Source organism: Colias eurytheme, chromosome 19 (assembly GCF_061535395.1).
Source record: "Colias eurytheme isolate Ceu_HAF_F1 chromosome 19, ilColEury1 Martin Lab GWU primary, whole genome shotgun sequence".
In the NCBI taxonomy this organism is placed as follows: Eukaryota; Metazoa; Arthropoda; class Insecta; order Lepidoptera; family Pieridae; genus Colias; species Colias eurytheme.
Genome location: NC_142998.1, coordinates 817399 through 885546, shown reverse-complemented (window position 1 = coordinate 885546; position 68148 = coordinate 817399). Strand labels below are relative to the sequence as shown.

The window sequence follows — 68148 nt, the reverse complement described above, 5'->3', positions numbered from 1 at the left end:
AAGCTTGAATTACTTTGATACAATCAATAGTACTAATTACATAATGGCAAACAAGTGTAATGCGTGTGGAAAGTTCTTCGCTTTGGCAGATGGCGTAAAATGCAATAAGTGTAATATGTCTTATCATAAACAATGTAGCAATTATAGCCCAGACGCCCGCGGCAATACAAAATGGATGTGTAAGACATGTAAAGCGAAAAATACTTCTAAAGCTGTCGAAATTACTCCCGCGCAGTGTCAAGATGCTGATGTATTTCTCGATGTTGTATCCCCCCATCAAAAAAGTTCCCCTTTTCTGATAGAGGAGATAAAGCTCCTTCGGACTGAGATATCGAACTTTAGATCAGATATGACGAAATTAACTGCTTTAGTTACTAACTTTGATAGTCGATTGGACAGCATAGAGGAGCGTGTGTCACAACTGGAGAGTGGGGCCTGCGTGGCGGCTGATAATGAGCAGTTACAACAGAGTCTAGACTCGATCGACCTCTTAAAGAAACAGCTTAATGAATCTGAGCAGGAAAAGCTGTTGAATGATGTAGAAATCTCGGGTGTTCATGAAAATACTGGCGAAAATTTACTACACATTGCAATCACGTTAGCGCAAAAAATTGGCATATCTATAGACGAGCGTGATATTGTTAACGTCCATAGGCGTGGTGTGCGTAAACGCGTAGATACGAATGGGAGCGCGGCAAGCGATGCGATACAATCGCGCCCCATAGTCTTGCGCCTCACGCGGCGACACCTTCGCGACGAGCTGCTGCGCGCGGCGCGCGTGCGGCGCGGCGCGGACACCAGCGGCACGGGGGTGGGAGGGGAGCCCCGCCGCTTTTACGTGAACGAACATCTAACGTATGCTAACCGCAAACTGTTCTTTGCAGCGCGTGAGAAGCTAGTGCGGTCAAATAACTGGCGTTTTGTATGGACTCGCGCGGGTCATGTATATGCTAGACGGGATAGTAAATCGAAAATTGTCAATGTTAGATCGGAACACGATATAGATAAGGTTTTTTGTCAATAACTCTTTCGATATTGTACGTATTCCTGGCAGTTGAGAAAAAAACTATTTTTTATTGTATTGTATTAGTAATATACGAATTTAGCTATATAAGTTATGTAACAGGTTTAAATGCACTTACTTTATTTTGGGTTAATTATTATGATGTCAAGCTTACAGTAATTTGCAATTTTATAGTGCGTTGCCTAAAAGTTCGTACTGTGAAATATTATACACCATCTCATTTGAAACTAATTGTACCGTTTTATTGTTGTATACTAAAGAAACATATTATTACAACCTGTTATCGTTCTATACAAATTGATATAATATTTAGTAAGATTGAATTTGCCATACTGTATGTTACAATTTTAAACATCATTATATTTTTAAAGGTTTTGTTACTTGCCTTGGATATTTTGCTTAATCACAAGTTAATTTCGACTTATTTTTTTACTAATGTTTTTGCTCTAGTGTCGAAAATTTATTTTGTTGTTACTTTTAGTTATTGTCTAAGCGTTACACTCGTAATCATAGTGATAGAAGTAAGATTTTTGTTTATCGTTGTTTATTTTGTTTTATTTTGTCATTATATAATAATTAATAGTAATTATTTCCATTATTGTCGTAGAGAAATTGATGTTGTTTTGGTCTGCCTTGTTGCCGGTGGTATGTTTGGTTTGTTTTTCGTACTTTCTTCTATATTTTACTATTTTATTGTATTTTTTCTATTTATAAACTATATTAATTGGGTAAATGATTTAGCACTAAAACTCCATGCAATGATGATATTGCATATCTTATTTAAATACATTCATATTTATCTACTCTTTTGTCCAATATGTATTTTATTTAATATTAATATACTATAATGATGGTTATAAAAAATCTCGTAATTGGCCTTATAAACATATGTTCGCTTGGTACTGGTCACGAAGAGCTTCTTGCTGCGATGGAGCAACACAATGTGGATGTGTTGGGTATTAATGAGACATGGCTAAAAGAAGGAGAAGAGGGTCGTGCGCCTAAGTTCACTGGTTATCGCCTTGTTCATATACCTCGACCGTCACATGTGCGAGGTCGCGGCGGTGGCGTTGGCTTTTATGTTAGAAATAGTTTGAATGTGAAAGTTTTAAAACATCCATGTTGTTTAAATGTTGAGCAAATGTGGATAACTTTAAACATTCGGTGTAAAAAACTAGTAATCGGCACAGCTTACCGCCCGCCATGGTTGAATGTCGATACTTTTGTTAACGCAATTCATGAGTCGGTCGCTAGTTTTTCATGGGCTGATAATACTATAGTCATGGGAGATTTTAATATTAATTTTGCAGACAAGAGTACCATCGGTTATCGCAAATTGCTAGAATTCTTAACAATGACGAGCTTAACGCAAATTATAAATCAACCCACACATTTCACAGATCATAGTGAAACTATTATTGACCTTATATGTACGGACATAAATGTGCAACGGATATCAGTGAACCATATAAATGATTTAAGTCACCATGCGTTTGTTTCGTGCGAACTTTACATAGCTAAAGATAAGTGTATCCCTCTAAAAATACAATACAGACCAATTAAAGATATTAACATGGAACTATTCGAAACCGCTATGTCAAGCATTAACTGGGATGCTATAATAGACCACCAGGATATTAATAATTTTGTTTCGAATTTTAATTCAATCATTTTATCAATTTATGACTGTCTAGCTCCCATTAAGCACTTTCTGGTAAAAAATCAGAACTACCCTTGGATCACGTACAATATCAGGTTACTGATGAGACGTAGGAATGATGCATATACTAGAGCAAAATATTCTAAAAAGGATAGTCATAAATTATATTATTTGGAGTTAAAGAAAGAGGTTGCGAATGCGATTGAGCGTGAAAAAATATGTTATTTTGAAACGTTTGTAAACACGAATTTTAATAACCCGCGTATACTCTGGAATAATATAAAAAAAAATGTTAATATCAGTAGAAGTACTGACAATGCGTTGCCGGAGCATCTTAGAAAGCCGGATGATATAAATCGTCATTTTTTAGATATTCCTGGTAGATCGTGCGCGTCTAAAGAGGACATAGATTTCTTTTTAAACAATAAAAAAGGGACTTCACTGTTTTCTTTTGCGGCTGTCTCTAAAGACGAGGTGTTTAAGCATTTTAGATCATTGCATTCTAATGCTATTGGTTACGACGGAATCTCTCTAGATATGTTAAAATTATCGTTGCCCTTTACTCTGGAAACAATTACGAATATCATAAACACTTCACTTAAGACTTGCACCTTCCCTTCCACCTGGCGTAAAGCGCTCATTAAACCATTGCCCAAAACTAACAATCCAAATTGTCTTAAAGATCTTAGACCAATTAGTATTTTGCCATGTCTATCAAAGATTCTTGAGAAAGTTGTATGTGAGCAAGTCAGGCGGTATTTAGATTTAAATGATATGTTACCAACTAGGCAATCGGGTTTTAGGAAACAAAACAGTACCATAACAGCTCTGTTGGATGTGGTTGATAATATGCTGGAGGCACAGGATCGAGGGGAGGGGAGTCTGTTAATCCTCTTAGACTACTCCAGAGCTTTCGATTGTATCAATATAGACCTGCTTCTCTGCAAGCTTTCATACTACGGTTTTGATGATGACTCTTTACAGTGGTTTAAAAGTTATCTTTCCTACCGCTCACAAATGGTAGAGTTAAAAGCGGAAAGTAGTCAACATGCATGTTCGTCTGCATGGGCGGAAGTTTCCAGAGGAGTACCGCAAGGTTCTATTCTTGGTCCTCTTTTGTTTATTTTGTATACAGCCGATGTTACGCAATGCATAAGGCATTGCAAATACCATATGTATGCGGACGACATTCAATTATACCTCTCGTTCAAGGCGAGTGAGATGGACATCGCTCTGGAAAGGCTACATGATGATTTGAGTCGTATATCGGTTTGGTCAGAATCTAATTGTCTTTCTCTCAATTCTAGCAAAACCAAATATATGATCATAGGCTCAACTCATCAAATCAATTCAATATTGGCCCAACAACCTACCATATTTTTAAACGGAGATCCAATAGAAAGAGTGACTGAAGTGCGTAATCTTGGTGTAGTGTTTGACGAAGGCTTGCGATTTCACAAGCACATCTTAAATATTTCAAAAAACTGTTTTTACCGACTGAAACTGCTTTATCGGATTAGACAGTCCTTGAGTGTTAATGTCAGGAAATTACTTTGTGAGTCGCTTATCTTGTCGAAGTTTAATTACGCGGATGTGGTTGTAGGTCCTAGGTTGCTGGCATCAACGAAAAAAATAGTGCAACGGGTGCAAAATGCGTGTGCCCGCTATTGTTACAATATTCCCTATCGTGATCATGTCACACCGTACTTGATCAAACACAACTCACTTAAAATGGAATATCGTACCCACTTACACCTGGCTACGCTTCTATTTAATGTTATAAAATATAGAGTACCTGTATATTTGTACAATAAATTGAAATGGTTGGCGGAAAATAATACAACCTACCAGACTAGACACGCATGTTCTTTGTTGGAAATTCCCCTACATAGAACTTCTACATTTAGAGGCAGTTTTAGGTATCGAGCCTCAAAATGTTGGAACGACTTACCGCCGCCTATTCGTTCACAACAAAGCTTATCTTCTTTTAAAAAAAAATTAAAGTCATATCTTCTCGATTTTCAAAAACGTCAACAAGAAAAAATTTAGCATTCCCAATAATGTTACTATGAGTTTATTTATTATTTAAGTATTTATCCAATAATCTCGTTACTAATGTTTAAATATTATTTATTTCCTAAGTATAAGTATATATTATAATTTATAATATTAAAATTAATAATTATAGTATTTTAAAGTATATGTATATTATCATAATATTAAAATATATATATATATATATTTATTTTTTTATTTTTTAATAACATGACGCAGTTTTGAGCAAAACATACATCCGCTGTCAGCAGGGCATTCTAAGGCAACCACTGAAAATCAGTGTATCGCACTGAGTGGCAGGCCTTTTGTGGCAAACATAGATTTAAGTTAGATTTAAGTTTCTTGTTTTATTTTATTTGTATCTTCTATGTCCACAATAAACATATTTCATTTCATTTCATTTCATTTCATTTCATTTCATTTCATTTCATTTCATTTCAAAAAACCGTCTTGTCCGATGAATTTGATATTTTTTGATTTTATGGCATTGAAATGCTAGATCCCGCCTCGTGATCGAGTTTTTTCTATTCTTTATATAAATATACGACTTGTCCGTTTTTTATGCAGATTTTTTTATATAAGGTACCCCGTACCTACCTCCTTACTCCTTATAGGGCGAATATTCTACCCCTAAGTCATAATAGTGCTCTGGCAAAATTACACTCATCGGGTCAGCTTAGTTTTAAACATCAAATTTATTAATAACTCTCGATAGAGTGGTCTATTTAAACTCGAAACCGCATCATTTTAATTACATCTACGGTATAGTTAATTAACTTTATGCGTGCGGTTTGTAACAATTAGTACAGCATTTTGTAGAAATATAATTTGATAAATTTATTTTCATTATTGAATAAAATTATGGAATAGCTTTAGCTTTACTCTCGGTTTCGACTTTAAAAATCACAGACAGTAACTTTCAACATCTTTCATTGTTAACTTTTACTAACTTGAAAGCTTTTGTTCGTAAAAATTTTATGAAAAAAATATCATTAAAATTTCATCCAAACGAGTGGTATTTTTCGTTAAAAATTGACAGATTAAGAGAAAAATATTCAATTTATTGAAGTGAAACTTCTTTATCGGGGTTGGAAAAAAATTTAGTGTAACATTTTATCGTTATGGGTGACATTTTTCCGTTACCCACCATCTTGATTCGACATATTTCTGTAAAATTGCATATAGTGAATTATTTTTTGAAAAATAAGGTCATAAAGAAGTTTCACTTCTTACGTGTGTACACTAGTACACGCACATTTCTTTTTATTCACTATTTTAATTCTATCCAATACCGTTAGAATAAATACATTATAATAAGAGAATTGAAATAATAACGACCCCTTTTGGGTACATCATCATCGTACTAGGTTTACAATCTTAGTATTTGCGATCCAATTAGGTATCCCAAAAGACATTAAATATGGAAGTAATCCACTGAATAGTGTTGATTTATATGAAGGAGCAGTGATATTTGCTCTGAAATATCTAGTTCTAAGCCTAGTCTATCAAATTAACCCTTGAAATTGACTAGAGATGTTGATTGAGGCTCTTATGTGATTAGGCACACAGGGCGAGTAATTGCTATGACTTATATGCTTTAGTATTTGTACTCCAGTCAGTCTAGACATTCAATTCACAATAATTCCAAAAGTTTTCAAACTTCGGTCAAGTGAATGGTACATTGGGACGACAATAGATCCCATTTTGTAACCTTGTCCGCAGTCCGGAACTGCAATTAAATTATTTTTTGCTGTATGGTCCTGAAAAAAATTCCAAAAGTTCTGCAAACTTGGGGTAGTTTTCGATATAATATTTCATATCACGTATTAAATTTGCAACCAATCTCAGTGTGCGGAACATCTTTTAATATTGAATATTAATGTTTTTTTTTTTATTAAACTGAATGAGGTTGCAAATTTGTAAATGCACCAGAATAGATGTTTTCGAAGTTTGCAACCAAGTTCCAAAACTTTTGTAATTATTCCGAGACCACCTTACTCGAAAAAATGACCACGAATTAAAAATAATTATAAATAAACATGTTCCGGTCAACGAAAAAGGTTGCAAATTTATACAACCGTTCGGTATATATTTCCGATAACTGTGTTAAGTTTGCAGAACTTTTGGAATTTTTTTGCACGACCATACAGCAAAAAATAATTTAATTGCAATTTTAACAATGTTCCGTATACTTAGATTGATTGCAAATTTAATACGTGATATGAAATATTATATCGAAAACTTCCCCAAGTTTGCAGAACTTTTGGAATTTTTTTCACGACCATACAGCAAAAAAATAATTTAATTGCAATTTTAACAATGTTCCGGACTGCGGACAAGGTTGCAAAATGAGATTTATTGTCGTCCCAATGTACCATTCACTTGACCGAAGTTTGAAAACTTTTGAAATTATTGTTAAATTCTCGATTTTCAATGTCGATTCTGACTGATCTATTGTATGAAATTGCTAAGTAATAAGACGTTACTAAAGCCTTAAAAATTTGCTTTGAACATCATGTTATCGTAATATCTTGAACCACTGTGAATCTTAAAATTATTAGAATAAATGAATAGTAAATGCGTGAACTTTTTAATGATATTTTTTCATTTTTTGCCTACATAAATTATGATAAAAATGTTAGATGTTAAAGAGAAAGATGTGCTACTATTAATGATAAATCATTTGTCATTACCTGATGGCAATGCCACAATGACACAGGTAGTAGCATCAGGGTAGTGATATTGGCGATGGTAAGTAATGAAATTAGCAATACAAGTTGCTCCAGCTAATTAGAATGGTGACGATGGTGACATTGTTCATAGTAATAACAATACTGATAATAGTATCATTAATGATACTGAAATCTAAAACCTGCTACTCATCTACCTGCAGTAGGGGCAATATTGGAACAATCTCGGTTGGTCAACGGTCGGAGCAATTTCAGTTCTCTAAATTGCCCCAGTCTATACATTACAATTAAGGGTCCAATTCCAATATTGCCCCTGCTGCAGGTACGTGAGTAGCCGGTTTAAACTACCATATTTTTTATATACTAATGCAAGTAAAGTCACAGTCTGAATATAATTTAAAACACTGCTAATAAATAACCATTATTTGCAGTTTTATCAATTTGTAGCTGCAATGTGTGGAAATAGGAAATATTTTCCAAACTTTGTATGTCACAGCAGCTTCACAATGACGGTACTCGGAAGTTATCTATTTGCTTTGTGGATAATATTACTTTACTCTGCGATGAGCTGTATTGAAGAAAACTCTGTAAGGCAAGATTTATTGGCTCAAATCACGTTTTAGTTAGAAGCGTACTTGTGAGACTTGTGACTTTGTTTTGTGTGAACTTTTCAACATCTCTTTATGTTATTTCTGATTTATCTGTATTCGTTTCTTCTAAGTGATTCAGAAAATAATCAGGTGCTTATAAACACAGTTAGAACCTTCTAACGATTAGACCACTTGTATTACGTTCTTCTCATGTCAAGCTATCAAACTCAAACATTTATTTATTCAATTAGACTTCTTATAGAAGCACTTTTGAAACGTCATTACATAAGTATTTTAAAATTTACCACCGATTCGGAAAGCAGCTGTATCTACGGAGAAGAACCGGCAAGAAACTCCATAGTTGCTCTTTTAAATATCCATCCGTCGTTCTATCAAGAAAATAATTATTTATATCTGTGTTCTTACTTTAATTTTAATTGCTACTTATTACTCTGATTTAGCTATCAATAAAAGTTTTAAACCTATGTTTAAACCATAATAATCAATGCTACTTGTTGATTCCAAGAACTACTATATCATTCGTCGAGTAAAATTTTTATCAAGTGATCGTCGTTTCTTCGTAGATTGAAACAAATTATTTTAATTTGTACTATAATTGACTTGTTGATCTCCTAGAGTCCCTGTGAACAGTGTGATACAGGTTTTGTCTTTACCATTTGCGTAAACTAATTGTTTCTCGCAATTGTAAACAATATACCTATGCTATAATCATATGGCTATACCTACGAGCATGCGCAGATAGGCCATTCAATAACAGCGAATTGAATAGAATAGGTACATCCATCCAAATAGTTATTTCACGCATTTTCATCTCGGATTATTATCCGGGGAATTGTGTGCTAAGAAATTGTTATTGCTGGTATTTTTGTTTCCTTTGATAGATTGAATGAAAGATATATTTTACGTGGATGCTTTAAGAAATAGTGACGTAGGTTGTTTCGTAGCAAGTGTATGATAAGCTTATCTCGTATCAAATTTAGTTTTTTTTCTCATTTTGACGTTTGTATTTACGTAATTAATAAATATTTCTAGTAAATGTATTTATACTTTCGTTTTTATATTTTTTCTATTCTAATCGTATCCCGTTATAAAATTTATAGTTTTCAACTATTTGGTTAATATTTTATTGAATGAAGCCACATAGAGAAAAAACTCGCAAATACCTTTTTCAATTCGTAGCATTTTTTCACCGTACGAATCAGGAGGAGATATAAAAGGTTAGCTGGTAATGCGCATAACGATAGACCCTTGACAGTACATATAGGGGAAATGAAAGATGATGGCTGCTTCAAACCATCTACATAGGTGGTCCAATCTATACAGGTGGCTTGCAATACGAGTACCCTTATTCTCTAAGATGGTCTTGGTCATATCCATGTCATACAGTGCCTTAGTTTAATAAAGAGGCTAGGAAATTAATTAGACGGCTGATTAAACTGGGGCCTTAGACAAAGTAACAATTACAAAACGATAACGAAGTTAGAAATCGCAAAAATGTATGGGATTGACATTAGATAGACCACGTGATCTAACGCGGCGTATGTCAATCCCATACATTTTTGCGATTTCTAACTTCGTTATCGTTTTGTAATTGTTACTTTGTCTACTGGGCCTGGTTAGTTGCGACAGGTGGCACAGATTAAACGTCCTTTCATTGTCAACGATACAGATGTTACCTAATCGTGATAAGATTATTAATTAAAATAAAAAAACGCGTATTAAAAATTAAAAATAGCACACCACGTATCATTCGCGTCATAAGGAAGATTATTATGTTTTGATATAAAATATACTCGTGTTACAAGAGGTTTGTATTCACTGCGTGTTTTTTATATTATCCCTCAATCCGATACAGAGCTTATAATGCGGGCTTTTTCTTTTAATATGCAGATTACAAAACCAACATTGGAAATCCGGGGGATATAGAAAAAAATACTTGACATTTTTGCGACGTTTGTTGCAGCCCTGTGAGACATAATAATTTGCTGTAGATTACCGAGTTATTTGGTATGCTTTGCAACAAGTAGGTATGTATTTTAGTTAAATGTATTTGAATATACATGGTGTCCCATTATCGGTATACTAAGCACGAAGGGACTTGTAGTTTTGCATACATTGATCACGTAAAAAATAATTAACCTAATGACGCCAAAATTTTTTTAAAATTAAAATTCATGTTTTCTTGTCTAGCTTCGCGCAGCCGGCATATTATAACGCTTCGCTAATGTGAGCATTTTGTCTATGAAAACATAATCAACGATAGCTCACGTGCGGGTGGCAAACATGGGCAGATTGCTTGTTAGGGGTGTACACAAAGAGTTTTAAGAATTCATGTAGATAGGGAAGCGCTTGACCACAATCTCGCCTGATGGATAGCTAAGATGCGGATGGTACGCGCTTCCCTAGAAGGTACCTACCGGTTCACTCTTCGCTTATTTTATCTATACTAATATTATAAAGAGGAAAGGTTTGTATGTATGTAAGTATGTATATGTATGTATGGTTTTCACACATGTGAATTTTTCTAATTTAATTTTTAATCTGTATTATGTTTATGTAAAATCTGAATTTTAAATATTTATCATAACATAATCGCCGCTCTGTTTATAAAATTCTAATGTTAAGCATTTCACGGTCCCGCAGGACAGGCATTGCCTAGTGCGGGAACCAATGATTTTATTTCCTGTATTTTAACGTTTTTCTTTAAGAAACTGTATTAAGCACTATGTAACAATGTATGTATTATGACTGATGTACGTGTCTTAAAGAATAAATATTTTTTTTACTTTTTTACTTTTACTTTTTACATAAACTACTGGAGCGATTTTGATAAAATTTGGCACAGATAATCTTTAGACCCAACACCCAATAATATTTGTGGACAAAGATACAATTGATACTTCAATTTAATTAGGTATGTATTAAAAACAATTATTAAATATTACCGACGATTTTGAATGTTTTTTTTGCGTTTTAACGCCAGTTTTCTATCATTTACACGTTTTAATAAAATTTATCTAATACATTCGACTTTCAACTTTTCTATAAAAACTTTGTTTATGATTTTTAAAGAAAACAATGAACCATTTAGTTATAAAATGCTATTGTTAACTATTTAATGAATTATCTAAATGCAAGTTTGAATTCCATTAAAATAAATTAATCCTAACTAGGTAATATTGTAAATGCGAAACTAAATCTGTCTGTGTGTCTTCTTCACGCCTCAACCACCGATTTAGATGAAATTTGGTACAGATACATACTGTGAAACTCGAAAAAGGATTTTTATCCCGGAATTTCCACAGGAAGGGGAGCTATTTCTTCACTACGCGGACGAAGCCGCGGGCGGAAAGCTAGTAGGTATAATAGTATAATAAAAGAAAAAGAAAAACGTCTTAATATAGTTGATGAAGTAATTGATAACTTAATGGCCGAATAATATCTTCTTTAATTAAGTCAATGTTAATTATGTTTTTTTATTATATAGAAAAAGCGGAGTTATGACTCTGTAAGAACTCATAATATTTAAGGAAGTTTATACAGTTAGTAGTCATTTGAAGGGGCAACACAGTGGTTTATTTAAAATAATAATATTAGAAACTGTGTGTGTTTAACAATGTCTTCGTCTGTGAAACCACATCTAGAAGAGGTATTTATGTTAATACAAAATATTTTAGCGCCTGGATTTATATTCTAAGCAAGTGATAATGAAAATATAATACACTAGCTGTGCTCTGCGGTTTTACCCACATTGCTCCGCTCCTATTGGTTTTAGCGTTATGATAGCCTATATAGCCTCGATAAATGGGCTAAATAACACCGAAATAATTTTTCAAATCTGATAAGTTGTTCCTGAGATTAGCGCGTTCTAACAAACAAACTCTTCAGCTTTATAATATTAGTATAGATTCTATCTAATAAAATTAAGATATAGGAAGTAATTTGTTTCCAAGCCTTATTTATTTTTAATCTTGAAGTTTACCTTTCTAAATTCCTAGACGTCTAATGGCACTTAACTGATATGTTCTACAAACTTAGTTCTCATCTCCATCAAAGCTTAAATTATTATTAATATTAAATACATAATATTTTTTCTATTTCTAGGAGCTCCTTCTCCCATACTCTCATGTTATCCAGAATTCAAGCAAGGGGTTCCGTAGTAGGATCGCGGAGGCGTTTAATCATTGGCTAAAAGTGCCCGATGACAAAATGCGGGAAGCTGTTGAAATTATTAAGATGTACAGCGATTGTAGTCTTATGTGAGTTTATTTTTTTGTTGTCAGTTTTTAAATGATTTAGGATTTTTGAGGATTATGTTGAATAGATAAAGAAGTTTTTTGCAACTTCCCAGTACATTAAATGATGTTATAATAGTAATAAGCAAAACATTTGATGTGTAGAATACTTAATTGTAAACAGATAGATCTCTCTTGATTTCTGTCTAACTGTCGTTCAATTTATATAAAATACCTGTAGACGAACCCGCGGGCAAGCACTTCTATAGCTCATTTGTTATTCTGATCTATAACCTATATTAGTATAAAGTTTTGTCCAAATACATCCAATACTTTTTTCGGGAAAGAGTAAAAAATATAAGTAAGTAGCTTTGCGCCCGCGGCTTCGCCCGCTTTGTCTAAAACCAAAATTATATACTCAAACCTTCCTCTTGAATCACTCTATCTATTAAAAAAAAACGCATCAAAATCCGTTGCGTAGTTTAAAAGATTTAAGCATACATAGGGACAGAGAAAGCGACTTTGTCTTATAGGTACTACTAGCGACCCGCCCCGGCTTCGCACGGGTGCAATGCTGATACTAAATAAACTACAGGAAAACTGTGAACGTTGTATATAAAAAAATAGCGGCCCGCTCCGTCTTCGCACACGGGTATAAAATAGGTATATATAGCCGGGCGGCCGGCTGGTACCGCCGCAAATGCTACGTCCCGCAATTTTTAAATCTGTAATATCTTCGAAAATATTCACTTAAATCATACTGTGTAAAGGCCCATATAGATCTATATTAAATGAACAATGTATTGAAGGTATATAATTGGTTAAGGATTAATGCTGTATTGGTTAAAATCGCATCGAAAATTAGCCATTATTTGTCGTAAAAAGTAAATGACAAAAAAAAGTTATTGTGGGTTATCCATAAGAGATAGACATATACCATCGCGGACTTTTCTATAGACCTTTTCAATGTGTATAATACTTAGTACATTATTTTGATCAAACTCGTAGGGTTCAGCCTGCGTTTGCAATGTAAGCGGAAAAAATGTAATTTTTTACGACATCACATTAGAAACCTCAAAAATAACAGTACTTCTCCACTATTTAATGGATGTTATTATACATATAAACCTTCCTCTTGAAACACTCTATCTATTAAAAAAAACCGCATCAAAATCCGTTGCGTAGTTTCAAAGATTTAAGCGTACAAAGGGACATAGGGACATAGGGACATAGGGACAGGGAATGCGACTTTGTTTTATACTATGTAGTGATGTAGTGATGAAGTAGGATGTAAGATATAATTTCTCACTAGACACTCGGGAGTTTTGAATTATTGCCTAATTATGATAATATATTCGTCCCAATTAGGTACGTGAGTCTAAAGTGTAACTGAAATACAGCTGGATATTATAATCTTTATCTTTGCTATTACATAAGATAAACTAGAAGGTATAACTTCAAATAATTTATTAAAGTGAAACTTATGGCGCGTTGATAATGATATTTCAAGGTCGTGTCATATCAATACCGTCACGTCATGGAGTAAGACGACGATTTTGGTATCTTTGAATCTTGCCAAAGAGGTTTCTCTTCTGACACGTGTGCTCAGAGTTTAGGTAACGCCGCATGAGTCATGATTTTTCGTGGGTACAGCAGGCTCCATCGAATTATAAGACGTAGTCACGTCAAAAAGTAGAGATACTTTCTGAAGTATCTCTACTTTAGTTTAGAGAAAGACGAATATAATTTAATGTTTGTAACTCTTTCACTCAAAAACAAATGAGCGGATCTTGATATTTTGCAGTGCTAACTTACAAAGTAGTTACATATTAACTATGGAAGCAATTGCTATTCCATGATAACATTAGTTTTCTTAGGGCTGATTTTTCAATCCTTGGTTAATACTTATCTGTCGAATAACGTACTAAACTACAATTTCAAAAATGTATTCTTTGGCCGTATTTGACAGTTTAGGGGTGACATTTTAATATTATCGTGTAATACTTTATTGGGCGGATAAGTTTTAACTGTGGATTGAAAAATCGGCCCTCAATTTGGCTGTAATGTACCTTCTATACTTACCAGAATAAAGCTGTACAAAAAAACGATTTTCCGTGGCAAAGCTAATATAATATGCAGAAGCAATTATTTATTCACTATATCAGTTTAGACGATGTACAAGACAACACAACGATACGCAGAGGCATCCCCGCAGCGCACTGCGTGTATGGCATCCCTTGGGCCATCAATACTTCTATCCATGTATTCACTTTGTTGATGGTCAAGTGCTGCAAGTTGGGTGAAAAGGTGAGGTTATTTTTATCTTTTACTAGCGGCCCAGATTAGATGAGAACCATAGCAACCATCCGTTTACTTCAAGGAATAAAAAAAAATAATTAACGAAATCGATTAAACTGTTTTCGAGATTTGAGAAAGGAAATAGCCATTCATTTTTATTTATTTTTCATTTTGATTGTCGGAATAGAAAAGTTCGATCTTGAGACGGTATTGGGAGCCGTCTTTTTGCTCTACCATTTATAACTGACCGCTCGGATGTCATTGAACTTACCTTATCGAATCTAGAGGTTTTATATGTGTCTGTATCGTTTAGTATATATCGAATTTATTATTTATATTATGACTTACTTTTAAAAGAGCAACTATGGAGTTTCTTGCCGGTTCTTCTCCGTAGATAGGTACTGCTTTCCGAATCGGTGGTAAATGTTGAAAATATGTAATGACGTTTCAAAAGTGCTTCTATAAGAAGTCTAATTGAATAAATAAATGTTTGAGTTTGAGTTTGAGTTTATTATGTACATACATTTTTGAAAAAGTTATAAATATTTATTTGTTAAAGTATTTTGTACTATAAGAATTATTTTATTATACAGAATTATTTAAATTATAAAAGATAAATCGAATTCCATAGTAATTAAACAAGGTAGAACGAAGCGTAAGAATTCCCGACAGAGCGGGATCTAATTATCATGAAGACTTTTTCTAAGAACAAATTTTGTTGTATTGTTAGCTCTTATTTTTATTTAATTTATTATTATTAAATTATTGCTTAGATAATTAACTAATTATTTATATTTCGCCAAAGCAAAGAAATCTTAAAAATCCTGAAAACCATCTTAAGTATGCTGTTTTACGATTTGTAAAAATAAAAATTATAACTCCAATATATTTAGTTTTTTTAAGACATTTTTGATTCCATGTTAATGTTTTCTCAATAATTTGTAAATATAGTCCAATTATTTTAAATAAATGAAAAATAAAATTGTTCAACAACAAATCAAGTCTTTCACGACATGCAAACACTATCATTTCAGGCACAGCGGATATTTTCAGAGCATTCGTTAGAACTATTACGGGGTCAGGGCAAGGAGATATATTGGAGGGACAGTTTCATTTGTCCCTCTGAAGAGGAGTACAAGACTATGTTGGAACAAAGTGGGTATAACTATCGTGTTTTATGAAATATTTTTTATTTGATATACTGTTAACTACCTATATTCTAATTATTGTAAATAGTCGCGGGAATATTGTTAGTTATATTGCACGCCTCATAAGCGAAGCGTTGAGGTGGGTACTACTGTCACTTCGCGCAAAACATCTGATTTTTCAAACTTAAAATGTCTTTATGTATCATACATTGCACTTGTAAGATAATACATACACACACATATTAAGAAAAAACACTATTTTTAACGTTCATGATATTTTTGATGTCATTTTTGTTATTTAAACTAGTTAAAAAACAGTTTAAAAAAGTTCTGTCTTGGACGTCCGTGTGTCTGTATGTGCGGATCCTTTTTCTTGTTAACACGATAGCGACCGAAATACTTTACTAATCGAGTCTTTTTTTTTCTCTTACGCTTGAGTATGCTCAGGAATAGAACCCTTTCATTTTTCAGGGTCTGGTTCGATGTGGTTTAATTGTTATTAAATAAACAAAAATAATAATTAATAAATATTTATTAAAAAAAAATTATGAGGCGTGCACTTTTGGATTTTCCAAATTATTTTTTAAATTACTTTCGATTCATAAATAAAACAATTTATCGATATGGCGAAAGATATATTTCAAACGTGTTCTTGATTTGTGCAAAATTTAAGTTGAAAAATAAAAAAGATTGGTATTTCAACACCACACGTTTTTCATTGGATTGGCGTTTAACAAGCGTTTAACAGATAAATGAAGATATTAATAGGTCTATTCATGAAATTTTTTTTTTCATAGAAACGGGATGCATGTTCAGTTTAGCAGTTCAACTGATGCATATTTTTAGCGAAAACAAAACCGATTATTCCGGTTTTGCCAAAACACTCGGAATGTATTTTCAATTGAGAGATGACTATTGCAATTTAGCACAGCCTGAGGTATGTGGTGTTATCCTACTAATCTTATAAAATAATGCGAGTTCGTGAGGTTGGATGTGTATGTGTGTGTTTGTTACTCTTTCACGCAAATATTACTTAACTGATTACAATGAAATTTAGTACATACATAGAGGGTAACCTGGATAAACTCATAGGATAGGTTTTATCTCAGAAATCCCACGGGAACGGGAACTATGTGGGGTTTTTTTGAAAATGAGGGCAAAGCGCAAAGCCGCGCGCAAAGCCGCGGGCGGAAATCTAGTATAATAATATTATAATCCTAAATTATCTGAATATTCATTTTTAACTTATTATAACAATTTTAAATACACAGAGATGGAAACAGGCAGAAGTATTAAAATTAAAAATATACAGCTTTTTGTTCAGTATATAAATTAATTTAGGTCCAAATCAGTTCTAGTATAATACATAAGGTCATAAGCTATATAATATAACCATCTAGTAGTTTAAATTCACTTAGATAAAATTTGTATGGGTTTATCAAAGTATTGTACCCATTGTACCTATATTTTTGCAGGCGCAAGAAGAAAGGCCGTCTGATCAGGTATTATTATTATTTAATTTAGTTTTAAACAATTTTTTTTTGAAAAAATCCATTAATAGAAATGATTTTTTTCCAGAAATTAAACGACTATTGCATGGATTTAACGGAAGGAAAATTCACTTTGCCCATAATCCATGCATCTAAAGGCCCACATGGTACAACTGTTTTGAGTATCCTTTTCGAAAAACAAAAATACATTTAGGTATTTTCTCTAGGAACTATAAAACTATTTTTAGCATACTTACGGTACTTAAAATACAAGACAAACTTCAAACTAAGTTTAAAATACTTATCCAACGATACATGACAACACACAAACTGTATTTTAGGGCAAGATATATTTTTTCCTTTATGGTAACATATTATATTTTTTCGTTCTTCTTTAATTCTAAACCAAAGTAAAACGTGTAATTTAACATAAATATATATATTTTTAATTTTCTTAATAATCACAATAAAGATATACTAAAACAACGTACAACAGATATCAATACGAAGAGATATTGTGTTTCTTTATTGGAAAAAGCGGGTAGTTTGCAATATACCAAAGAGACGTTACAGGACTTAGACAAATACTTAAGGAGTGAGGTAAGAAATGATATGAATATAATAATACTATTCAAGTGTGTAGTTAGAATAAATAAGATGTAGGTATTCATTAAATCGATAATTACTTAAAATAAATAAAACAAAGTTCTTGTTTTGTTAAATGTATTCATTTACTCACGATGTGTTAATTTTTTAACCTACTTCAAAAAAAGGAGTAGGTTCTCAATTCGGCGGGTATAATTTATTTTTATTTTTTTAAATAAATTGTAGTAGGTAACTACACAATATAAAGACATAATATGATATTGTATAATCTATTGAAAAAACCAATTGATTAAAAATGTGTCATAAATAGGGATGTAACGATACATGATTTTGCCGATACGATACCGATACCGATATTTGTAGTAATGTATCGGCGATACCGATACCGATACCGATATCGATGGCTTGGTAGAAAAATAAATAGTGAATTATGCATAAAAAGTTACCAACATTTAACAGACTTAACTGTTAATCGTATTCTTTTAAATAAAAATGCCAAATCAAAAAACAACAAAACCATTTATTTTAGTATTATTATTTTACAAAGTCAGTTAAACTTTAAGTTATACACATACAATCAGTACCTAATAAAAGTTCACTATTGGTAGAGTTTTTTCAGAAAACAAAGTGCGCACGCGCGGGCGGCCTCCCGCATCGTTCATCGGGCGCGGTTTTTTGAATTGTTTGATATCGGTATCGGTTGTTTTATTATCGGCGATACCGATATATCGGCTTGCCGATTATATCGGCCGATATATCGGTATCGGTATCGGTATCGTTACATCCCTAGTCATAAACAACAATTTTGGAAAAAAAAGGCTCTATATTTAGTTAATTAACTTTAAATATATCTTATTCTACACATAATATTAAATTTGCTTCCAGGTATCCCGTTTTGGCGGCAACCCTCTTGTTACTTCGATCCTAGATGATCTAAAACTGGACGATTATTAAATAAATATATTCTTTTTGAAGATTATTTTCACCCATAACTAATATAAGTTTAGATAAGGTCTTTTCATCGGAAATTTACCTTCTTTCCTAAAATTAGTTACACTAAGGTCCAGACAATATCAGGAAACAGGAAAAAGACAGGATTTTCACCGTTTTCATATATCCTGAAATGGTTGGTCCGTTTTCATATATCCAAACAAACATCCTTTTGGCTCAATTATCAGTTAAATTACTACTATCTTCTATACTAATATTATAAAGCTGAAGACTTTGTCTTTTTGTTTGAACGCGCTAATCTCGGGAACTACAGGTCCGATTTGAAAAATTCTTTCGGTGTTAGATAGCCCTTTTATCGAGGAAGGATGTAGACAATAGGTAGTTGTAGTATATAAATAGTTTAAATTTATGAGGAGGTCCCACCAATTTCTGTGTTTAAAAATTGTGTGTATGAAATAAATAATTTTTCATTTTCATATACCTAATAGGCATATTATATGTGGTCTAAAAGCTAAAAAGCAATTAAAAAACGAATGTCCTATGTTATCTATGGTTAGGTCGTATTATTTTAAACTGAGGGTAACAAATAGGACTGCAGGATGACATGTAAACTAAATGTTCAGGTTGCGAACTCAGATAATCACTTTATACGCTGTAATAACAAAGTTGGTAACAGTTTTATTAGTGAAATAAGGCTTATGTCTCTCGAAGGATTTAATTATTAGAACATCATTTTTAAATCGTTTACGTGACATTTATTTAAGTGGTAAGTAAAGTAAGGTGGTCTCAGGTCATAAACTTTTTTGGATGATTTTACAGTTAAAAGTGGTTTTGACAGGTAATGTATTATAAGTTTGAATAAGAAACATTACATAACTACATATATATATATCTTCAAAATACAGTTAAATATTATGCACGTACAAGTTAAGTTGAATTTTGTAAATCTCAAAAATAAAGTACCTCATTCTATATAATAATAATGACTGCAGTAAAACGTGGCTGCGTACGATATTATTATGTTATAGCAGGATTAAGAAACTTGCAAGATTTTAAACTTACATATTATTGTAAAACATTATAAATTCAGGAAACAGGTCAATATTCCCCGTCTACAAGCAATCATTTACTGACTCAGCGGTATAATGTTATAAGAACTCGTTAAACCACGTTGAGGGTTCAAACTTGGCAGCTAGCCAATGTTATATTTTAATGGTTGACTCGTACTGAGCCAGCCATGACGCTCTCTCGATGTTAGATGTTTTTTATAAATTAATTCAATTAGATTTTTTTTTAAATACACTAACTAATGCTAGATAATACATACTTATCATGATCAGAGTTTGCTTGTGTGTACCCGCTAATATCAGGGAACTACTGGTCTGATTTGAAAAATTATTTCAGTGTTAGATAGCCCATTTATCGAGGAAGGTTACAGGCTATATACAATCCCGCTACGACCAAATGAACGGAGGAATACGGGATGAAACCGTGGAACAAGTGACAACTAGTAGATATAGATATTATAAATGCAATGAAACGTAATATATGCGCTGATGATGATGATGATGATGAAACGGGCGATGCTGCAGCTGCAGCCGAAAAGCCAGTAAGTATAAATATAATATAAAGAGAAAAGATTTGATTTCTATTTGTTTATCACGATTTAACTCCTCGAACGTAATAAAATATATTTTACCATTAAAAGCTAGGTACATCTTACCAAGTGACATAGTAACATAAGCCAGGCTTTACTCGGCGAAGGGACAAGCGTCTAATGAGAAATACAATATGTTTCGCGTCCAGTGAAGTTAAATATTTGGGGAAATGTTTGGCCTCTACTCTTGGGCGGTATTTTTGGTTTGTATCGCATATTTATATATAACAGTTTTACCAGTAATCACTGTTACAGAGATATTTAGTCCTTATGCATTATTATATATTGTTCATTACCTACTTGTAGTAAAAAGGAGTTAAATAATAAAATAAGTATTTAATTTTTCCTTGTTATAATATAATGTAAGTTATAATGAAATGTAAAAGTAAGTATGTTCAAACAATCAACATACACATATAACGGTATTAAATTACATGCCACAACCAAGATAAAAGGAAAATATCCCAGAGGTTGAGAACCATAAATTCTAAACGTGAAAGTACTTATATAAATTTTAGTTACATGCATTGATTTGAATAAAATTTGCAACACATAATAACAACACAATTATCATAATATAGAGTACTTTTTTTTCCCTGGTAAATCCCGAACATATAATTGAATACAATAAACATTTTTATTATGTGTCCTCTACTAAATATACCATACTAAGATGGTTCCATCACACATATCCCAAGGCGGTACAAAAACAAACTAACTGATTCCGAGTTGCAGAGGAATTTCAATTAAATTCTTCATTACGTGTCCCCGAGGGTGCATGGAGTGCAGGCTTAGTATTGCATGAGACTTTGTAGGGAGCTGAATAAATATTAACTTCTATGTCAATTTCTCTTCATACATATAATCTAAACTAATATAATAAAGAGGAAAGACATGCATTTTTGTATGTTACTCTAGTACCTACTATTTAACTACGAAACTACTTGACCGATTTTAAAAGTTATTTTTCTACATATTACGGAGTAATATTGGCAAATGGCAATATTTCAGGTATTAACCTATCCAAAACCAGAGCAAGTGGTAAGTAATCTATACCTATATAATTATTGTGTCTAAATATGTGTAATGTGTATGTTAACTTATTCAAAACGGCTTAACCAATTTCATATTTTTAGCACCTATAGAGCTCTGAGAATCCACTTTACACCCCTAAATGTGTATGTCCCCCCTCTAGTTAGTGTAGTCCCCTAGGATGTAACGACTTTTGTCAGGGAAGCTAAATAATTTTTTTCTTTTTTCATAAATTTTCATCTCGATAAATGATGCTGAAAAACGGGTTTACTTAATTGATTGTTAAACCTTTAAAAGGTTCTGCGATTCCATTTTATTCAATTGATATTATATTGAAATCTGTCTGCCTGGGTATTCATTATTTTTAATTGTTTTATTTCAATTTTTTAGTAAAAATATCAATCCTTTTGATTGTTAAAAAATATCCCTGTTTTTATAATTGATACTAAATGTTCTTTAAAATAGGTATAAATGAAATAAACATTTTGCAGTTTTAGCCGAATTCGCAACCACGACTCGAATGTCGTCAATTTCTTCCTCTTAAATATAATTAGCACATATTTACTACTAATAGTATGAGTTATCTTCAGATAAAAGTCTCCTCAAAATCTACCTACTGGTTTTCGAGAGATACATGAGCGCTTACATTTACTCTTTTTAGATGATTGATAATTTATTAGTCCGAGAAAATTAGTAAAATTAGCGAAAATCGCTACAGTTATTCCTTGACATGTCGAGATGATGATATCGAAAGTCCTCAAGCGTGGGGGGTGAGCTAAGGGTGTAGGTGGGGGGGGGGGGGGGCGGTTCAAAGGTCCAAAGGTCCAAATTTTTCACCTTTCATGGGATGTAGCTCGAAAACGGCTGCGAATAGAAAAAAATGATTTACGTACAACTTGTAGATAATTTTATGGCCTTTCAACTTTTCCTTGAAAGTTTTTCCCTAACATGTACCGTTTTTGAGATTTAAGCGAAAAATGAAAAAAATGGACCCATTCCCCCCCTCCCCCCACTCCGGGGCTCCTCCTAGTGTCCCGGGGTTTTAGTATGTTTATTACCCAGGGACTCTTGACATGTTTCCAAAGAAACATCTTACGTTACTAACTCACGCACTCTAGAACTTTTTATTCAATGGACTAAACAAATTTTTGCATATAATTCACGTATCATTCGTCGCTGCTAGCAACAGTCGCGTGGGAAGCCCGATCAGTTTTCAGTAAATTAATATCGAATAACACTGATATCGATTTGTCGTAACCTACAAAACGGCTTAGCGTCTGGCGATTCTGCAACCTTTGTGAATATTATGTAGAACTTTTATTATTTCATTTGGATTCGTTCTAGTGAGATAATAATATTTCTTGCAGTTGAATGTGATTTGTGATTAAAAATAATTTCATATACCTAAATGATTATCAACAATATCAAACTTGATTAGGATACCCATAGGTTTCAGTTTTTAAATATTTTAGTTGTAACTTCCATTTCCATGACATTAATAAATAAGTTCCTACCCAAATTTGAGTCAATTTTAACTAAAGGATAGATTAGATCTTTTCCTCTCCAAAGGTAATAGGCCCTTTCCTGCTAAAACAAAATCGCAATGAGTAAAACACGGAGTGGAAATTTGTATGCGGATAGGGTTTCGTGGTTACGTGCAACGTTAGCAAGGCGGAAAAATTGTATAAAATATTATATACTAGCTAGGCCCCGGCTTCACTCGTTTTTTATAGCTTAAAACATTATCTAAGTTATTCATAAACAGAGAGAAATTCAACAAAGCAAAAATCATTAAAATTATTCAATTCACTAATAATATTAAGCTTCATTTCTTTGCTTTAACAAGCTTATCTTAGGAGCTATGAGACCGATGTATATAAAAAAATCTTTCATCGTTGGATATATGTGTGATCCCAAAGGCACTCATGTCTAGAGCGAAGTCAGGGTGGCCCGCTCGCATTAGAGTTTATATATAGTTTTTAACTGTTATAAACTTCATATTACATACATTTCTCTTCAAAGCGGTTGATGAAAACAAAGAGCAGGTGACCAAACAAAGACACATCAAAAGAACAACATCAACAAGGTAATTCAATAGCCAAAGAGCTAAATGCTATCATTAGAGGACACATTGAAAGGCTCTCACATCTAACGTCAAGTTAACAAAGGAATAGAACCTTTTGTTCGAGCTAGGCATGGCCGAGCCGATATCGGTTGCATTTATTGGAGTTTTTCCATTCATAACGGATATTATGGATATTTCTGACTGGCTTAAAGATCAGCTTAACGTTAGTGATTTGTATGTATTAGCAAAACTCGAAGAAGATACAGCACAGAAAGTGGCCTTATCACTTATGAGTAATCTCTTCAAGTCAACCACTATTTACCTATAGGCTTTGAGAGAATCAAAATAATATAAGTTTTTCGTATTTGTGAATTAGCTATGTAGGTATGTTATCAAAGTTAGAAGGAAAGAAGATTAGAAGAGAAGAAGATTCTCTATTCTCTTCTTAAATAGCTTCTAATAAAGGGACTCTCAATATCAGTTAAAATAGATAACTCTTCATCATCATCATGATTGAAAAGAGATCATGATTGAAAAATCAGCCCTTAGTCTGCTAAAAAGGAAAAAAGTAATACGAATCAGTTTTATCAATTTAGCCCAATTAGGGAAAAGTACCTACTCATCAAAAGAAGATTTAATAATATCCACCCATATTATCATTATTTTTACCTGTATTATTATGTCAATAAAGTTTTTATGATTTACTAGCGGTCCGCCCCGGCTTCGCCCGTGGTACATATTTCGCAATAAAAGGTAGCCTATGTTCTTTCTCAGGGTCTAAAGATTATCTGTGCCAAATTTCATCAAAATCTGTCCAAGCCAGTTTATGAGCCTATTCATTACAATCAAACAAACAAACAAACAAAGTTTTCCTCTTTATAATATTAGTGTAGATTATTATAATAGGTCTAGCCTAGAAAACCTATGTAAAATCAGAATAAATCGTCCCATCACTATATAGACTGTTTGGCATTTCTCGCTTCACTGAGCCATTGACAAGCATTGTGTGCTGCCGTCAGTATATCGGAAAACTCATGGAAAACTTAAAATTGAAATGTGCGTTTGACATTTTTCTTTTGTGCACTTTAATTTTGTTAAACGAGCTGAAAATGATAGTGTGGATTGTGCAATGTTTTTTTTTTTAAATTTGGTCGGAAAATTTATGAACAAATGCACGTGTTGTGGAGTTTTCTTGAATCTATACTTATCTACACTAATATTATTAAGCTGAAGAGTTTATTTATTTGTTTGAACGCGGTAATTTCAGGAACTACTAGTCTGATTTGAAAAATTATTTCGGTGTTAGATAGCCCATTTATCGAGGAAGGCTTATACAGGGTGTCCCACTGTTGGTATACCAAGCTAAAAGGAGGTTATAGTTTTGCATACGCTGAGTACGTAAAAAATAATTAAAAAATTCCAGATTCATTTTTTTTTCAAATAGATGAATTCTTAAAACTCTATGTGTACACCCATAACAAGCGAGCCGCCCAACTTTGCCACCAGCACGTGAGCTATCGTTTAAGATTATGTTTTCATAGATAAAATGCTCATATAAGAGAAGCGGTATATGCCGGCTGCGCGAAGCTAGAGAAGAAAACATGGATTTTCAGGAAAAATTTAGCAAAAAATTTTGGACGTAATTTTTTTTTTAAAGTATTTTTTACGTGATCAGTGTATGCAAAACTACAAGTTCCTTCGCGCTTAGTATACCAATGTTGGGACACCCTGTATATATCATCACGCTAAGACCAACCGGAGCGGAGCAATGCGGGTAAAACCGCGGGGCACGGCTAGTTTATAATTAAATTTTAATAAAACTGTTTATTCAAATTATTTGATAATACGTAAAGATCTAAGGCAATGTCAAGATCCAGATAGAACAATATACCTACCTTACCTACATTAAAAATCTGGTTTTTGTACTAATACAAAAATAATTTGGAAAATCCAAAAGTGCACGCCTCATAATTTTTTTTTAATAAATATTTATTAATTATTATTTTTGTTTATTTAATAACAATTAAACCACATCGAATCAGACCCTGAAAAATGAAAGGGTTCTATTCCTGAGCATACTCAAGCGTAAGAGAAAAAAAAAGACTCGATTAGTAAAGTATTTCGGTCGCTATCGTGTTAACAAGAAAAAGGATCCGCACATACAGACACACGGACGTCCAAGACAGAACTTTTTTAAACTATTTTTTAACTAGTTTAAATAACAAAAATGACATCAAAAATATCATGAACGTTAAAAATAGTGTTTTTTCTTAATATGTGTGTGTATGTATTATCTTACAAGTGCAATGTATGATACATAAAGACATTTTAAGTTTGAAAAATCAGGTGTTTTGCGCTAAGTGACAGTACTGCCCACCAGAGACTAAAGAGCAGTAACAGCCCTTTTGTGATTTTTCGTTTTATTAGTGATTCTGAAAGCGGGTTTCTTAAGCTTTCTATTGAATTAACTTACTTATTTCTAAGACTATAAGAATGGTTTTTATTTAACAGTTTTCACTTACTGCAAACGAAAAAAATTAACAATTTGGCGTGATTTCCCAACTAAAATACAGTATAAATTATACTGCAGATTAAATTTTAAGGTTTCATAACTAAAATGCAGTAAGCAATATAATTTTACAGTTCTTTAGATAGTTTTATATTTCTGGAAAAAAATTAAAAAAAAAAATTAATACGCAGTACAATTTACCGCCATACAAGCTATTTTTACTGCAAATTAAGAAAATACAATTTATTGTCACGAACTCCCAACTAAAATGCAGTAAAATCAAAGCTTGTCGCATTTTAGTTGTGAATACTTAACATTCTTTTATCATTATAAACTGACTAACACGCAGTAAAAAAGTGTGTGCGTGTAACCTTTACGCGCGATTGAAGTAAAACTTCTTTGGCGTTGACGACATATATCACTGAAATAATTAAATATTAACTTAAATAAATAAATATTATATTATAATTTAATTATATTTATTATTCATGTGCTTTACAAAGATTATTTAAATGTTATATTAATATTATTCATTCGAAACAGGTAATTGAATGTCATCATAATTTCTTACGTACGAAATTATAGGTTTGTGGTAACTATAATGTGAAACATAAATTTTACTCTCTAAATTTGCTACTTTTCTTGAAAATACAGCATCTATCGTTGTACCGAAACGCGTTGTTGAATGAAGTCGAGAAGTATTCATAGATAAATCAAATTTTTCTTCTAAAAAATCAATTAACGGCTGAGATTCCTGAGAGCGAAAATTAACATTAAAATCTCCAGTTAGAATCATCGGTAATTCATGATAATTACTATTTAAAAGTCGAGAACCTTCAATTGTGAAATGAAGTAATTGCTGATGAATAAATTTTATGATATTTGTCAGGCTAGTATTTGTAAAAATATAAATAACAACGATAATCACAGGTTGGTCATTCGTATTAACACATCGAACCAAGGCGATGTCACCAATTTGTGAAACCTCATCGGAAATTTGTGATAATATAGTTGGTGAAATATTTTGAATTGGTGTTACATTGTTCAGTGTATCTGTAGATGAATGATATACAGCTACTCCACCAGCAGTTGAGTTGGGTCGTTTGTATTGGGTAACGCAATAAAAATTTTCAATAAGAATTTGTTCGTCATTTTTCATCCAAGTTTCGGAAAATAACAGCAATGTGGACCTTTTTAATACTTTATCATTCAGATCAGAAACATGAGCACGTAAACTTTGGCAGTTGAAGGAAAATAGTGTAATGTTACTCTCATTTACAAGGTTATATAATTCTTCCTGTTGTGTTATTAGGCGAGAATTTGAAAGTCTTTCAAATTCACACTGTAAATCAACTATTCCCCCTGGACGCTTTCTTCCATGATAAAATTTGTTGTCATCGGTGTTTGAGACAATGAACAATCCATTTATATCAGTTACTCGTGATAATGCTACTTAAAACAGCTGCTGACTGTGACTTTTATTGTATTCATAAACGATTTGATCAAAAGTACCACCTTGAGACTTATGTATTGTAAGCGCACAAGCAGATACTAATGGAAAGTGATTTCTCTTTGCAAATATTGTCTTATTTCTATTCATTGGTACAGATGACGATCTTCGTAAAATTGGGACTGCTGTTCTACTAATGTTTAGAGTTTGAATATGATGGGCAGCTTTTTTCCTAATTTTCTCTCCTATCTTACCAGGAAACTCAAGCCATAAGCGTATGATGTTATCACTGTCATCACGTTCAATATACACTAACTTTCCAACACAACCGTTGGCTAAGCCATCAGATACATCAATATTGGTTGTAATAATGTAAAATTTGTTAAGAACTAATATGATTTCATAAGGCGATCCTCCTGTATCAATAACTGACATTTTATGAAATTGTTGGCGTACATATGCTTCTTGTTCAACTGAATGACAACCTATATACATATCTGTTGCTATGGATACTACTTTGTCTTCAGCAATATTTAAAATAGATTGATTATAATCCGCAACATGTTTATTTTTATTTTTAATTTACTTATTTTAAAAGTAATAAATAAACAAGTAAGTATATTTAGAGATTTTCAAAAAATTTTGCAATTTAAAATAATGTTTTTAAAACTGTTGAATTTTTCATTCACTTTGCTATTCACAATTGATCCGTTTGAAAATTTGAAAATAAATAATCCTAATTGATTATGATATTTGCCACTAGCTGGCGTATAAGTCAAGAAGCGTGTAGTATATATGACATATACTTACAACCAATCAGAATTATTATTTTTAAATGGCGGAAACTACGCAGACTATAGTAAGCGTTACTTCCGTCAGAAAATAAATCTGAGTTACTCCCTAGTCGCGCCTAAAGAAGTTTTACTTCAAATACAGCATTACTGCAGATTAGTTTGGATAGCATAATGACACAGATATGATTATTCCTAGCTAAAGTGCAGTTAATGTTTTAAATACTGCAACTGTGAACTAGCTATTTTTCTTACTGCACTAGTAAATTGAACACTTTTTTCTTAAAAAACTAACTAAAATGCAGTATTTTTTTGACCTTACTGCATGTTAGTGGGTTTCTTGACAAAATAACTGATCCAAACGCAGTAATAGGGCTTTTTGCTGCATTTTACTAAGTTTAAAATGGTATTTTTTACAAAAAAGGCTATGCAGTAATAGGCACCAAAAAGAATAAATGGCCATAATAAATTCAGTTATTAAGATATATTTTTTTTTATTGCTTTAACGTGTGAACCTATGCCTTTACAACCTTTCTGCATTCAAATTTTTTTGCTTATCATTCTGTTGATTTTTTAAAATCAATTCTTAACTTTAAATGCGTTTTACTCGAAATCGTGATTTTGCTGTTACTGCACTTTAGTGTATGGTGGGCAGAGTAGTACCCACCTCAACGCTTCGCTTATGAGGCGTGCAATATTATGACACTATGAGCAAATATTTTTATACTTCATACGTGTACAAATATGAATTTTAATAAATCTGCAAAACAGAATAAAACTACTATGTTAGGTAACAATGCACCACACGGATTGCGAAATGTATTCGGAACACGAACTGTATATTTTATACAATATGTCTACATTTTATAATTATTCTTTATAGTTCAAAACAACATGAATTTAGTTCATAAATTGATATGGTTTCTTAATACATATGTAGTACCTAATCACTTAATTATTAAGCTTAAGTAAGAATTTAATTTATCGTAAACGGCTCAACTGTTTTTTCTACAATGTACAGAAACAATTTTCTCATAATAATTTTATTTTAAAAACAACTTAAATCTCAAGCTGATATTCCTACATATCCAATTAAAATAATCCCTTATTACTTCATAAATCTCTTGAAATATTAATCTAAATTGAGTTCCACCCGACCCACCTTTACTCCCTTCGCCCTATATCCCGGGTCGATGACCTCAAGGTCACGATCGATCAAATTGCAAACCTCATCAGGTGTTTCATATGAAGCTATTTTTGTATTTTGTTACGGAAAAATTTCTATTTTATCATCATCGTCGTCATAATCATCTATATTTTAATAAAAATCGTCCAAATATGCATATATACGTGCATAACGTACGAAAATTACTAATTGGATATTTTTTGTTCAATAGTGTCGGCATTCAAATGTGTAGACGGCCTCAATATTTTATTTTTTATTTGAAAAATTGTATTGATGCTCGTTATAATTGCCTTTGTTAGGTTAAATCGAAATACCTAAATCATTTTAATTTTGCTGTGACCAGGTTTTTTTTTAAGTCACGAATTTTTCACTGCCCTGAATAATTCCCACTTTGTTAAATAAATAGCTTGTAGACTACAGGCCCATATTGCAAAAATTATGGGTCATTTGAACCACCAGGTGACCTATCTAGAACGATATAAGAGCATAAAATAATAAGATTCAGCACTATGCCGTCACTTGTAAGCTGTCCACCTGAGTGCAGATGAGAATTCGAAAGTACAGGTAGAGATTTTTTCCCCTTGTCTCCATGATTTTTGTACGGCGTTGCGGAATAATGGATTATAAGCAGTATTGAAATAGTATGACACAGATGCCGTACAAAATCAAATGACCAAATTTACCCCGGCAATTGTCGGAAAATAAAAATAAATTCCGACTTTGTGGACCACCATTTTTGTACGGCATCTGTGTCATATATGTATACTAAATAGTAATACGAAGTACATATTCAAAGATTTTACACACCTGAAAATTTGTATACCGTAGCGGTTTTATACATTAAAAATCGAATGCCTGCACTCATATTGATTAATTTTTGTGCAATAATATAGATGAGTTGGTTTTCCTACGCATTTTGGGTCAATCGATATATGGTTAAACTAGCTTTCCGCCCGCGGCTTCGCCCTCGTTTTCAAAGAAAAACCCGCATAGTTCCCGTTCCCTTTTGATTTCCGGGATAAATTAATCTATCCTATATGTTAATCCAAGTTACCCTCTATATGTGTGCTTAACACGTTCACTGCGGCACCTAAAATGCCAAACTTACCGTTGTTGCGGCATGTCTTCCATACTTCACATCGGCAAGTTCACCACTGTGCGTCATGAGCCATTTTTATCACATCGCACCTTCTGACTTTGAAGGTTAATAATTTCATGAAATTTCAAGATATTTCAAAAATTTTTTTTTCAGATAATAGTATATATAGTTTAGTATATACCGCATGAATTGCTTTTAGTTTGACCGAATAGTTTAAAAGATATGAGGGAAAATGTAAACCCCTGATTTTGTGAAAAATTATTTGCCATCCCGCACTGCGTTGATACGGCATGTTTACAGTAATAGCGATGGGAAACACTGTAAAATAAAACATCGATATCGATATAAATCAATTTTGTATATTTCAGTCTGTTTGTTAACAGATAACGAGATCGTCGATACAAAAAAAACACATATAAAACAAGGTACTTGATAGAGTACTATCAGGAAATTGTTCAGTAACTTTTGTTTTAATTTGTTCAGTAACTTTTGTTTTAATGTTTTATATTATTTTCACAACTGTCATCACATTTTTGCATTTATGCTACGAAATAAAAGAAAGTAAAAAAACTAAAGCCTTTAAGGTATCATTGTCATTTAAAAAAACTCAAAAGAAAAGTGCTTCGGTCCTGGTGCATCACTATGCGAGACTGACACGCGGCGCGCTCGCAGTACAGTGCGGCATGAGGTGCTTGTCCATGGCAAAATATTTGACATGCCGCACACAAAAGAAACGGTTTCTTTTCTATGCGTTGGTCCAATATTTTGCCATACGATTTTTAAACGAAATTGAGTCCTACTTCAAACTGTGATCACAAAAATATATTTGTCTCTTTTCTAGTCATTGATTAACATATAAAAAACCTCGCCGCACCACGGTGAAAACTGCGATTTTGGGCGCCGCACTGTGGTGTAGTCGCTGATGGCCCGATACTGGACATGCCGCAGTGAACGTGTTAATTTCATTCTAATCGGTTCAGTAGTATTTGCGTGAAAGAGTAACAAACACACACACACACAGACACATTCTCACAACTTTCGCATTTATAATATTAGTAGGATTGTTATATAAGTGGTTATTTTCATATTATTTATATTTAGATTCCATCTTTTTATCTTCTATTTGTTCTAGTTCTTAATTTGTAATTCTGTAGGTAATTTATGTTGAATCAATTTTGTATATTACAAGTTAACACTTCGTGACGGTTTTTAATGCGGTTCTTTTAATAGATAGAATGTTTCAAGACGAAGGTTTTAGTATAGTATTTCATTTGTTAATTTTTATCCTACGCGGGCGAACATAATTATTATTAAATTCATGTAAAAAATGAAAGACAAAGACATGGGACAAAGCGTCTACTTATGAATGGTATAGGAAGAACAAATGCAAGAAAAATATTAGTTTTACATATTATGTTGTAAGACTCTATCACTAATATTGTTTTAATTAATGTAACCTTTACGTCAGTTTCCTGAAGACAGAATAATTAGATTACCGGTCATATTATTTCACAGCTAGACGCCCTTGCGTTAATTTTTCTTACTTCTAATTCCTTCTAGCTAAAAAGGTTACAGACCGATTGACCTCACACGAAAATATTGACAAACCTACGTAGTTTGAGCTAAAACTGCGGAAACGTGGTAGGAATTTACCTACGTGACTTTCTTTTTAGGTATAGCTCTGAGTATTGATCTAGAATATATTTGGTACAGGCGTAACTTTTGTGGCTAATTTTATTCTACGGTGTCTGAAATAAACGATCATACTTCAAAATAAGTAGGTACCTATCTTATATTATATTCGCAGATAACTGTCATGTATGATATGTAAGTTTAGTATCACGTTTGAAAGTATTGTTCTCTTTATACTATGGTTTTATATACTTACGTGAATAGATGTTATCTTGAGAGACACAATTGTTTATTACATCTATACTAATATTATGAACGCGCTAATCTCGGGAACTAATGGTCCGATTTGAAAAATTCTTTCGGTGTTAGATAGTCCATTTATCGAGGAAGGTTATAAGCTATAATATATCATCACGCTACGACCAACAGGAGCGGAGCCACGGGGGTGAAACCGCGCGGAGCAGCTATTATAAATAAACGTAAACGCATTATGTAACCGGGAAATTGGTATGGGGAACAGTGATCGCGATAAAACCAAAGTGTGAAGTCGTGGGCGGAAAGTAATAAATAATTAACTACATCCAGTTGCCCTTTTATATATAAGCAAATACGATCTGTAAAAAGATCTATACCTTCCTTTCCTTATCCTTTTTGTTTTTCCTGGTACCTATTATAGATTATATTCAATGTAAAGCTAGGTAAATAACATTCTGAACATACGACAGGTCTCAGCTTCGGTTTAGGGTGATGATATGATTAGCTGTCAATGAAAACAAAAATATATGAGTTATATATTATGATTATTTACCTACGTCAATAATGTATCGATTATGAACATAAACAGCAAGTAAACGTACCTAAGTGATTTTGCCTTACAGAACTTTTACGGCTGTTGACTGTTGTCTGAAACGTATGTCAATTTACGTCGATAAGTTTTGAGATTACAAGCTATTTATAGTAAATTACACCAAAATCCTTCAACCGTTTATGCTTAAAAATATAAAAACCATCCTCATATTATATTACGTTATAACGTCTTCTTCAATGCACGAAGCCAAAATACACTTTAAATTCAAACATCTTACATAAAAGGTAACATAACTCACCTCCAGCTATTGCAGACTAATCATTTATTGCTGTATCCTGCTGGCAAGTTGCCAGGGAACTGACGCAGTGTCCTGGATTTTACTAGTCGGGCAATTAGCTTGAACGATATTTTGTTAAACTTGTTTATGCCAAGATTTTTGAATGAAGTGTTTTGTTTTTTATTTCGCTTTCTGTATTTTATGTTTCTACCCGATAGCGAGAAAGAGGGTTATGTTTTTCGGGTGTATGTATGTGTATTTCTTTGGCATGCCCTACAGCACTGGAAGGATTTTTATTTATGACGTCTTGTTTTGATCATTAGAATTGTGTTGGGTTTATTGTTTTCATATTAATAAAAAAATATTGTTTGTTGAAATTAAGAGTAGTTGATTAGCACATTTAGAAAGGGACACAAAGATGTACTATGGAGAAATTTAATACAAATAAAAAATGTGAGAAGTGTGCAACGTATAGATTAATAATATATTAATTTTACATATCTGATATCTGATTATTCTAAACTGTGTATTTTCAAATCGTTCGTACAATAATTAGCATTTTTCAATTTAAAAATTACAACTTAATATTATATATGAATTTATTATAAAGATAAATGATTCAAGTTGTCCTTTATTTTAAAAGGAAAGACAAAGCAAAATATTCAGTATCTGGGTAAAATTACACAATAGAAAATATAAAATAGGAGTGTGATATGAGTTGTATACGAAATAGTTTTTGGCGCAGCAGCCTTACCTAATATTAATAAAACCGGCCAAGTGCGAGTCGGGCTCGCGCACAAAGGGTTCCGTAGCAGCAAATATAATAAATTACAGTTAAATCAACCTATCTCAAAAACTATAAGAGATACTTTGATCAAACCAAAAATCGTTGAAAGAGTTAATTAGCATGCATCACCTCTATTTTTTTTAGAATTTTATACCCCGTAGTTATAAAAATAGAGGGGGGGGGACATACTTTTTACGACTTTGAGAGCTGATATCTCAAAAACCGTTCACTTTAAGAAAAATGTTTTTTAGAAAACTTTATATCATTTTAAAAGACCTTTCCATTGATACCCCACACGGGTATGTACATCGAAAAAAAAAATTTCATCCCTCAGTTACATGTATGGGGGGCCCCACCCCCAATTCTTTTTTTTACTATTTAGTGTCATATTTTTGTAGCGGTTCATACAACACATATTCCCATCAAATTTCATCACTGTAGTACTTATAGTTTCCGAGTAAATCGGCTGTGACAGACGGACAGACGGACAGACGGACAGACGGACATGACGAAACTATAAGGGTTCCGTTTTTGCCATTTTGGCTACGGAACCCTAAAAAGGTTGGATATTCTGCCAAAACGATATCATTTTAAGCTTATTTAATTAATTTCCTGTAGATATTAAACCTAAAGTCTTTTAGATATACGTAGGGATAAATTCAGTACCTATGTTTGTTGGTTACCGTTAAAATAAAATGGCTTACTAATGGTAAATAAACATTATTTTAGTTACCGCTATACCTACTTTGGTTATAATTCTTCAAATTATAAAATGTTACTTACCTACAGAGATAACTAATGAGAGATTTATAAAATGTTAAACATTTGGTCTTGATATAGAATTACGAATAAGGGCTGATTTTTCAATCCTTGGTTAAAACTTATTCGTCGAATTATGTATAAAACTACCATTTTAAAAACGTATTCTAATTGCCCGTATTTGACAGTTTACGTGACGTTTTTAATATTATCGTGTAATACTTTATTGGACGGATAAGTTTTATCTAAGCAATGAAAAATCGGCCCTAAAAGACGTACTAATAATATCCAATACTACACAAATATATCGTTTAATAAATAAAGCGCATAATTTGAACAATAAATAATATCACAATTTAATTAATTCTCCAACTGTAGCATGTCCAACACGGCTGTCATCAGTGGGTTCCCGCCAAAACGTTGTATCTGCAACAGATTATAAATATTACAACTACAACTGTCAGCATATACAATTATATTTTTTGAAGATGTATTGTCCTGGTTGACAGAATATATTATATTTTTAGACTATAGATCCATGTTGAAAAAATTATGGGTCATTTGAACCACCAGGTGACCTATCTAGAACGATATAAGAGCATAAAATAATAAGATTGAGCACTATGCCGTCACTTGTAAGCTGTCCACCTGAGTGCAGATGAGAATACGTAGTATATTATTATTAGTCTGTGGTACAGGTAGAGATTTTTTCTCCTTGTCTCCATGATTTTTGTACGGCGTTGCGGAATAATGGATTAGAAGCAGTATTGAAATAGTATGACACAGATGCCGTATACGGTAAGGTGTTTTTACAGTTTGAACATTGAATTTAACTAAAATAGTAACGTTATTTTTTCAGTTTAAATTGATTAATTAGTAAAAGATAAGTAATTGAAGAACCTACTAAGTTGGTTTCAACCTTGTTCTCTATGACTATGAAATACGAGAATGCAAGCTTTTTCATTACGATTTTATCTATATACTAGCTTTCCGCCCGCGGCTTCGCCCGCTTTGTCTAAAACATAATAAATTATATACTAAAACTTTCCTCTTGAATCACTCTATCTACATATTAAAAAAAGACGGGTTGCACTCCGGGAGTGCCGACAGAAGTGAAAACGATTATTAACGTTGAGCATGTTTGATATTTTGGAATGGTATCCGGCTTACGCTTTTTCTGTTGTTTACGTTGTTTACGCTTGTTCTGTTCACGTCTGTTGTTCGCTGCTTTAATATGTCTGTTTGACTCAGGAATTAAGGATATATTGCGAAGGATATGATATGGTTATTTATAGTTTTGATTTCAGTTAAAAGAATACGGTGAATGTACAACTATTTAATAATCTGTGGTGTGCCACTTGGGTAAAAAAACAAAATTTGACACAATCTAATAAGACATGAATTAATTATGTTCAGTGTTTTGTTACAGAGTACCTCCTAGCTACAGTAATAAGTTCATGAAGATTTTTTGTCCATTGCTAAGCTCATTTTGACTGTCATTCTGACCATCAACTCCTTATTGGCTATCTAAGAGTAAAACTTCAAAAGGCAAGACAAGCAAATACAACTAAAAGAATCCAAATAAATGACCCAAGTGCTCTCAAGACATCAATCGAAAACAAGCACTCTACGTGGCGCACTGATAACAAGAATAAAGATGCCAACTCGATGTGGATTGCTGCAAAGAATTACATACTAGAGGCACTGTCAGAATCTCAACAACAAAAGGTAACACACAAGAAGCAACACTGGATGACACCACAGACATGGCAATTAATAGAGGAACGACGACTACTCAAAAGCAGGGGAGCTAGTAGCTTAGAGCTCAATGCCAGAAGATCGGCAATTCAATCTTCTTGTAGAAGGGATCGCAATAGAGCTTTAGCAAAGATATGTGAAGAACTTGAACAGCACTCAGATAAACTACAAACGAAAGAGCTGCACGATAAGGTGCGATATCTAACACGCCAATTTAGACCTAAGACATGGGCGATAGAAGATTCTGACGGTCAAATGGTAACGGAGATAAATGACATAGTGAATATATGGAAACAATACTGCGTGTCCCTTTTCGCTAATCACTCCACATTAACTAGTACAACATATGAGATAAACCTCATTGCTGACCGAGAGCCTGATATCTTACGAGACGAAGTGCGAGCAGGGATACGACATCTTAAGAACAATAAAGCCACTGGATTAGACGAAATACCTATAGAGGTTTTTAAAGCTATGGGGGAAACTGGGGTCGACCTCTTGTATAACATCTGTTGCAAAATATGGGAATCTGGAATATGGCCAGGCGACTGGTCTAAATCGATATTTAAACCCTTACATAAAAAAGGATCTACAAAGAAATGCAATAATTACAGGCTCATTTCTCTCATATCGCACGCAAGTAAGGTCTTACTCCATATCCTAAACACAAGACTGCAATCCTATCTTAACTGTCAAATCGCACCTGAACAAGCAGGCTTCGTGAAGGGAAAAGGTACACGTGAACAAATACTTGTACTTCGGCAAATTATCGAGAAATCGAGAGAATTTAACTCACCTCTTTTTGTTTGCTTTATAGATTTTCATAAAGCGTTTGACACAGTCAATTGGAAGTATCTTTGGCAGATTCTGTTGGAAATGGGGGTACCAAGACATCTTGTATTTCTGGTGCAACGGCTGTATGAGGATGGCAAAGCAGTAGTAAAGGTAGATGATGTGCTCTCAGACTCTTTCAAAACTGAGCGTGGAGTTCGCCAGGGATGTTTGTTATCACCTTTGCTGTTCAATATTTATACAGAATACATAATGAGAATTGTCCTGGATGGGTGGAATGGAGGCATATCAATAGGTGGTCGTGTGATAAATAACTTAAGATACGCTGATGATACTACAATTCTTGCTCAAACAAAACAAGAACTGGAAGAACTCTTGAGTCGTCTAGAAACAACAAGCATGCAATTCGGTTTGACACTCAATAGAAATAAGACGAAGGTCATGATAATTGATCGAACTGGACAAGAAAATGAAGGACCACTTTATGTTGCTAATTGTGAAGTGGTAAACAGCTACATATACCTCGGATCCACTATTACCAACACAGGAGGATGTGAAGAAGAAATTGGACGTAGATGCGCTATCACAAGATCTGCAGTGGAAAAACTAAATAAAATCTGGAAGGACAGGCGCATCACCAAGAACACAAAAGTACGACTTATGAAATGTCTGGTATTTCCTATCTTCCTATATGGTGCGGAAACCTGGTCGCTCAAAATGCAGAATCGCCGAAAAATTGATGCACTGGAGATGTGGTGTTGGAGGCGGATGCTGAAAATACCATGGACGTCGTTCCGAACCAACGTCTCGATACTCAAGGAACTAAACATCGAAAATAGGCTTTCGTCGATTGTGCAGATGCGAATATTGAAGTTCTTTGGCCACATCACCAGAAATGAGGATTCCTTGGAGAGGCTTGTGGTGCAGGGACAAATTGAGGGCAAAAGATCACGGGGCCGCTCACCTACACGTTGGACCGACCTTATCGGTAAAACGACCCAGTCCAGCCTTGTAGAATGTGCTCGTAATGCTACCGATCGTCAGAAATGGAGACGTATTGTTGGACAGGGAGCGAACAAAGAAGTGACCACATCTAACAGGAATAGAGCACCATCACCATAACCACGACCACTCTGTCAAGAGTGCACGACTAAGAAGAAGCTCATTTGCAAGGTCAATTTCTAAGTAAAACCAGTTTTCCTATAATTTTGTTAAAAATATTTTTTTCCAATTAGTATATTAAGAAATACAAATAGTATCAATTTTAAATACTTACCTCTGGTTGTATAATATTACAATAGTCATCTCTCAGCTGGAAGTACATGCCGAGGGTCTTCGCGAAATTGGAATAATCAGTTTTGTTATCACTGAACATCTGCATAAGTTGACACGCCAAATTGAACATACTTCCTGTTTCTGTAATTGTCAAATAACATTAAATTAATATACTAGAAATAACATATGAACTCTTAAACAGTAAACTTATCAAGAGTAAATTATAAGAGGGAGAATGTTAACTATATTCTAAACTAGCTTTCCGCCTGCGGCTTCGCCCGCGTTTTCAAAGAAAAACCCGCATAGTTCCCGTTCCCGTGGGATTTCCGGGATAAAACCTAGCCTATGTTACTCGTGGATAATGTAGCTTTCGAATGGTGAAAGAATTTTTAAAATCGGTCCAGTAGTTTATGAGCCTATTCATTACAATCAAACAAACAAACAAACAAACAAAGTTTTCCTCTTTATAATATTAGTGTAGACAAATAATCAATTATTATCTTTATTCTTTACTTCCTTACTTATATTTGAAATGAAATGTGAAAATGTATGTGATTGTTTTTCTTTATCACAACAGAACGAATTAATGATATTATTTTTGTGACTGTTGTTAGTTTGGAGAGTAGAGATTACCTAATATAAGCTACTGGCCATTTGTCTATCGGGATTAACATCTCATTCACAATGGAACTTCAAGTTATTCACTTATAATAAATACCACAAGAGCTTCAAAATTATTAAAATTATTATATAAATTCCTGAAAAACTTGACGACTTTATTTGTTTGCAGGGAACCTTGAGGGAAATGCCAGATAATTTTGAAGCTCGTGTGGTATTCGGGGGATTATTTTTCCGTCCCAAATGTCGGCCAATAATTTCACAATTGAATTCAACCTGTCAGTTTGACGTCAACGACCAGAGAAAATTTTCAAAAAATTATCAGTATAATACCATGTAGGTTGTACCACGTGACGTCGAATGGTGCAATTCTATTGGTCGATATTTGGGTCGGAAAAATAATCAAGTTCATTCGAAAATGCAGGCGAAATTGCGGGCGATAAGCTGTGAGGTGATTTAAAATTTAAGTTTAATAAAAGTTATTTATTAATAACCTCCTCCTTTTTTGAAGTCGGTTAAAAATCCACAATCTACAAAAACTAGAAGCCATAACCTCAACATTTGTTCCAATTCAAAATTCCAAAGAACTATCTAGAACCACAAAACCACTACACAGTTGAATTACTTCGTTACGTACTCTGTTGAAGCATCGCTTTGTACTCCTCTTCAGAGGGACAAATGAAACTGTCCCGCCGATATATCTCCTTGCCCTGATCTCGAATCAGCTCTAGTGATTGCTCAGAGAAGATTTGCTGCGCCTGAAATCGAAGGTAATTTAATATTACTCTTCTAATGTATAGAAAATTCTTATACGGGAAAATAAGTTCTGAAAAGGCAGTAAATACACAAATATAGGTTAAAAGCTCGAAAATAATACAAGTACATAATATTATTATAAGCTCACAAGTTTGTATGAACGACTGAACGTATGTTTATTACTCTTGCCCGCAAAAACGGCTGTTTGGATATGTATGAAATTTAGTACAGAGATAGATCTGTCTGGATTAGCACCAAGGCTACTTTTTTAACCGGGTACAACGCGAGTAACGCCGTGGGATTTAGCTCGATTAAATTAAAGCAATCGCATTATTCTTAAAGGGCTCCATATTTATGGTAAAATTCATATAGTTATATGAGAATAGGTAATATTTAATAACATAATATGTATAGTTTATAGTTTCGATTTATTTAAAACTTTGAAATAAAACAACCTTTATTTTTTTGAGAATGCTGATTGCTGGATAAAAGTATACTAAATATCCCCGACAAATATGATCACAGTGCTGTTAAATTTACAGTCTAAGTTATTGGCTGAGATTTTCTAGTTCCAATAAGAAAGGAATATTTTCAAGTCAACTGCTCCTATATTCACCAACTATAGGTTCAAAGAGAAGTCTTATAAAACGTATTGTACGTCCGTATGAAAGCTGCCTCAGATATAGAATACTTATAACACCCCTATTTCCAACAAAGGTTTATAGGGAATAGAAACTGCAAATAAATTCAGTATTTAATTTGATTATTATGAAATGTAAATATATTTTTAAGCCATTGCATAGCTTTTATCTCAGACTTTGAGCGCGGCGACCGAATGTAAAAATTCCGTAACGAAAAAACCTAACACCCCCACTCCAACCGGCACAGCCATGTGATGCTATGCAATAGCTTTACCGCGGCAGTCCTCGAGTGCCACACGTATTTTTTTTAAATGCATATTATGTATAATTTTTCCTTTACTTTGCTATTACTTTTTAATATGTAAAATTAAAAAGTAAAGGAAAGAAACTTTATAAGCCATTCCAATATTTGTCGTGACCTTTATAACTCGTATAAACCGAATCTGAGGGCAAACAAATAAACTTCTATATACGGGTTAGATAGCTTTTACCTTCCAAAGTTTTGAGTTTCCTCGCATCTGTGGATATTAAAGGTCAAAGGTCACTAAATGTTTGTTCGCAAATACTTCGATTTCTATGCATTACATATACTTATCTTTGAAACTGTTCCGAAACTAAAACTGTATTAGTTGTAAGTAGGGTAATGTAATAAGTAGTATTAGTTGTAAGTAGGGTAATGTAATTTTAAACTCTAAAAAAAGTGTATAATTTACACAATATAGGAACTGATTATTATGAAATTATGTGTCAAAGGAGTAAATTAGAATCAGACAAATTTTGTCTACACTTTATCTGTGTTTACAAATTGTACCTATCGATACAGATACAATTAATCTTTATAATTGTGATCTCACTGTACATTTTCATAAGTTGATCTCTATAGTGGTGTGTATATAGAAGTCAAAAACAATTAAAAAATATGCAAATTCTTTCATTTTTATTTACCTTATCCCCCAACTTGCAACACTTCAACAGCACCAACACAAACACATGCACCGATGTGTTCGCAGCCCACGGGACTCCATACACGCAGTGAGCGGCGGGCAGCCCGCGCCGGACTGTGTTACCGTCTTGTATGTCGTCTAATCTGAGGAGTATTATAGCTTTAAAATGCTAATAAACGAGATTTTTTATCAAAAATTCGATCATGAGGCGGGATTCGAACCCGCGTCTTTTTGCCATGCCGGGGCAACGCCTACCGTCGCGGCCACCCGTGAGCAATCGAATTTCTTCTGCTATTTCAGTTTTGTGTCATCTCAACCAATACGAAACATTATTACAGTGACATCGATAAAATACAGTATTGTATCGATGGATTGAATTTAATATTTAATCCAGCAAAATACGCAGTTTTATTCTATTCTTAAAAAAATTCGAAAGGTAAAAAAAGAAAATCGATAATTTAATCAATAAATGAAGACTCCTTATTGCAGGTCTTTAAAAAGCTGAGGTTTAGTTGCACCTTTAATTGCTACATTAAATCTAGTTTTGATTGTGTATAGGACAAAGAAATAAAAAAAACCTGTTTTTGAATTAGAATACAATTAATAATAAGAAAGATTTTTTGAGTTATTTATTAAGGAAGAACTTACACCCAAAATGAGAATTTATTCCACAAAAGACTATGAACTAGAATATATTTTTTGCTAGCTATCAATAATGGATGGATTGCCGATTTCCTAAGATTTATTGCCCTTGCGAAAGTATGGCACTTACGAGTGAGTTATGTCTATTTGATCCCTTATACGTTTTTCATATACTCATATTATAGGTAACTGAGTGTATTTCTTAACTGGTATCGCTTATAAATAATTCTAATATAAATAAAATAGGTAATAGGATTTTTTTTGGAAAATAAACATGTATCTTACACACCCTAGTCACTTTATTTTGTCGATCTAAAAGTTGGCTGAAATCTTCTTTATATATAAAAATGAATCGCAAAATGTGTTGGTAAGCGCATAACTCGAGAACGGCTGAACCGATTTCGATAATTCTTTTTTTATTATATTCCTTGAAGTACGAGGATGGTTTTTATGTAGAGAAAACGTAAATATGTACCACGGGCGAAGCCGGGGCGGACCGCTAGTGTTTCATAATAATGTTTGCATTATTATGAGTTGATTGGTAATTTTACAAGACTAGAATATCGGTATATTGATTTAAGAAAGAAAAGGGAATAGGGATAAAAGCGATTTTATTACTATTACTAGCTGTGCTCCGCGGTTTTACATTCAGTTCTCTGCTCCTGTTGATCATATATTATAGCCTAGCTTTCCTCGATAAATGGGCTATCTAATACCGAAAGAATTTTTCAAAACGGCCCAGCAGTTTCCGAGATTAGCGCGTTCAAACAAACAAACTCTTCAGCTTTGTAATATTAGTATCTATAGAGTAACTTCTTTTGTTTCGTAATTTTTTAAGATTACATATTTTATACAATCATACAATCTAATTATAACATAATTTTGTTTTGCTTAATAATAAAAAAAAATCGCATATTTACATCAAACTACTATCGCTGTACATCTGTATAATGTCAACGACCTCTCGCATCTTATTTTCAGGCACTCGTAGCCAATGGTTGAACGCCGCTGCGATGCGCTTGCGCAGGTCTTTGCTAGCGATTTGTGTCACATGACTGTAGGGGAGGAGCTCCTGGAAATCGGTATTGTATGTAAGAGCACAGATAATAAATATTATGAAAAAATAAAAAAATACATTTTATAACTATCTAACCGTGATAGATAATGATGAAACTGTATTTTTTTTATTTAAATTACTTACTGAGAATAAGTTGAAATAATTAAATCAATACATAATTGAACAAGTACCTAACTAGGTTGTTATTCCCAATGTTCATTCACCTATTATATTTTACTGACATTTGAAATTGTAAATTTTGAGGTAATATTTAGTAAATAAAAGTCTCAGGAAAACGGTTAAGTCATTCTCAGTACATAAATAAAAAAAAAACAAAAGAGATATGCATGAACTTTATGCTGTACCTAAAAGTTATATCTTTTAAAGCTAAGACGTTAAAAATTAATGTTGGTGAATAACTGCCTTTCTGTTTGTAAAAATTAAATCATAAAGATTATGTTGATAAATATTAAATAGTTAAGAGGTATAGTATAATAGGTAGGTACTTATGGGGACGAAAAAGAAGCAGGTAAATGGCATTTACTAATACAAAATTGAGGTGTGTGTGTTACATGTATATGTTTTTTCGATACTTTAAAATGAAATAAATATAGCGTGTTAGATATCTGTCCAACGCAGTATCGATCCATATTCCAAGCATTTTAAGAGAATGTTCAGTTTATACACTAAAAAAATCTACCAATCTGAAATATTTTCTAATATTAATCTGCCACAATACATGATTTAATTATATCTATTTATCTCCATACATAATATCAGTAAAAAAAATCAAATGCGTGTGAAACAACTATAACAATTTATAGGTAATTATTTTTTTCCTATATCAATACATTTAAATTTAAATGCCTTTAGACTTTATTTATAAGTAAATGTCAACTATCCATTGTCTTCTTATACAGCGAACAGTGTAAAAAGGTACAAGTATATTTTATGTAGAATCTGTGGCAGTGAGTGTACTCTTGATTTTTTTTAAATGGCGTCGAAAAAGAGCGAAGTTCAAGAACATCTTGAGGAGGTATTTATTTTTATATTTTACAATGGAAACAAGTATTTTACACCTGCGGTCCGGCCCGGCTTCTCTTCATAAGAACCATCCTCGTAGGAAAAGAAGATTATAAAAAAATAATTTATTATAATAGCCACTAGAGATGATTAAAGAAAACGTTATTTTTGTTAGCTGAAAGATTGATTCTATTTTTTCTAGTATTAAATACTTCATGAAGTATAACTATAACTTTCTACATTCAGACCAAATTTTATCGTTCTCGGTAATCGAACCGGCAATTTACTTGGCACGATGTCGCTTACCACTAAACTATAAGGACAGTGGATAATTAGTTATTGCCGTTAATATAGCCGTGACCTGAAACTCAAAACTGGTTCTTAGTAACAAAATGTGTGACACAATGATTATTAATCGCTAATTAATGGTTGTTTAATTATAATAAATAAGCTAGTTGCAACCTGCGGCATCGCTTGCTCGAAAAGTCCGTGGGGAATTCCCGACTGATATAATATTTTATCTGTGCAAATTGTCGTTCAGAAACATTCAGAATTTTTGGTGTCATTGAATGTAAACAACATGTAAAAAAACTTGTACTAAACTCATACTCCGAACTTTGGTTAGAAAAATCATGAAAAATTATTTATTATAGTTAAGTACCTAAGTATACATTATACACAGATTTTGCATAAATGATAAAATGTTGTATTTTCATTTGACCCCTCGAAATAAAAGAATAAAGATTTGATCGCTACAATAAACCATTAAATTATTTAAATAGAAAGGCATCTTGCAATGTAACTAGCTGACATAATCGTCGCCAATTACTGAACGAGGGTCTTCACTCTTCAAATGCACTGAAGAGATAATTTATTGGAATTCACTTGGAAGATAATACGATAAGAGCGAAGGAAATGTTCTAAATGTATAATAGAATAGGTCCTATTACGAGACTTTTTATTATAAAAAATATAAGAAAATAAATCACTTAAACCATTAATTATGGAATCTTAAATAATAGAGTTTTAAATTATATTGACTTGTAGATCACGATAGTGGTAACTATTTTTTCGTAGTGGTTTCAATACAAACGCTCTCGCCTGGTTTCAATACCAATTTAATAACTTCTATAGGTACTAATATTATAAAGAGGAAAGTTTTGTTATTATGTATGTATGGTTTTCACGCATAAACTTCTGGACCGATTTTGATGAAATTTGGCACAGATAATCTTTAGACCCTGAGAAAGAACATAGGCTGCCTTTTATTGCGAAATATGTAGATACCACGGGCGAAGCCGGGGCGGACCGCTAGTCACTACTCACTACATAGTATAAAACAAAGTCGATTTTTCTGTGCCTATGTCCCTTTGTAGGTATGCTTAAATCTTTGAAACTACGCAACGGATTTTGATGCGGTTTTTGAAGTGAAAACTTCTTTAGCGGCGTTGGGTATAAAATCTTAAACTCGCGTCAGGACACGTGGCCTGATCGAAAAAGCGTAAGACGGATTTTCTTTAGCCCTTATATTCCAAGACGGATACCATTCCAAAATATCAAACATGCTGAACGTTAATAATCAAGTTTTCACTTCTGCCGGCACTCCCGGAGTGCAACCGTAGACACAGTACACACGTAGAACAAGATAGAGTGATTCAAGAGGAAGGTTTATATGTATAATGTGTGTGTGAGTGAAGTCCCATGTCCCCAAGTGGGGTAAGGGGCAGATTTTTTTTTTAGATGCATTATACATCTGTTTCACTGATCGATTTTCTTTAGGGACAAGTAGGTGATCAGCCTTCTGTGTCCTACCAGACCGAGAAATTTTTTTTTCTTCGTCTCCACCGGGAATCGAACCCAGTAGCCCTCGGTGCTACGCACACGCGTCAACCACTGTACCAAGGAGGCGGTCAATATAATAAATACTGTTATTTTTGAGGTTTATAATGTGATGTCGTAAATAAATTTTACATTTTTTCCGCTTACATTGCAAACGCAAGCTGAACCCTACGAGTTTTATCAAAATAATGTACTAAGTATTGTACACATTGAAAAGGTCTACCGAAAAGCCCGCGATGGTATATTATGTCTATCTCTTATGGATAACCCACAATAACTTTTTTTTGTCATTTACTTTTTACGTCAAATAATGGCTAATTTTCGAAGCGATTTTAACCAATACAGCATTAATCCTTAATCAATTAAATACCTTGAATACATTTTTCATTTAATATAGATCTATATGGCCCTTTACACCGTATGATTTAAGTGAATATCTTCGAAGATAATATTACAGATTTAAAAATTGCGGGACGTAGCGTTTGCGGCGGTACCGGCCGGCCGCCATTGCACCCGTGCGAAGCCGGGGCGGGTCGCTAGTAATTAATAAAAATTAATTAAACTACTCATGAAAATTATATGTGTTATGTTACAATATGTATAGATTATTATGTGGTACACATAAAGTTCCCAGTTAAAAAAATTTTGGTTAGTCATAACGCTTACCTAGTTTTGCTTGTATTTTTTAATTTATGTAGCGTAAATTAAATGTTATTTTAATGTTTAATTTAAATTTTAAATATACCACCTAGATTTCCTTCTTTGTTACATTGACGTCTGATTATAGAGACTTCCAAGAAAGCGGTTGTTCATAATCAGATGAAAATGTATAGGTATATCTTTTTGTTATCTGTCTTTTTTTTTAACCGACTTCATTACTTACTAAATTCGAATCTTTACGAAAAAATCCGCACAGTAAAGAAATCTCACATCTTACGTTTGTAGTTTCCAAGTACATACCAAATTAAGGAAAAACAGAGGTTTAATATTCAAAAGGTAGAATATAACCGATTAAAATTTACTCATTTTGAACCAAACAGTGTAAGAGGTCGCAAGTGTTTATTTATCTGTGGTTTCGTGCTAAAATGAGTAATGGGAGTCTACATTTAGAGGAGGTAATTATTATATTGCTTACTAGCTTTTCACTCGGCTTCGTCTGCTTTGTATAAACATTAAAACCTAATAAATTATATGTATCACTCTACCTGTGTTACAATGGTATCTTTTTGGTTAATCTCTCAAAATTGCACACACTAAAAAGTTATTTTATACCAGAAATCACTATTGTATTTAATTGTGGCATTGGCCATTAATTATAAACTAGCTGTCCGCCCCTGCTCCCCGTGGTACATGTTAACGTTTTCTCTCCATAAGAACCATCCTCGTACTTCAAGGAATATTATAAAAAAAAAATTAGTGAAATTGGTTCAGCCGTTCTCGAGATTTGCGCTTAGCTACACATTTGGCGATGCATTTTTGGAACGAAGTTCCTTATCGCGCGTTGCGAAAGGGGGCTAGACGGAAAACATAAGACGAAAAGTTACGACACTTTTTGCTATAGTTATAAGCTGTGCGACGTGCGCGTGTTCCTCTGTCTGTCTCTCTCTAACTTAAAACTTCGTTCCATCCGAGTGTCTAGTGAGAGTGGCTTGATTACCTTGACACCCCTCAAGTATTTTATTATACTAGCTTTCCGCCCGCGGCTTCGCCCGCGTTATCAAAGAAAAACCCGCATAGTTCCCGTTCTCGTTCGATTTCTGGGATAAAACCTATCCTGTTTGTTAATCCAAGTTACCCTCTATATGTGTGCTTAATTTCATTGTAATCGGTTCAGTACTTTTGTAGTATTTGCGTGAAAGAGTAACAAACACACACACATCCTCACAAACTTTCGCATTTATAATAATATGTATGTATTATTAGGATATACCGGTTTATTTACCGGTGTCACCGACATAGCTCGCCGGATTAGCACGCTGAAGTGGCAATGGGCTGGGCACATAGCCCGCAGAACCGATGGCCGTTGGGGCAGAAAGGTTCTCGAATGGAGACCACGTACTGGGCGACGAAGCGTGGGACGACCACCCACAAGATGGACAGACGACCTGGTCCGAGTGGCAGGGAGCCGCTGGATGCAGGCCGCCGGTGACCGGTCGTGGTGGAAAACCCTGAGGGAGGCCTTTGTCCAGCAGTGGACGTCCCACGGCTGAAACGACGATTAGGATATATTATCTTCATACTTTATATACCGGTGGTTTCAACTACCTACACGTTGCTATAAAATTCTGTATAGCCTTTACATTTTAAAGCCTTACTTGCATGAATAAATATTGAATTACTGCGATACGTGTTCCGACTTCCGCAAATACGTACGTTTTGTAAACTACATTTACTTAAACTAGAAAAAGGACCTTAATAGTAATAAACGTGAAAGTTTGTGACGATGGATTGGTCTTCTAACTCTTTTTTTGAAAAATGGTAGATTGGATCTGGGTGAAGTTTGGCAAAGAGATAGATTGAACTAGCACAAATGCTTTTTATCCGTATACATTCTAGTATATGTATACAGATATTATATAAATCATAAATGATAATCTATACTAATATTATAAAGCTGAAGAGTTTGTTTGTTTGAACGCGCTAATCTCAGGAACTACCTACTGGTCCGATTTGAAAAATTCTTTCGGTGTTAGATAGCCCATTCACAGAGAAAGGCTATAATAGGCTAGCCCATTCATAGAGAAAGGCTATAGGCTATCTATAGGCTATCATCACGCTAAGACCAACAGGAATGGAGCCACGCGGGTGAAACCGCGGAGCGCAGCTAGTATCTAGAATATAAAAATGAATCCCAAAATGTGTTGGTAAGCGCATAACTTGAGTACGGCTGAACCGATTTCGATAATTATTTTTTTATTATATTCCTTGAAGTACGAGGATGGTTCTTATGTAGAGAAAACGTAAATATATACCACGGGCGAAGCCGGGGCGGACCGCTAGTTTACAATAAAGGAAAAGTGTGTGAGTAAAAAAATGTTCTTTAAGTAAAACTGCATTTGAATAACCTTCAATCCAAGCACCATGGATATCGCTAAGTTGTTATATTTAAGCTCGATATATTACTACTAGCTGTGCCCCGCGGTTTTACCCGCATTGCTCCGCTCCCGTTAGTATTAGCGTGATGATGTTATAGCCAAGTATTTAGTACCTTTGAGAGTTGCCTTCCTCGATAAATGGGTTATCTAATACCGAATGTATCTATAATTACCTCTTGTGATAATAATATTTCTCTTACACGTGGAGTATTAAACTAAATATAATCTCAATACACAATAACTAATAATAATTTATTCAAAAGCAATAAAAACATTTTATTAATGTGTTGACGAGTTCAAAGGTTTCAATTGTTTTCTCGCGTCCGACCCTTGCTTCGTATTGAAATACGGAAACCATTTTAAACACAGAAACTATTTAAGGCTAAAAAGTAGTAGTGAATTCTGTTTTATCTTACTAATATTAATCATATATCATATACCTACCTATTACTAATATAAATGCGAAAGTTTGTGAGAATGTGTGTGTGTGTTTGTTACTCTTTCATGCAAATTCTACTGAACCGATTACAATGCAATTTAGCACACATATTGGGTAACTTGGATTAACTCATAGGATACGTTTTATCCCGGAAATCCCACGGGAACGGGAACTATGCGGGTTTTCCTTTGATAACGCGGGCGAAGCCGCGGGCGGAAATCTAGTGTTTAGATATGTAAAATAAGGAGTGTTCTGAATTAGTGGGATCAATTATTGCTTTTGAATATTACATAAAGGAAGGCTCAGGATTTTTATGGTACACAAAAATAATGTTAAGAAAATAAGATACGCAAACAAAGAAACGCAAATAATTTTTCTATAAAAGCTCTTTATGAAGCAATAATTTAGAATACCATGTAGCAGTTTTTTTACATTATTAAGACTCTGATAAATTAATTTAAATACTTCCTTATCACATTGTTATGGTAATTACTAATTACTTATTAAGTAATTACAATAGAACGGGTATTTTCTACTTAGCATTTGATTTCGTTACTCCTTACATTAATTAAGTGATGACCTTATATATTTTTGTATTTTCTCCTATCTGTATTTATTTTGTTATAATTATTATTATGTATATAGGTATACATTTCTTTATGTTGCAATATGTATATTATCTTTTAATTTTATTTTTAATTTCCTGGTTATCCAATTATAAGTACGTATTATATATATATTTTTTTATCTCTTTATTGCTTCAGTGCTTCAGTATACACCACCTACCTGTATTCGTTGTTTTTGTCATTGCTTACCTTGGTTGGGTTACCTGGAAGAGATGGCTCTGTAGCCAGGTCGCCCATTGTGCAATTTGTGTATTCCATTTTATGTAATGTCTGTAATTTGGTGTGTACAATAAAGTTCTCATTCATTCATTCATTCATTATAATCAATTGATAGACATACAAAGTTATATCGATAATTATGTGATGTTATTTCCTCAGGAATTCTACAGGGATCTTTTCTAGGGCCTATAGTTTTCAACATTGTTAGAAATTATTAATTGTAATGTAGTTAAAAAAATTGGTTGTCTGTAAAGTCGGTTTACTGACCGTAGTTGAACGTGACAACGTCCGATTGTGCTTCTTTGTCGCTCGTTCCGCGCTCTCGCTCGCACTTCAAGCCTTACGGAACGCCTCAGAGCGAGGTAACGCCGCATGAGTCATGTTTTTTCGTGCGTGCACGTCAAAAAAAAACAATCGCAAATAAATAAAAACAATACGAGATTCGTTTACATTTGTCACTATATTTTTGACGTGACAATGTCTTATAAGTTATAATTCGATAGAGCCGGCTGCACGCACGAAAAAACATGACTCATGCGGCGTTACCTCGCTCTGAGGCGTTCCATGTAAGGCTTGAAGTGCAAGCGAGAGCGCGGAACGAGCGACAAAGAAGCACAATCGGACGTTGTCACGTTCAACTATCGTCAGTAAACCGACTTTACAGACAATCAATTTTTGACGTGACAACGTCTTATAATTCGATCTGTGAATTCGATAGAGCCGGCTGCACGCACGAAAATACATGACTCATGCGGCGTTACCTCGCTCTGAGGCGTTCCATGTAAGGCTTGAAGTGCAAGCGAGAGCGCGGAACGAGCGACAAAGAAGCACAATCGGACGTTGTCACGTTCAACTATCGTCAGTAAACCGACTTTACAGACAACCAATTTTTTAAAAGTACTTAAACTTAAATCGTAATATTGAAAATAATTTTTATCCACGTTATTACAAAGTCAAAAACGTTCTCAACATAAAACAGTTAAGATTGTATTGTATTTTATTACATTTTAGCTACATGGTTTAATTACTTATCTGGTGTTTAAGTGGTCTTTATGATAGCTAACCACAAAGTAAAAATTAACATTTTAAATTGTGTAACCAATTACCTTATCCTAATCTTGTAAGAATCAGACGTTAAGTTGAATATGTTTTTTGTGTTTTTTGTTAACACTATGGCTTACAAAAAAGAGAGCTTCATTTGGAGGAGGTATCTTTTAATTAATTTTTTATTGTTATTTAAATGTAAAATAAGTTTAAAAATAGTTCATATTTGAATTGATTCGGCCTCGTAACGGTGCATTTAGACCAAACGAACTTAGAGCTAGAGCTATAGCAAGAGTAGCCTTTCGAGATCTTTAAACGAAAACTCGTATTCAGTGTTGTTCAGTATTAGAACATTGCATAGAATCTTTTTGAAAGCACCAACAACAACGAAAGAATGTTCTACGCCTTCTCTTTTTTTTAAGTACCGCATCGGCTCTATATGAAATATTTAAATTATTGTAATATAATTAATCAGTGAATATTATTTTGTTTTAAACTTATTGTTAGATTTATATTACTAACCAAATGCAACCCCATTATAGTTTATACACATTATAGAGGCGTAAACTTAAAACTTCAAATATATTGAACTAGCTGCTTTGCGCGGTTTCACCCCCGTCGCTCCACTCCTGTTGGTCGTAGCGTGATGATATATAGCCTTCCTCGATAAATGAGCTATCTAACACCGAAATAATTTTTCAAATCGGACCAGTAGTTCTCGAGATTAGCGCGTTCAAACAAACAAACTCTTCAGCTTATAATATTAGTATAGATTAGTATAGATAAATGAATGAAATTTTTTATTGCACACTAATACTTATATTTCAGGAGCTCCTCCAACCATACACGCATATATTAGAAATTTCCAGTAAGAACATGCGCAGGCGCATCGCAGAGGCTTTCAACCATTGGATGCGAATATCCGATGAGAAGATGAATGAAGTCTTAAAGATAGTTAATATGTATCACATTGCTAGTCTTTTGTGAGTATTTTGTACCTTTAAATATTGTCTTTGAAGTTCTAGCCTGACTAATATACGTAGTTTGATCTCGACCATATCACGATTCCTCAATAAACCGCCGTTTAATAAAACAGCTGATTATGCTTCATGACTGCGACAAATAAACATAAGAATCTCGGTTTTTTCGCTTTAGTCGAAGCCTTTATTCATTTCTGATACACTAATTAGACTTTATTTTTATTTCTTTTTATGTTAATATATTTTGTTCTTTGATAATAACCAATTTAGTTATAAGAGTCTTTCATTTAAATGTTAAAAACAAGAGGCATTTTTTTCTAAAGGTACAAGAACTTCTAAGTGATAAGGCCGCCAAATACACTAAACTGCTCCTTGCTTTTATTTTTGTATGTTCTAGTATGTAAGTCTGTTTAGTTGTATTAAAGAGTAAAATAAATAAAAATAATAAATAACTTATCATTATTTCTAGAGCTGATGATATCCAAGATGGAGATAATATACGACGAGGGATTCCAGCAGCCCACTGTGTGTTTGGTGTACCCCGGACACTAAATGCATCTTTACACGTTATATTGTTGGTCATGAAAGGGTGCCGGGAATATCATCCTGAAGTAATTCATTTCTGATTTTATTCGTATGAATTTTCTGACGTATACATGTGTTACTACAGACAAATACTGAATTTCACTAGATGTCCCGGCAAATGTTCTGCCTTACTCTAATCAGTTAGGGGTATGAAAAATAGATATTGGCAAGTTCTCAGATGTACCTAATAGGTACACGAAATTTCATGAAAATCGGTCAGCCATTTCGGAGGAGTATGGTACTTAACATTGTGACACAAGAATTTTATACTTATATAGAGATAAAGACACATAAAATAAATATGAAGAAAAGAATAAGGAGGAGGAAATTATGTAAAAAAGGAAAAAATAATAATATTAAAACACATTTTCGAAAAACATTAAAATTTTACACATTACAAAATACATGTTTGAATGTGAAACGGGACCACTTATATCCAATTATAAATTAATTATCGTAATATAATTATTTACCATGTAAACGTTATAAGCGAAATAAAATAAATAAGGACATAACAATAATTAAATAACGGTGTACATTTCAAATTAACGAGTAATCTGATAACATTAAATAAATAATGAATTTCAGGCTCTGGATATATTTAATGAGCAATCTCTAGAACTAATTCGAGGCCAGGGAAAGGAAATATATTGGCGAGATATGTTTATCTGTCCCACTGAAGAAGAATACATGGAAATGTTAAGGCAAAGTATGTAGAATTAACTCTTTTCGAATTCTTCTGCTGACTGTATAAAAACGCTTCTAAAAGAAATCAAGTTGAATAATGTTTCAGTTATGAGTTTGTGTAAACACAGCTTAAAAGCTAATTAATTAATGGCCCGTCAGTTTCTTTAGTATGTTGTACAATACAGTGAAATATTTTTGAGTTCATCCAACCAGGTTGTAATTACCTCCGATAAAGAATACAGATAAAAAACTTACATGATTAAAAGCATTTTTCTTACTTTATATAAAAAAAAAATAGTTTACAACTTATTGTCTTATCTATCGAAAATACCTACACAAAAAATCATTAAACTCTACACTCTATTCAGGATGTCCCGCCCTCGATGTACTATGCGTAATAGAACGCATTGTTTTATATATAAGTACGCTGATTACGTAAAAAATACTCATAAAATCTCCGACTACTAAACTATAACTTCTTTGCACATACCGTCGGTAGGACACTCTGTAATGTAACAGTCATCTGGTTGAATTTGCTATTAAAACGTCGCCTTATTCATACAATCAAATAGCAGATTCAACCATATGATGGCGACATATATATTGCTATATTATTAATTAATAATTTCAGAGACGGGAGAAATGTTCAACTTAGCAGCCAGACTGATGCAGCTAGCGAGCTCAAATACCAACGACTACCGCGCGTTTGGGAGGAAGCTGGGAATGTATTTCCAGCTGAGAGACGACTATTGTAATATCTCACAGCCAGAGGTAAGGATTATTTCTCTTTGTATTATTAATGTATTTCGCTCTTTACTCTTTGGTACAGTGGTAATTGGTACGTTAGTAATATACAGGGTGTCCCACTTTCGGTATACTAAGCGCAAAGCGACTTGTAGTTTTGCATACGCTGAGTACGTAAAAAATACTTATAAAATTCCAGACGCATTTTTTTTTCAAATAGAGGAGTTCTTAAAATTCCATGTGTACACCCCTAAAAAGCAACCCGCCCAACTTGGCCACCCGCACGTGAGCTATCGTTTAAGATTATGTTTTCATAGACAAAATGCTCACATTAGCAAAGCGATATATGCCGGCTGCGCGAAGCTAGAGAAGAATACATGGATTTTAAGGAAAAATTTAGCAAAAAATTTTTCACGTAATTTTGTTATTTGAGTATTTTTTACGTGATCAGTGTATGCAAAACTACAAGTCCCTTCGCGCTTAGTATACCGAAAGTGGGACACCCTGTATAGAGAAAATATAATACATAATATGCAATATAATACATAATTTCTACGTATCTAACCAGAACAACAGAGAAACAGTTCATGTTTGATTAAAATCTTAGTTTGATAACAGGATAAAGGACATCGATGACCCATTAACAGGGTTTAATCGTTGAGTGTGCACAGGCGATTATTCCGTAACTATTGCAGATATCAAAAAACTTTAAACTGATATCGAAAGTACTATATAGTACTATTATGGCCATTTTACTCATTGGGTTAAGTACTTTCAATATCAGTTTAAAGGTTTTTGATATCTGTAATAGTTACGGAATAATCGCCTGTGCACACTTAACGATTGCACCCTGTATAGAACTTAAATTTTTTTGTTTCAGAAACTAGAAGAGCGACCTTCTGATCAGGTAACTAACTATTTTTACAATCAAAATACATTAATACATTTAATGTATTTTAAATGTATCTTTGTCTAACCAATTTCACTTTTACAGATTCTAAACGACTATTACATGGACCTAACAGAAGGCAAATTCACATTACCAATCATCCATGCAGCTAGAAGTTTAAAAGGCACAGCAGTTCTGAGTATCCTTTTCAAATGAGTCTTTTTAAAGAAATAAATCTTTTATGGTGCTTTTCCACCAGAGGTGTGCTATGCAGCTGTCTGCGAAAATGCCTACGAAAATGCTATGAAACTATGTGATGGTTCCCACTGGTATTAGTGCCACGTTGCTGTGCGAGGACGATGCGATAGTATGAAGATAGCAGGCGCTCTGCAAATAGCATACATCCATAGCACGCATCCATAGCACACATCCAAAGCATGCATCCAAAGCATATCTATACTAATATTATAAAGCTGAACAGTTTGTTTGTTTGAACGCGCTAATCTCAGGAACTACTGGTCCGATTTGAAAAATTCTTTCGGTGTTAAATAGCCCATTTATCGAGGAAGGCTATGGACTATCATCACGCTAACACCAACAGGAGCGGAGCACTGTGGGTAAAACCGCGTGGCACAGCTAGTTCCATATAAAATAACATTATTATTTAGCTGAGATCGTTTCCAATTGTGCTACTCTATGTGCATTAATGAATATGATAAGATAACAAACGCATCCACAGCATTATAGCATAGAATATCTCTGATGGAAACGCACTCTTATTATTTTACTCTTAAACGTAGAGACGTTCGTCTTTTCAACGTAGGTTACTCTATAAGTGGTCCAATTATCTGAAGTATGAATACAGCTAAAGATCGCTTGAAGTTGCATACTTTATTGTAACGTGTATGAAATATTAAGATGTAGAGTAGAAAATACTTATTGGAAATGTTTTAATAGTTCGTTATTGGAAATAGAACAGAATACAAAAGATATTGGAAAATATAGTTTAATTTTAATTATGGTTCTACATTGGTTCTTCAATAGATTTCAATAATTAGTAATTTTCCTTCTTGTACATACCCAATATACAGGGTGTAATCGTTAAGTGTGCACAGGCGATTATTCCGTAACTATTGCAGATATCAAAAAACTTTAAACTGATATTGAAAGCCCTTTACCTAATGAGTAAAATGACAATAATAGCTTTTTAAAAATAAAACGGGAAATATCCAAAAAATTTATATCAAACACTCCCATACATTTAGTATGAGATATGACTATCCTAAACATGTAATATGAAAAATTTTGGTTCTTTTTTTGAATTTGTGCTGAAATTACTTCGCAAATTTTAATAAAAATTCATTTAGAAACTGTAAATAGAGCTCGATGTGGAATAAAATGGTATTCCAAAACGAGGACGCCACTTCGAACATTAATTGCTTTGTACACAAAATGTATGGAAAATTCAATGTATCCAGGGTGTTTAATGTAACTTTTTTGGATATTTCCCGTTTTATTTTTTAAAAGTTATTACTTACTGTCATTTTTCTCATTAGGTAAAGGGCTTTCGTTATCAGTTTAAAGTTTTTTGATATCTTCAATAGCTACGGAATAATCGCCTGTGCACACTTAACGATTACACCCTGTATATGTATTATACTTACAAAAAACAATTTTTAATAATTGTATATTCGTAACGAAGCCTACTATTTCCACTTACTATCTATATATATATATATATAAAAGAAAGTCGTGTTAGTTACTCCACTTATAACTCAAGAACGGCTGAACCGATTTAGCTGAAAATTGGTAGGGAGGTAGTTTAGAGCCAGGAGAAGGACATAGGATACTAAATATGTACCACGGGCGAAGCCGGGGCGGACCACTAGTTTATAAATAAAATGTAAAATTCCTTAAAGATGTTATCCAGATATATTAAAACAACGTACAAAAGACATAAATTTGAAGCGATTTTGCGTGAAGCTTCTAGAAGATCTAGGCAGTATGGAGTATACACGAAAGGTTCTACGGGACTTGGATCGAGATATTCGTGAAGAGGTAAAATTTTTTAAAGTATTTTATAAAGTATAGATGGTAAGGTAGATTGTATTGAGTGATTGCGGTAGAATTCACTATACTGGTTTTTGTAATTATATCTACCCTTAAGACGATACACAAAAAAAAATCCACTGCTTGGCGGGCGGAGTCTAAAAGCTCGCTATCGCGAACGCGGGTGTGCGCGAAGTCATTATTTGCAAACTCGCCGCGCTGCCGCTGGCCGACTCGGGACAAACATGTATGGAGTCGTCATACAGTTATAATATTGTCATACATTTATTTAATTGTTGATTTATTGGTTTTATTTTCTTGCTTATAAACAAATAATCTTCTTTCCAACAACTACTTAGACATTATTAATAATTATTATTATTTCGTAATGTTTACTTTATTACAAAATAATACAGGTTATAAATAATCTTTAAAATAACAAAAAATATTGTTACTCTGAAAAAATGAAATGGTACTCAATAACGCGGACTACTGAATTGATTTAGATAGAATTTGATGCTGACGTAGATATTACATCATGCCCAGAAATGAAAGGTACTATTTCTGAAAGAAGTTATAAACCCTAATTCTTCTCAGTCAAAGTCAAGAGTGGAAGATATCACTAATACAGTAAAACTGATGCGAAACTTTGGATGTTAATTTGTATATTTTTTTGTTAGTTGTTACTTAATCACGTCAAGACTACATTACCAATTTTGATAAAATATAGCTAATTGCCTGGATTTACACATAGGATACTTTTTATCCGAACTGAACACTTCTGTGGGAAAAAACAGGATTCACGATATAACCTAATTCCACGCGGGCAAAGCCGCGGTCGGAATGATATTTTTTTAAATAAAAAAATTGTTTTAAAAAAAACACAAAATATATTGACGCATGTATTTATTTTTTGCACTCTATTATAATTGTAATTATTCATTACAAATAATCAAAATAAAATAGCCAGAAAGTTAGGCCCTGGTAGGGTAGGTAGGCAGGTACAGCAATGTGAGACGAACACTGGCTTATTTATATGTACCAATAATAATGTATTATAAACATTAAATTAAGTTTACAACAAAAATACATAATATTAGCTAATGTGAAAACGAATCAACCAATCATCCCACAACAATGAAATGTGCACACAAATATTCATCCAAATCGGTTCATGTGATTAGGAGGAGTGACTGCAGCGCCATCTTCCGGGCCCAATTGTGTTTCCAGATCACCCAGGAACTCAATTTAATATACTTACACAAAATTTTTCGAAATGAAAACTCACATTACTATGTAAATATGAATATAAACCTGTTTTAGTACTAAGCAATTTCCCGCACAGGTGTAGTAAGTATAAATGAAATAAATATCAACATCAAATTCTTTATACAACATACTTATCTACCACCTACTAAGAAATGTAATTCTTGAAATTTTTTCGTATTTTTTTAAATATAATACTACTCCAATGAGCTCCTGTTCCATATTACGGCCACCATACTTCCACTAAGTTCACCATGATTTTTTATTTCTTTGCACTTTGTTGCTTTTTGCTAAAAATGGAATCATGCGATAAAACCAGTAGAGCGTTGATAACATACATTTTTGACTGAATAAAGGTACTTACGAAGGAGTGGGTTCACATTGTGAACAATCAGTGGGTTTATTTTCCTTCTGGATTCCGGATTTCTGAAAAGATTATCTATGCTATAAATGAAAAAAATCTTACACATTCGTTATGTACTTAAAACAGGGGTACATATCAAACATCGTCTATAATACAATTATCATCAAATTTAAAATAAAACCAACTTACTTCATTAATTTGTTCCAATTGTAAGCATTCTTTTTCCTCCAACCTTTATGTTTCTTCTTCTTATTTTCTTTATTGTCCCCATTTGTCTCATTTTGTCTTATTGTGTTGTCACCCTTTTTTACGATGGCGCGAGCGACACAAGTTCCCCGTGTGACGGCCGTAGCGGGAATGACTCGTGCAGCGATCGGGGTAGGAAGGTACAGGGCGGCTCTCGCTATATTGGCTGGTCGCGCGCTAATTTCAAGTATTTCTCGTTTATTTCAAAACCATCGCATATTTCAAAATTCTAAATCGGTAGACGTATAGGTTGTATGTTTTATAGTTAATATCCAAAAAGTCGTAACTTTACGTTTGTTATTTTGAAGATGCCAGAGATTAAAAAAAAATAACAATGAGAACTTTGTATTTTTTTTCTATCGAGAAAATATTATGGAATCATGTTTCTAAAACGGTAGACGTATTGTGTTACTATTGAACTTTCTTGTCAAGAATTTTCATCACGACAACTTTAATAATATAAAAATTACGAAGGTTTAAAAAGGGCCGTAAATGTTAGAAAAATTAATTCATCACCTTAATATGTAAGAAGAGTTAAATTATCTTTAAAATTAATCAATACTAATATTATAAAGCTGAAGAGTTTGTTTGTTTGAACGTGCTAATCTCAGAAACTACTAGTCCGATTTGAAAAATTATTTTGGTGTTAGATAGCCCATCTATCGAGGAAGGCTATAGGTAAAATATGTTTTACTAGACAGCGATCACTTCCAGATGTAGACTATATAGTTAAAAACGGGATATTTATTAAGAGAGGTGGGTGACGTAAACATAAGACTACGAAAAGTATTAGAAGATAATTTATAGAACAACATTATAGACCTATAAATCACTTTAAACAAAAAATACGTAATATTTCATATTAAAACATTGTACTCATAATAATTTAATTTTACTAATTCGCAGATCGCGCGCCTTGGCGGGAACCCAGCTATGCTTTCAGTAATGGATCAGCTCCTCACTTGGGAACAAACTTCCAAGTGATTTTAATGTGATATTTATTTAGTAATTCTAGAAGGTTCGCTAAAAGAGCGGCTGAGCGACTGGGGAGTTGGTTTTTTAGACTATTCTTTTGGGATAGTTAAAACTTGATATTTTTAACTGTACGATCCCTTGATATGTTGCGTAGAGAAAATTGCATTTTGCGAAGTGAATTTTTATAATATTTATGATTTTATTTATTAAGAATATGTTTTAAATACTTTCGCAATTTATTATTTTCAAATTTTTAATTTTTCTAGAACAAATTCCTCCTCGCGATAAGTTTTTTCTATGAATAGAATATGAAAAAGGTTTATTTTTTATTAAAAATGTTGATTTCTTCTATGATATTTAAAAATTCTTGAATTATCTTCTATCTACTATGTTTTTGAGTAGTATACTTCACCTCCTGTCCATTACTGGCACTGTAGAGACAATAAAAAAACGCATTTATATTCAAAGAGTTTATGACTGCTTTGTTAAAGTTTTTTAAGCTATTGCATAGCTTCTATCGCGGGCCTTGAGCGCGGGGACCGAATCCAGAAATTTAGTAACGAAAAACCTCACGCTCCCCACTCCGATGGGCGCGGAGGTGTGGCTTGAAGGCATAGCATGCAATAGCTTTACCGCGGCAGTCCCCGAGTGCCGCACGTCTTTTTTTATTTAAGTGTAGGTACTTTAATTACTTATTGTACAAAACTGGTAGACGCATGAGAAATTAAATATTAATATAATAGTGTTATATAAAGCGTAGTGAAGCTTCTTAAATTTGTTTTTATGTGCCTTTTTATAAGAGCTAATAAATTATTCGTACTACCTACACTGTTTTTATTCCTAATCAACATTCGCAAGAACAATGGAGATTATTAAGTCATTTTTTAAATTTGTATCGAGTGAAAATAAGCACCATATTAGAGACCCTAGCAGTAACAACAATTATTATAAATCGAAGTCCATATTATAATATACGAATTAAAAATGGTTGACAGTTTCTATAAATAAATTCTTCAATAGCATAATCCTAAAAATGTGACATAATACCAACAGATAAATAAAAACATTATAGTTATCTCCTGGACAATAGTACAAAAAATGCGTGATAAACCTATTTCTAGAGATATCATCGAAACAGGAATCCTAGTAGGTATTGAATGGTCTTACTGCGCATGACTGAATGTGCCTTGCTTCGTTTAATATTAAAGGTTGTTTACAAATATTTACTCTTTTGTTTGTTATTCTGTTTGAATTAAAAAAAATTGGTGTTTATTTATCTGTGAAATATTAAAAAGGAAACTGAGATCTCGTTCAATGTAACATTTCTGTTTGAATTATAAAATTATTATTGGCTTATTTATTTATCAGTTTAATATTACAAATATATTTTCTCTCGCTTTATCTCTTTCGCTTGTTGCCTTTACATTTTTAGTAATAGGTAATTATTGGTTAAATTATTTATTTAGTTTAATGATTTATTTTATAATTATCAAAAAATGTAACAAAATACGACATTCGTGACTCTGGATATACGTATAATATCAAATAGTAATCTCTTCTCAATATGAAAGAAAAACAAAAACAAATATCTAATAAGTCTATGACATACGGCAAATGTGTCCAAAAATAGAAATGAAACTAATAAACACACGACATTTGGTGTCCTATAACTACAATATTGGCTGAGATCAACACAAGTTCCAATGAGAGCAACATATCTTCGAAATAATTGCTTCTAAGTTCACTACAAAAATAGTTACGACTCTATCGATTGACAAGTCGTAGCTTGAGCTACGATACCGGAGATTGTGACTCGGATCAGGTACCACTTGTAACTTTGTCAAACTAGCTATGCCCCGCGGTTATGCCCGCTTTGTCTAAAATCTAATAAATGACATATACCTACAAACTTTCTTCGAGAATCACTGTATCTATTGAAAAACCGCATCAAAATTCATTGCGTAGTTTAAAAACTTTAAGCATACAAAGGGCCGCCGCGCCGGCCGGACAGACAGCGACAGGGACTTTGTTTTATACTATTTTGTGACTTCCCAGTCACATGTAAAAAAATCTTAAGTAAATAGATACGCATTAAAGTATCAAAAAAATGGTACTGGCTTTTCTGTGATTTTTATTACAAACAACATCCAATTATTCTTGTTATAATCACATTGCATAACATTATGATGAAATGCTTATTTTCAGAACCTCGATTTACATCATGTACCCATAAAAACGTAATAGAATATGAAACAATAAGCCTAATAACAGGTCACTTATGGCGAAAGGTACTATAAAGGTCAACCTGACCTTGATACTAAATCTAGGAACGGGTGGGGTCGAAAATTATTACCACTAAAACTAACCTAACCTAACCTAAGTACCTTTAGTAGATATAAGATCCCACTGGTAATATGGCTAGTAAAAAAGGTATATTTGTAAAATAAGGTGTTTTTCTTATGCACACAAAATTTCATAGAATCGGTTAGTTTGGGATCACGCAACAAGAGAATTTTATATATTAGTTTACCTTTAAAATTGTCGTAAAATTGATAATAAATAAATAGGTGGACTTTATGTTACAAAATTATTATCCAAAAATTAATTACTTACAGATTCTTGCGGACAATTATTACAAGACAACTATCCTATCAACCTTTTGCATACATCTTGAACATTCATTTAAAATTAATTCATAAAAATTTACAAACATATTAACCGACTTGTCAAAAAGAATCAACAAAATCGATTCACATAGTCGATTGTTGTCAAGAGTTCTGAAAACACTGTCAAATTGAGACCTCCCCTTTTATGAAGTCTGTGGATAACATGATGTTGCTGAAACAGAATATCAGCAGCGTAGTAGGATCTTAGAATATAAGAACTCAGTGCTATCTTCAACATAAATACTCAGTTTTTGTTGTTCTGAAAGCCTGGGCTTGTCATATAAGATTAATGTATTTGGGGCTCTACGACCCGCAAATTTATGTCACCTCTCAGAGCCAGGAAAATCTTTGTTGTATAATGTTGTGGTAACTTACATGCATATTACCTAATATATTTTATGGTTTAGAAATAAAAATAAAGTTTGTGAGGATATCCATCCTCTATGTAGGTATGTGTATGTGTGTGTTTATTTGTTACTCCTTCACGCAAGTACTACTGAACCGATTACAATTTAGCACACATATATAGGGTAACTTGGATTAACACATAGGGTAGGATTTATCCCGGAAATCCCACGGGAACGAGCACTATGCGGGTTTTAGAAAACGCGGGCAAAGCCGCGGGCGGAAAGCTAGTTGGTTTATAAAAATAATGAGATGGCAAAAAGCTTATAAAAACATACCTAGACATAACATCTCGTTAAATAGAATTTTGCTTTGAGACTTGAGTAAGCAATTAGTGTATTGTTTTTTCATTTATTTATCTTATAGCAGACTGACGAAGGAGGACTTTAAATACAAGAGCATATGAATCAATTACTTAAATAATTTATATTCTTTCAGTTATTATATAGACCGGGAGATACTGACACAAAATTTCGAGTCATTTGTGACAGGATGGCGGTTCTACAGGGTTCTTAGTACGCAATGACAAAAAGAAAAATGATGGTGTGAACGCTGGTACCGGCGGCTTAGTCGCGTGGGCGTTAGTCGAACTCGTCGGAAAATAGCGAAAGTCAAACGATTTGTAACAGTATGGCACTTATTTTTCCTGGAAGTTTCAGGATCAAAGAATATAAATACAAAATTTCAAAGATCTAGGTGTTGGAAATCTTCACTTATATAAATTAATACTAAATTAATTTTTCAAGTATGACAGCACTTTTTCCCCCTACTAGAAGTATGGCATATATAATAATGGTCACATTTTATCAAATACTCTCCAAAAATCCAAATGCAATACTGGTACAAAAAGTTTGGCGAAATAAAATTTTTTTGCAGATTTTCGGCGGTATGTCGACCATTTGGAATCGTCCGAAAAGTATGGCATGGCGATTTTCGTAAATGGCTGCACGACGATGGTTACCTGTGCAAAAGTTAGCCTGGTACAAATGGTTGAATAATTGTTTTATTTAAATCAACATATTCGCGTCGGTATGGCGGGCTGTAAGTCACACCGGAAAAGTATGGCATGACACTACCGCCTACTTCTTTTTTATGGGCTATCGGTAAATACTAAAATTTTTGTGTTACAAATCGTTTGACTTTCGCTATTTTTCCGACGAGTTCGGCTAACGCCCACGCGACTAAACCACCGATACCAGCGATCACACCATCATTTTTCTTTTTATCATTGCGTACTAAGACCCCTGTAGAACCGCCATCCTGTTACAAATGACTCGAAATTTTGTGTCAGTATCTCCCGGTCTAATAGGCCATTATTGAAAAAGCAAAATGTTCTATCAGTCTAGAAATATTTGGCGTCGACATAGCTTTGTACTTACATCACATGTCTACTCACTGTGCGAATTTTACTACCAATTATTTATTAATTATGTATATTTTTTACTTTAAGTAACAACGTAGCATTCTAAATTCTAATATGTATTTAAGTCTTTGGTAACAATCAGCTAGAATGTGAATAAAGTTACGCTTTTTGATTTAAAATAATGAAACTTTAAAGGTGCCTTAGTATTTGTAAACGACACGAGGTACATTTGACACCTGCAATATATCGAAAAAAATAATTACACAAAGTTATAAAAAAAATTAAATCATTTCAAAACGTGACTAGATACATTTCCTATTCAATTTTTATTAATTTCATAGTTTATTTAAAAACCGCTTTTAACTACTAGTTAAAATCCACACCAGTGAGTAGGATAGTAATAACTCCATATCTGCGGGGATCTACACAAACATAGCAATGCGCAATATTTTCCCAGAAGCGGCTTCGTTTCGTATTAAAAAGCTATTAGAACATGTGCTTTCAAACGCTTTTCCATTGATTTGATGCTTTGACGCTTAACTTTGAACTTTCGCTAATAGAAAATGATAGTTTGAGAAAATTGCTGAATTGCCCACAGACAAACTGCATGTGCAGTTTTGTGGGACTTAGACTTAAGTTATTGTAATAATTTGTAAGAATAATTTCAATAAATAATAATAATAAAATAATTTTTTAACACAATTATTTAGTCTCACAATATTCAACTTAAATGACAGTTAAATTCCTTTGAAGTGTTTTGTATTTTTAGCACGAATAATATATATGTATTACTAGCGGTCAGCCCCGGCTTCGCCCGTGGTACCTACATGTTTAAACTATCCTATCTCTCAAGTTGGATCGAACTGCACATGGTGTGCGAATTTTATTATAATCGGTTAAGTGGTTTAGGAGTCCATTGAGGACAAACATTGTGACACGAGATTTATATATATGAATCTATTAAGATTATACTGTTTGTCCTGGCTTACACATTTTTAATTACGCAATTACTTATAAATAGTAGGTACCTATCACGGAGATATGATCGAGCGACGTCCACGTACTTTTGATAATTAAACTTTAGTTTGTAGGTACCTATTAAGTAAAATATAAAGGGTGTCCCACTATTGGTATACTTAGCACAAAGGGACTTGTTACACTGCATTGCATACACTGATCACGTAAAAAATACTTAAATAACACCAAAAATTTTTTGCAAAATTTTTCCTGAAAATCCATGTTTTCTTCTCTAGCTTCGTGCAGCCTGCATATACCGCTTCGCTAATGTGCGCATTTTGTCTATGAAAACATAATTTTAAAAGATAGCTCACGTGCGGTTGGAAAAGTTAGGCGGGTTGCTTGTTATGGGTGTACACATAGAGTTTTAAGAATTCATCTATTTGAAAAAAAAACTGCGTCTGGAATTTTATAAGTATTTTTTACGTACTCAGCGTATGCAAAACTATAAGCTTAGTATACCAACAGTGGGACACCCTGTATACTCTAAGAGTAAACCGAATTAAACTTAACTAATGAATAATAATTACCAATAATCTGTATTTATCTACTACAAGTCGAACTTAAAAAGCACAAAGGAAAATTAGTTAAAGAAATTAATTAGATCCACATAATGTTACGGTTTAATACACAATTATCAGAAAGGACCTTTATAAAATTAATTATAAAATATTCCTCCAGTTTCCACGAACGACAGCACAGATTATTAAAAATTGCTTAATAAATATGTATCAACTTAATTAATATTTCTTTTAACTCAATTTCAGTTCGTTTCATTTGTTTTAATCCGTGATACAGGCATGTTTGATCAATTTAATTCTACGAAATAAAATCAGGTCAGGTGATGAATATTTTACGATATGAATCCGTAACCTTTTCAACCAATGATACATTTTCGTGAAATATATTTAAATCGGTACTACATAATTAAGTAATGTGAGTACGTAAATCAATGGAAGTAGATATTAAAATGATTCTCTTCTACGTTTCTGGAATATCTGTCCATTATGATTAAGCAACGATTTCTAAGGACGAACGTTATATTCATTATTTTCATGTTATTATACCACTATTCGTATAGGAGCTAGCAACGTATACAATATAGTGTACATAATAACCCAGATATCCAAGTTATCGCAAGAGCATGGCATTGATTTTTCGATAAATATTTATTCATTAAATATGTGTTAAATATGTTATTCTACAAAATAAAAAGTAAACATTGAAAACACGTTTAATTATTTTAAAAATTAATAAAAAACTTCCTTTAAAATTAGACAGAATCCTTCAAAATCAGATAGAATTCCAGTAAAAAAGGTTGATTATCGACTATCGAGGTCAAAAATCATTGATGAGATTGACAACTCTACCAAAAGAGACAAAGCTACCAAGCTGCCAATTACTAACGCCTGAAAACTACCAAATCTACCAAAAAGGCTTTACAGCGACAATTTCACACAATGTCAACGACCTGACAAAGGCGCCGCTCGGCCGGCACTAATAAAACTTTATTGGCCCCATATCAAATACCTACACGGAGTGTCAGCTTTCAATTTTCGCGGAAAACTGTGTAAAATGCATAATTGGCTATTCGTTTAACGGCTTTTTCGTGTAAAAATTAATGTAATTGTCATTTTAATAAGTGAATTATGTAATTTTGTTTATTATCCAATGTATGAAAGTGGAGTTTTATTCTCAGTTAGAATTATACAGTTAGGTTCTTTCGTTTCAATGTTGCTCAAGTTCGACTTGACCTACTCTCTCTAAGCTCTCCTACATGCGATTTTCTTAACATGTTACATTAGAACATAATATTCGAAAATTTTGTATGACAAATCGGCATGTAAATGTAAAATCATCAAATTTAATTTATCATCATGGCTTTACATGAAAACACTCCAAAACAAGTAAGAGACTGCTGCAGATCTATTCCTTTTATGTTACGAATTATGAACACCCAAGCTTACACGTACAAACACACACACATGACATAGATAAAATACGAGCCAGTTCTTGAAAATGTTTTCTTCTTTTATTTTTATAATACCGAAATATCTCTTATACATTCTAATCGAAACATTGTTGCAATAATGCAGCTAATATAAATGAAAAAAAATATATTTATTGTACTTTATAGGTCGACTTGCACGAATAAAATAAATTAAATTAATTTTATAAGTCGACTAGTTGGCGACATTGTATTTGTACTTTTAAACTAAATATTACAGTTTTAGGGCCGATTTTTCAATCCCTGGTTAAAGTTATCCGACAATAAAGTATTACACGAACATTTTAAAATGTCACCTGTAAACTGTCAAATACGG

At 33.2% G+C, this 68148-nt stretch overlaps 4 protein-coding genes and 1 long non-coding RNA gene across 6 annotated transcripts; 3 read left to right on the top strand and 2 right to left on the bottom strand.

Annotated features, from left to right (window-relative positions):
* Positions 1-43: 43 nt before the first annotated feature.
* LOC149899925 (uncharacterized) lies at positions 44-1024 on the top strand. The gene has a single exon (XM_090113367.1). It carries the CDS (start codon positions 44-46, stop codon positions 1022-1024), a length of 981 nt encoding a protein of 326 aa, XP_089969493.1.
* Positions 1025-12155: 11131 nt separating this feature from the next.
* LOC149899924 (terpene synthase-like) lies at positions 12156-18791 on the top strand. Its single transcript, XM_090113366.1, has 8 exons — positions 12156-12299; positions 14441-14582; positions 15608-15728; positions 16519-16658; positions 17197-17223; positions 17300-17393; positions 17684-17811; positions 18703-18791. The coding sequence occupies exons 1-8, from the start codon at positions 12250-12252 to the stop codon at positions 18769-18771; spliced, it is 771 nt and encodes a 256-aa protein (XP_089969492.1). The 5' UTR covers positions 12156-12249; the 3' UTR covers positions 18772-18791.
* A 16389-nt stretch (positions 18792-35180) lies between these two features.
* On the bottom strand, positions 35181-43547 carry LOC149899923 (geranylgeranyl pyrophosphate synthase-like). Its single transcript, XM_090113365.1, has 6 exons — positions 43542-43547; positions 43167-43318; positions 41606-41747; positions 39901-40021; positions 38647-38786; positions 35181-35246 (listed from the first exon to the last, which is right to left on the bottom strand). Exons 1-6 carry the CDS (start codon positions 43545-43547, stop codon positions 35181-35183), a joined length of 627 nt encoding a protein of 208 aa, XP_089969491.1.
* Positions 43548-44237: 690 nt separating this feature from the next.
* On the top strand, positions 44238-60769 carry LOC149899921 (terpene synthase-like). Of its 2 annotated transcripts, none has more exons than XM_090113138.1 (9): positions 44238-44339; positions 52417-52571; positions 53038-53179; positions 53742-53862; positions 54472-54611; positions 55465-55491; positions 55579-55672; positions 57404-57531; positions 60305-60769. In XM_090113138.1, the coding sequence occupies exons 1-9, from the start codon at positions 44298-44300 to the stop codon at positions 60380-60382; spliced, it is 927 nt and encodes a 308-aa protein (XP_089969264.1). In that variant the 5' UTR covers positions 44238-44297; the 3' UTR covers positions 60383-60769. The 2 variants fall into 2 exon arrangements, with proteins under 2 accessions (XP_089969264.1, XP_089969265.1); XM_090113139.1 differs by lacking the exon at positions 44238-44339 and adding an exon at positions 47206-47280.
* On the bottom strand, positions 57739-59587 carry LOC149899922 (uncharacterized). Its single transcript, XR_016457812.1, has 3 exons — positions 59342-59587; positions 59153-59214; positions 57739-59078 (listed from the first exon to the last, which is right to left on the bottom strand). It is a non-coding gene; the product is annotated as an uncharacterized LOC149899922 (long non-coding RNA).
* Positions 60770-68148: the final 7379 nt, after the last annotated feature.

What these genes read in the sequence shown, in the direction of transcription:
- LOC149899923 (XM_090113365.1), bottom strand. An exon ending in GTTGCAAGTTGGGGGATAAG is followed by an intron (nt 40,022 to 41,605) that starts GTAAATAAAAAT and finishes CTTCGATTTCAG; the next exon opens with GCGCAGCAAATCTTCTCTGA. An exon ending in GTAATATTATACAACCAGAG is followed by an intron (nt 35,247 to 38,646) that starts GTAAGTATTTAA and finishes AATCTGTTGCAG; the next exon opens with ATACAACGTTTTGGCGGGAA.
- LOC149899925 (XM_090113367.1), top strand. Translation starts at nt 44, where the DNA reads ATGGCAAACAAGTGTAATGCGTGTGGAAAGTTCTTCGCTTTGGCAGAT.
- LOC149899921 (XM_090113138.1), top strand. Translation starts at nt 44,298, where the DNA reads ATGGCGTCGAAAAAGAGCGAAGTTCAAGAACATCTTGAGGAG. An exon ending in GCCGGGAATATCATCCTGAA is followed by an intron (nt 53,180 to 53,741) that starts GTAATTCATTTC and finishes AATGAATTTCAG; the next exon opens with GCTCTGGATATATTTAATGA. An exon ending in AAAAGGCACAGCAGTTCTGA is followed by an intron (nt 55,673 to 57,403) that starts GTATCCTTTTCA and finishes GATGTTATCCAG; the next exon opens with ATATATTAAAACAACGTACA.
- LOC149899924 (XM_090113366.1), top strand. Translation starts at nt 12,250, where the DNA reads ATGCGGGAAGCTGTTGAAATTATTAAGATGTACAGCGATTGTAGTCTT. An exon ending in TACAGCGATTGTAGTCTTAT is followed by an intron (nt 12,300 to 14,440) that starts GTGAGTTTATTT and finishes TCACTATATCAG; the next exon opens with TTTAGACGATGTACAAGACA. An exon ending in ACAAATACTTAAGGAGTGAG is followed by an intron (nt 17,812 to 18,702) that starts GTAAGAAATGAT and finishes ATTTGCTTCCAG; the next exon opens with GTATCCCGTTTTGGCGGCAA.